Below are 72,089 nucleotides of genomic sequence, written 5' to 3' on the forward strand. Positions count from 1 at the left end.
CACGGCATGAACCTGCCCCATTACCACCAGAATGTCCAAATTGCCAGGGCCAGTGCTTTGACAGAAGTCTGTGTCCATGTCCTCATCACTATCGTGATCGCACTGTCATCGCCTCCTTGCCTGCTTTTGCAGGTTCTGCACATACTGCAGGATAATGCGCAAGGTGTTTGCAATGCTTACAGCAACAGCGGTGATCTGAGCGGGCTCCATGCTTGCAGTGGTCTGGCATCTGCAGGAGAGCAGAGTTGCAGCGGAAGCGGTGGATGACGATGGATGCCCTGAGAATAGATATTTATACAGAACGATGAGAGGACCTGCGAGGTGGATTCATGGCACCAGGAGAGCAGAGTTATAGTGGAAGCGGTGGATGATGACAACGGTTAGCAGTCCTACTGCACCTGCATACTGCTGAAAGCAGTATGACGTCTGCATGGAAAAAAGGTGCAAAATGATTGTCTGCTGTTGCTTTCACGGAGGGAGGGGCGACTGACAACATGTACCCAAAACCACCGCAACAATGTTTTTGCCCCATCAGGTATTGGGAGCTCAACCCAGAATTCCAATGGGCAGCGGAGAATGCAGGAACTGTGGGATAGCTACCCACAGTGCAATGCTCCAAAAGTCAACGCTAGCCACAGTAGTGAGGATGCACTCCACTGACTTAATGCGCTTAGTGTGGACATACGCAATCGACTGTATAAAATAGATTTATAAAAATCGACTTCTATAAGATCAACCTAATTTAGTAGTGTAGACATACCCTAAGCAACATAATTATACCAGTACAACTTTCTAGTGGAGCAGAATTGAAAGGGACCCATTAGGAGCTGGTAATCAGCCCTTCCAAAAGGTAAAAAGCTCGCATTTCTGTTCCTAAAGGATCCCAAGATAACAGATGTGAAATTTTTTATGTGTAGAAAACCATTACCAGTCCAGGACTGAATCTTGCCTAATCTGGGTTTCTGTCAGGTGGGATTTTTATTTATTGGCAGGCAGTTGAGGTGGTAGGTGGGTATGAAGGAAGAAACAAATTCGTGGGTATGAAGGAAGAAACATTTCACTGCCATGGGGATTTTTTTTTTAAAAATGGCTGCTGTTTGCAGCTGCTCCCGACATTGGGATGATAATCAGTCCTGGGGAGATGTATTAGTGAACAGAGGGTAGGTGAGGCTTTCAAAGATAAATGGCAATTCATTTAACACAGGGTTACATAGTTTACCAAGTGTCTTGCCCTGTTCGCCTCACCCCCTTTACCTTCCCTTTTCTCTCCATTTAGTTATCAGCTCCTCAGCAGCACCCTGCTCACCCCAAACCCGCAAAATCATGGCACTAACATGATGTTTGCTCTTATCATACTGTTCACTCTGCTTGAACATTCTGCCCTTCCCCACTCTGAGACTTCCTTGTCTATTTAGATTGTAAGCTTTTTGGGGAAGGGATTGTCTAATACTCTGTTTGTACAGTGGGGTCTCATTCTTTGAAACTACTAAATAAATATGAACAATAATAATGAAATCTACCTTCATGTAAGATGTGTGTGTATGCATGCATGCTCAGTATGGAGAGTAAAACCTCACTTATCCTCACGAAGCTCTGTGAAATCCATTGCAAATTAGCTATTTTTCTGAATTAGTGAGACTACTAGCAACAAAAAAGTTCATCATAAAATGTACTTGTATCATTTGACAAGTATAGTTTAGTTTTAGATACTAACCCACATTTTGAGTTTCTGAATTATGCAGTGTTTGGATTAGCAAGATAGTGCATATATAAATGATTGATATATATGTGGATATGCAGACACACAAATACGTAATTATTCTACAAAATATTTTAGCAAAAAGTTACATTCCTATATTTGCCCTGCAAATCATTCTAATCATTCCCAGAAAATGAATTTAACAAAATTAAAAGGAAAATTAAGATAAGGCACCTACAGCAGGGTGGAATAAATAGATGGCGCCAAGATAGGAATTGGATTTATTGTTTTCACTCTTTACTAATTAGGAGTAATTTACAGTAACTTGCTTGTGGCTTTGCAATTCATCTTTAGAGTTATCCCAGTTATGCAGTCATACTTAACACATGAAAACAGAAAGCCCACCACTAAGCTATTTATCTGTACGTTTTTTATACTGCATCCTAAAAATAAAAAGAGGATTTTTATTCAAACAAGCATCCCTCAAAACTTCATATTGAAGTATATTGTTCTTGGTCCTAATACTGCTCTTGAAGTCAATGGGAAATTTGCCATTTAAAGTATTTCAGAAAAAGCAGAATCACCTTATGGAAAAGTCTTACAGAATTTAATTCAACCCAGGTGCAGGATTTCATAGTAAGCTTCAATAAACCTAAAGAGGTGTTCTCATTTTCTATTAAATAATGTATATTTAGCAGTTACTATGCAGCCATGTATCTCTCCCCAGAACGAACCATACAAACATCTATATACAAAACACAAAAAATGTGAAAATATTGTAAAACTAAGCGTTCAATTAGATTTATCATACACCCTGCCCGTTACACCTGCTACCTGCTTTAAAAAGTCTTCTCTCAAGGACTTAGTCTAAATCTCTGAGAAACTTCAAAAACACTGGTCATTTTGAGGGAGTGTTGTGGGGGGGAGGGGAAAGTCGGTCTGCTACACAATGTTTTCATCCTCTTTTCCTGTCCCAAACTTTCCCTCCAAATTTATACTGGCCCTGAGGCCCAGGATGGGAAACAGTCAAGTCAGACAAATGAGGAAGGTTATGCTTCTACGTTTTCTGATCCTTCCTAATTTATTAAAAACATTCTTGAAACTGTTATAAAAATGGATGAAGATTATTTTTCCTCTAACCAAAAGCTTGGGTTTAAATATATGAAAAATTCAATAATCATTTTGATAAGTTTCAATGACATTTTTTATTTTAAAAAAAATGAGAAATTCTGACAGATAGTGTCATGGCAAACTTCAGAGAAAAAAGAGATGTATTTTTCATGAAGAGTTTTTCATGAAGTTTTTCATTTTTTAAACAAATTCAATTTTTCAGTTCAAATACTTTGAATAATTTCAACTAGCATAATTATAAATAATACAGCCTACCCAAAAACATGCACAGAAAACCTTTGTATTATATCTCTCTCCTTTAAAGCAATAGCTCATTCATAAACAGAATATTTTAATATATAGGGATTTAAGATGTGTACGTTACCAGGTGAAGCAACCACATGATCTTATTCTTGTTATCGGTGTTCTCTCCTCACACTCGGTTTGTTAGCAGTAGGTTATATTTACCAGCCCAATTCTATAGCCTTACACACAAGTGCTCCCATTGAAACACATGGCACTGTGTAAATAATAATAATATTCTTAGGTATATTCTGTCAGCATCTAAAATAGCTTCAAGGTGACCTCGATACTGCATGCATCAGATCTTCAGCTGATGTGAACTAGTGCAGCCCCAGTTGGGGTCAATTGAACTATGCCAATTTGAACCAGCTGAAGATGTGTCCCTAAGATTCTAACTTCTTTCCTACCCTTCTTTTAGTCACTAATCCTGTACTGTCACTGAGATCTCTTAGAAGTCCCCTACTACATACAGTTCCATGCTTAGAGAGTAATTATGGCCCCGATCTAACCAAGCATTTAAGCCCTATTTGTGTCAATGGAAGTCCCAATGAAACAGGGCCTATACAGGCTTATCAATTAACTGCAAGAGAAAGACATAAATATATTAATTGCAGTGCACTGTAAGCATCCTTTATCTCTTAGAAGGCCGCCCAGAAGAAGGTGCAAAAGGAGCAGTTTGTCTCTGCTCCCCCTTTTGAGAGGTCCCCCAAAATAACAGAGGGTGGCGGGGCCAAACTGAGTGAGAGGAGTTGCAGCTTGCTGCATGGGGTCACAGTGCAACTCACTCAGGATGGTGCCTGCCATTGACAGTGCAGAGAGCAACTTGCCTGCCCCAGCCAGGTCCAGGTCCCACCATTGCCACTGGTGGTATCATTGCATCAGTCTTGAGGGTCAGAGCCTGGAGGTAGGAACAGGGTTGGTGGTCAGGGATAATGCTCCCATACACAGCAGCTCTGGAGTTCAGAGAGAGGTAGGACCAGGAGCAGCCCCCCGGCCACATGTAGGGCAGAGCTCCCTGCTTCCTGCAGAGAAAGGATCGATCCCACAGTCTTGGGCCCTCCCTGGCCCTCATCCACACCCTCTTCCTCAACTCCTTCACCTCCATGGTAATTTTTGGAAGTGTGGGGGCAGCTCATAATCCTCTGTGTCGCCCTGCTAAGGTATGCCTGCACTACAAATTAAGGTGCATTTGTAGCACAAATAGGCATAACCACACTAGCTTTAATCTAGCTAGCAAGGTAACAATTGTAGTGAAAACATGGTGTCACGGGATTCGGCATGGGCTAGTCACATAAGTACCAGCACACCGGGGACCCTGGGTATGGACTCGGGTTGCGAGCCCATGCTCCCACACCTGCACTACTATTGAGTTGGGTTGCGAGCCCATGCTCCCACACCTGCACTGTACTAGCTAGATTAAACCTCAGCTCTGGTCTACACTAGGACTTTAGGTCGAATTTAGCAGCGTTAAATAGATGTAAACCTGCACCCATCCACACAATGAAGCCCTTTATTTCGACTTAAAGGGCTCTTAAAATCGATTTCCTTACTCCACCCCGAAAAGTGGATTAGCGCCTAAATCAGCCTTGCTGGGTCGAATTTGGGGTACTGTGGACACAATTCGACAGTATTGGCCTCCAGGAGCTATCCCAGAGTGCTCCATTGTGACCGCTCTGGACAGCACTCTCAACTCAGATGCACTGGCCAGCTAGACAGGAAAAGAACCGCGAACTTTTGAATCTCATTTCCTGTTTGGCCAGCGTGGCAAGCTGCAGGTGACCATGCAGAGCTCATCAGCAGAGGTGACCATGATGGAGTCCCAGAATCGCAAAAGAGCTCCAGCATGGACTGAACGGGAGGTACGGGACCTGATCGCTGTATGGGGAGAGGAATCCGTGCTATCAGAACTCCGTTCCAGTTTTCGAAATGCCAAAACCTTTGTCAAAATCTCCCAGGGCATGAAGGATAGAGGCCATAACAGGGATCCGAAGCAGTGCCGCATGAAACTTAAGGAGCTGAGGCAAGCCTACCAGAAAACCAGAGAGGCAAACGGCCGCTCTGGGTCAGAGCCCCAACCATGCCGCTTCTATGATGAGCTGCATGCCATTTTAGGGGGTTCAGCCACCACTACCCCAGCCGTGTTGTTTGACTCCTTCAATGGAGATGGAGGCAACATGGAAGCAGGTTTTGGGGACGAAGAAGATGATGATGATGATGAGGTTGTAGATAGCTCACAGCAAGCAAGTGGAGAAACCGGTTTTCCTGACAGCCAGGAACTGTTTCTCACCCTGGACCTGGAGCCAGTACCCCCCGAACCCACCCAAGGCTGCCTCCTGGACCCGGCAGGCAGAGAAGGGACCTCCGGTGAGTGTACCTTTTAAAATACTATACATGGTTTAAAAGCAAGCATGTGAAAGGATTAATTTGCCCTGGCATTCACTGCTCTCCTGGATGTACTCCCAAAGCCTTTGCAAAAGGTTTCTGGGGAGAGCAGCCTTATTGCGTCCTCCATGGTAGGACACTTTACCACTCCAGGCCAGTAACACGTACTCGGGAATCATTGTACAACAAAGCATTGCAGTGTATGTTTGCTAGCGTTCAAACAACATCCGTTCTTTATCTCTCTGTGTTATCCTCAGGAGAGTGAGATATCATTCATGGTCACCTGGTTGAAATAGGGTGCTTTTCTTCAGGGGACACTCAGAGGTGCCCATTCCTGCTGGGCTGTTTGCCTGTGGCTAAACAGAAATGTTCCCCGCTGTTAGCCACGCGGTGGGGGGAGGCAAAATGCGACCTTGTAACGAAAGGACATGTGTTATGTATGTAATGTTAACAGCAAGGTTTACCCTGAAAGAGTGTAGCCACTGTTTTATAAAATGTGTCTTTTTAAATACCGCTGTCCCTTTTTTTTTCTCCACCAGCTGCATGTGTTTCAATGATCACAGGATCTTCTCCTTCCCAGAGGCTAGTGAAGATTAGAAAGAAAAAAAAATGCACTTGTGATGAAATGTTCTCTGAGCTCATGATGTCCTCCCACACTGACAGAGCACAGACGAATGCGTGGAGGCAAATAATGTCAGAGTGCAGGAAAGCACAAAATGACTGGGAGGAGAGATGGTGGGCTGAAGAGAGTAAGTGGCGGGCTGAAGAGAGTAAGTGGCGGGCTGAAGACAGGGCTGAAGCTCAAATGTGGCGGCAGGTGATGAGAGGAGGCAGGATTCAATGCTGAGGCTGCTGGAGGATCAAACCAGTATGCTCCAGTGTATGGTTGAGCTGCAGCAAAGGCAGCTGGAGCACAGACTGCCACTACAGCCCCTGTGTAACCAACCGCCCTCCTCCCCAAGTTCCATAGCCTCCACACCCAGACGCCCAAGAACGTGGTGGGGGGGGCCTCCGGCCAACCAGCCACTCCACCACAGAGGATTGCCCAAAAAACAGAAGGCTGGCATTCAATAAATTTTAAGTTGTAAACTTTTAAAGTGCTATGTGGCATTTTCCTTCCCCCCTCCACCACCCCTCCTGGGCTACGTTGGTAGTCATCCCCCTATTTGTGTGATGAATGAATAAAGAATGCATGAATGTGAAGCAACAATGACTTTATTGCCTCTGCAAGCGGTGATCGAAGGGAGGAGGGAAGGGTGGTTAGCTTACAGGGAAGTAGAGTGAACCAAGGGGCGGGGGGTTTCATCAAGGAGAAACAAACAGAACTTTCACACCTTAGCCTCGCCAGTCATGAAACTGGTTTTCAAAGCTTCTCTGATGTGTACCGCACCCTCCTGTGCTCTTCTAACTGCCCTGGTGTCTGGCTTCGTGTAACCAGCAGCCAGGCAATTTGCCTCAACCTCCCACCCCTCCATAAACGTCTCCCCTTTACTCTCACAGATATTCTGGAGCGAGCAGTAATAACACTGGCAATATTGGTTTCGCTGAGGTCTAAGCGAGTCAGTAAACTGCGCCAGCGCACCTTTAAACATCCAAATGCACATTCTACCACCATTCTGCATTTGCTCAGCCTGTAGTTGAACAGCTCCTGACTACTGTCCAGGCTGCCTGTGTACAGCTTCATGAGCCATGGCATTAAGGGGTAAGCTGGGTCCCCAAGGATAACTATAGGCATTTCAACATCCCCAACAGTTATTTTCTGGTCTGGGAATAAAGTCCCTTCCTGCAGCTTTTGAAACAGACCAGAGTTCCTGAAGATGCGAGCGTCATGTACCTTTCCCGGCCATCCCACGTTGATGTTGGTGAAACGTCCCTTGTGATTCACCAGTGCTTGCAGCACTATTGAAAAGTACCCCTTGCGGTTTATGTACTCGCCAGCTTGGTGCTCCGGTGCCAAGATAGGGATATGGGTTCCATCTATGGCCCCACCACAGTTAGGGAATCCCATTGCAGCAAAGCCATCCACTATGACTTGCACATTTCCCAGGGTCACTACCCTTGATATCAGCAGATCTTTGATTGCGTGGGCTACTTGCATCGCAGCAGCCCCCACAGTAGATTTGCCCACTCCAAATTGATTCCCAACTGACCGGTAGCTGTCTGGCATTGCAAGCTTCCACAGGGCTATTGCCACTCGCTTCTCAACTATGAGGGCTGCTCTTATCTTGATATTCATGTGCTTCAGGGCAGGGGAAAGCAAGTCACAAAGTTCCATGAAAGTGCCCTTACGCATGCGAAAGTTTCGCAGCCACTGGGAATCGTCCCAGGCCTGCAACACTATGCGGTCCCACCAGTCTGTGCTTGTTTCCCGAGCCCAGAATCGGCATTCCACAGCATGAACCTGCTCCATTAGCACCATGATGCATGCATTGGCAGGGCCCATGCTTTCAGAGAAATCTGTGTCCATGTCCTGATCACTCACGTGACCGCGCTGACGTCGCCTCCTCTCCCGGTATCTCTCTGCCAGGTTCTGGTGCTGCATATACTGCTGGATAATGCGTGTGGTGTTTAATATGCTCCTAATTGCCAAAGTGAGCTGAGCGGCCTCCATGCTTGCCTTGGTATGGCGTCCGCACAGAAAAAAAGGTGCAGAACGATTGTCTGCCGTTGCTCTGAAGGAGGGAGGGGCGACTGACGACACGGTTTACAGGGTTGGCTTACAGGGAATTAAAATCAACAAAGGGGGTGGCTTTACATCAATGAGTATTTCAGGCAGAACTTCACGGAGGGTTCCAATAAGAAATGGTGCACCTAAGTAATTGTTCTTATTGGAACAAGCAGGTTGGTCTGGCCCCTGATTGATACATGGCTAGATTTACCTCGCTGCACCTTCTCTGTGAGTGACTGTAGTGTGACCTAGAGGAATGAGTCCCCTAGATGGGGGAGGAGGGGAAGCAAATGAGTACAAAACAAATCTGGTCTATTTCTTGTTTTGATCCACTCCATCTATCTTTTACATCTTTGGCTGGCAGCAGATGGTGCGGAAGGACTGCAAGCCATCCACATCTCATGGCTGCTCGGCAGAAGATGGTGCAGTAGGACTGCTAGCCATCCTCATCTCTTGCCTGCCTGGCAGAAGATGGTACAGTAGGACTGCTAGCAATCCATATCTCCTGCCTGCTCATCATAAGATGGTTCAATAGGACTGACTGCAGGACTAAAGAGAATGACCTGGTCAAGTTACTCCAAATTTTGTCCCTGCACCCATGTCTGCCCAGGCGCTCGTGGCCGACGTGGCCAGGAGCACCTCGGACGTGACGATGACGGCTACCAGTCCTACTGTACCGTCTGTTGCCACAAGGCAATGGGTTGATGCTGCTGTGTAGCAATGCAGTACCATATCTGCCAGCACCCTGGAGACATACGGTGACGGTTACCTGAGCGCATGCTTGCCATGGTATGGCGTCTGCACGGGTAACTCAAGAAAAAAGGCGTGAAACAATTGTCTGCTGCTGCTTTCACGGAGGGAGGGAGGGAACGGGGGCCTGACAATATGTACCCAGAACCACCCGCGACAATGTTTTAGACCCATCAGGCATTGAGATCTCAACCCAGAATTCCAATAGGCAGTGGAGACTGTGAGAACTGTGAGATAGCTACCCACAGTGCAACACTCCGGAAGTCAACGCTTGCCTTGGTACTGTGGAAGCACTCCGCCGAGTTAATACACTTAATGCACTTAGAGCATTTTCTGTGGGGACACACACACTAGAATATATAATACCGATTTCTAAAAAAACGAATTCTATAAATTCGACCTAATTTTGTAGTGTAGACATACCCTCAGTTTGCAAGGTAGAGGTTTCCTTTCACTGGAACTAACGTGGAATCTGGCAGTCTGACGAGGAAGGAGAAGGCTATAAATTGGAATGTTAGCTGAATGTCTGAATACCATTTAACACTGCACTAACTCATCCTAGGATAATGAGATGTTTAAACTTTGAAACCTTTTAACTGTTAGGGTTGAATATTCACATAAATGCTGTCTAGTCTGATCCACGAATAACAAACCCCAAAAATAAAACTTCCAAAAATACCAATGCAGTAGCATGCCTTCAGCTTTCATATCAGACCAGAAATATTTGGGCTTTAAGGAAAACAGGAAAATAAAACAAAACAAATATTGTATAATTAAACAGTAATTGCTATTCAGGAATTTGCTTCTCCTACCCAGTGTTTAAGTCTGGAACATTTCACCTTCAATAAATATTTCTATTCCTACCTTGTCTGATGGAACAGACCCAGTTTAAATGAAAAGGCCAATTTCTTCTAGCATGCCACCTCAGTGACACAAAGTTGGCGGAAGGAAATGTAAATGCTGGATAAACTCAGTGTGAGGGTGTTAGTTTCTTCCTATACTATACCAGCAGCCATTAATGCCAATGAGTAGAGCCATTAGAAAAACACACTAAACAAATTATGTAGTGTGGGTTCGGTAACTTTGCAGAATTATTTGAATTTACAGTTTTTTAAAGAATAATTTTGCAGAATTTTCCAGATATTCAGTGACCCTACTACTAAGTCAATGTAGTGTGTGATGTAACTCTAGCTACTCAATGCTGGATAATTTATCTGTATCCATCATCAGCCTTTATCTGCCTGTCATAAGGAAATTCTGGGGGTTGTGATATTTCAGGCCTCTGATCTAGGATATTTTCAGAATATGTATCACTATAGTATAAAAGTACAGACCTGGACAATCTTTAATCTATATCTTATAGAAGAATATGTTTTAAACCTTGTAAATCTTATTTATGAAATTGAGCATTCATAGCTTTTCTGTGCTTGAAGAGTTAGTACACGAGTCCTGGAGTTACCCTTTGCCCAGGTGTGAAGATGGCTAGCAATTTATTTCACTTTGGTCAAGGGATGATGTGATTATTCTTAGGAGTATAAACAATTTGTGAATCTAAATGACAGGTCTCATTTTCCAAACCAGTTTCTAGAGGGAGAAATCATTTTAAACTTTGAGACACATTTTCCAATGCCCTGATTCCATAGTGTTGATAAAATACATAAATGTTAGAAAAGTATAAATTGATTCTCTGATGGCCTGCCTTAGTGGGGAGTAAATCGGTTGAAGCTTATCTAAAAGATAAGAACTGTGGCCTTCATGCGAGCTATTAACATGAATTAAATTTCTCGCCTCATTTTACTTAATGTTTGTCTCTAGCTGTCTGTCTGACTCATATATGCAAATTCTTTCTATTCTTTCCTGGGGTGTTGGAACAGGCTATAACAGGAAAGGCCTATGCAGCAAACAATTTTGGTGGGATAAGGTGTTGTGGTCCTTTAGACTAGGAGAGATCCTTAAGAGTGTATTTCATTATGAGAATTCTCTTTGCAAATGTCATTACTAGCAATAAATAAACCAACACTGTCTTCAGTTAGCTTGTTGTTGGCTAGATCTTGCATTCATTACCCTAACACAGATATGTATAGTTTGGTTATCTAAACTGTGTGTGAAATTAAATGGAGATGTGAAATATAGTAGTAGCAAATGCTTTCATAGTTTATGTATAATTATACACACAGATGCACTAATATTAAAGCATATTTGATATGGAGAAGATATGTATAGAAACTAGGAGCCCCAGCCATGGACCGTGGCCCCATTGTACCAGGTATTCTACAAACATAGAACCCTGTTCCAAAAAGCTTAAATCTAATAATATGATCTTCGGGTCTAGTACCATCACTAAATTTAAAGAATATGGCATCACCACTAAAAGTAAGTAACAGACAGCTAACTGCTGCTTAGGAGTAATTGCTGTTAAGGTTAGCAGTCACCAGATTTTTGAGGGCAGATTCACAAATTTTGAACAGTCATACAAGTATTCAAATGCTCGGTGAATCTCTTGAGTCTGAAAATCTCAGCTAGAAATCTCACAAGAAAACTAGTTATTAGGGTTGGTCAAAACACTGTCTTTTTTTGTGAAAAATTTCAGAAAAAAATAAAGACTTTGTTTTCATTTCAAAATGTATGTGGCAATAATTTTCTTTATTTGTTTCAAAACTATTCACTTCATTTTGGTGGGGGAAATTCCCATCTATCTCACTTTTTGAAACTTACTTTCTCTCCCCACAGTAAAGAAAGGAGGTAGAGGGTTAAAAAAAGTGAGACAAAGTGGAGGGAAAACATTTTCTCTCTCTGTTTTCCAGTTGGAAAAAAGGTGAAAAAATTGAAATGTTATGGCAGTATAAATGTAATTAGTATTAACACAATTGTTTTTATATTTAACAAAGTTGAAATCGTCTACAAGCATATTCCAGAATGCTAAAGTTAGGGTTGGGCAAAGCAGTTTGGCTAAAATGAGAAATGGTTCCAACCTTGGCCCAAGCTGTGGATGAATAAAATCAAACAGAACGGAATTGCTTTTTTAAGATTCAATAAAGTTTGGTTACACATCTTCTCATCTCAGCCTCTAACACAACACCTTATCTATCAGCCTCACAGCTAGTTCTGGGGGAATACAGAAAATAAAATTGTTAATATGTCTGTGACTTAAACTCACCAATTTGGTTTGCTGCTATTCACAACCCCTTTTATTCACCTACTTATGGGCAGTTGGGTTAGCAAGCTTATTTTCCGAAGAATGATCCCAGAAAGCAAAAGCATTGTGATTAGTAGTATGAATAAATATTCCTAGGCATGTTCATGATGAGAATGCTCTTCCAGCCATTTCCTAGAGCTCTTTTTATTATTCACAGAATGGATTTGACAATTACAGAGATCATCACAGATACTCTGAAGACAGTCAAAAAGTGGCTCCTGTTTGCTGCCTGGATCATCCATTACAGGGTTCTAAATTAATCCAGAAGGGGTTCTAGACTCAATTGCCATCAAACTCATTTCCATTCTGCGAAGAAAATCTAACCTCAGCATTGTAACAGTCTTTGCCTTAACCTCATGGAGGCAAGGGAACCACCCTGTCTGACATTATTTGGAAGAGAACTGAAATCTATGCCTGGAAAACAGCTCAGAAAATCATAGCAACTAGTCATGGAAAATATCTTTTAAGTCCATCTCCCTTTCAGTGCAGGCTTTTTTCCTACAGCACATTTTCAGGAATTTGTCAGGTCTAGTTTTACATGTCCCAGGCAATGAGGCTTTTACCGCTGTCCTCAGGCGTCTCTTCCTCAGTCTAGCAAGTCTTATTACCAGGATATTTTTCCATACTAAACTTTTCCTTTCTTCATTTCATCTCATTTCTCCTATTAATGGCATCTTGCTCCACATATATATAAATAAAGTGAAAAGTAACTGTATATGCTATTTCCAGCTATATTATTTACAAGGAAGTGTTTAGTGTGCAGTGGCTGAGAATGATTTAAACGTGAAAAGGCCCAAAAATATAAATATTCAGGAAAATCTATTTCATTGCTCATTCAATTTCTAAGATGCTCGTGGTCCTAACACTTAATTGCAGCTGACATTGAGACAGAGCCATACTTTAATTACTTGGGGGAACATAGCGAGCAAAGTCAGATTAGCAGTTTATTACCAAAACCTTCACGTTGGCATAAACCCAATAACACATGCTAAGGAGTTGTGATTAATTTTTAAAAGCTTTTTGCCCCAGACAATTACATACAAATCAATGAAACACCACTTTGCTGACATACTCAACATCTCAAAATTTATATCAAAGTAAAATTGTTTAAAAATAATTTGTCCGCATTTTCCCCCTTTTATCCTTTAATTTCACCTCACTTTTTTCTTTGTTAGTGTATTGAAGTGGGAGAAAAGGGAGTGAAATAATTAGTACCAAAAGCATCTGTTTTAAGGAAATACTACTCTGCCAATGATACAAGCTTATTTCCAAACATGGGTAATCACTTGCTGGATACCAGTCTTTGTATGTTTCTGCCAGGGATTAAAATCACTAAAAATGTGTGCTCTGTATGACTTCAGAGACTTTTAATCACTCTTTGCCTCAATTTAGTTATTATTATACTATCAAAATTACTTCCCTCACAGCATTATCTTGTGGCTTAATTAATGTTTCGAGGATTAAAGGGTGTGAAGTATAAAACAATATTAGAATTATTTCCGTAGAATTAAAATAATGCCAAATAGTGCTTTTTGGACATGGACAAATAAGACCATACATGGAAAATAGCAGAGCTGGGCGAGCTATTAAAAAAAATGTAGTTTATTCATTGAATTTAGCATAGTGTTCTATTTGTAGAGTTTCCATGAAGGGACTGAACAGGTTTGTTCATTCCAATTTATTCCAGTTTATTTTGTGTGAACATATTGCAACCTCTGGATTATGCAGGAAGGGCTAGATTCTGATACACTTCCTCAAATTTTACAATACCTTAAACCATGAATAATCCCAGTGAAGTTTGTTGGACTACTTGTTGTCTAAGGTACTATTCAGAATGAGTAAATGTATCAATTTGCCCCTTATTAGGTGGAATTTGTTATCTGGGTGGTGTGATTGGGCTCTGGTGACCACTTCTTCAGTTGCTGTGCCCTGATTACTGACTGTAACTTTTGTAAAGAGGGAGAGGGTCTGAAAAAGTCCATAAGGCTTTGGACCAAAATTTTCAACAATGGCTAATAATTTTTGGTATCTCAGGTTTTGGGTGTCAACCTGAGAAACTTTAAAGGAGCCAGATCTTCAGAAGGTTAGTGCTCAGCACGGTCTGAAAATTAGGCCCTGTTAAGATGTTCAGTTGGCCACCCAAAATTTGAGCAATCCGAAATTACAAGTAAGTGACTTTTGAAAATGTTGGCCTTGGTTTTCTCAGGAAGTGGGTGGGAACGTGTTAGAGAGAGGTAGCAGAAAAATACAACCTAGAGAATGTAATTGTAGGCAATTTTATATCTTTTGATTTCTGGGCTACAGGCCTTGCCTTGGGCATCATTCCTATAAAATTTAGGCTACTGTAATATTTATTGCTGCTTATAGTAGATGTTACATACAATTTTCTCTTGGCACATTTCCATAGAGTTAGTGAGTCAGTGTACATGTGTATACTCAATCCTATTTATGAAGGGCAGTCAGATTCTAGGAAGAGCATCTGTGCAAGGCCTTTCTCAAGGAGTTTGGAGGACAGTTCAACAAAACTACTCTTTATGCATGGTGCAAATGAAGGCCCCAAATCAGGAAAGCAATTAAGCAAGTACATAAAGTTAATCATACGCTCAAGAATCTTTCCTGAATAGGGATGTTCTTCTGACCCAGGGCCAGAATTCTGAGGATCAGATTCTCACTTACACTAATGTCCCTTTCAACTATAAACTGATATAATGTGCTCCCCTATTAGGGTACCTTTACCCTGTAAGGGTCTTAGTGTAAATAAGAATCTGGCCCAAAGAGCATTACATATACTGGTCTGTATGCATTCTCTCTCCTAGCTGCAAAGGATGAGGTCATATATCCCCGTCTATCTCATTTAATTGCATAAAAGCCAAGGATCTTTCTCCAGTCCTATTCAACAGCTACACGCAGCCATTTGGTGAACTGATCCGATGATATTGACTCAAGTGCTAGCAATATGCATATATCACACAACTCCGCTTAACTTTCACTACATATGGCCACACCACTACCACCAAGGTGGCCCAGGCTTGGAGAAGACCAGCTTGTGGATGAAGAACAGCTGGTTAAGACTCAGTCCAAGCAAGTCTCCTTTGGTTGAAGACACACCCCACAGTTGGGCAAGTCAGACTGTAGTTTAGGGGTACTCCTAGATTCCCCATTGATGCTAAGCTTGCACATAACAGCATCCGCAAGTAACTCTTTCCACCATTTGTTTGGGTAGGAGACTCATCCCATCCTGGTGGACAATGGCCTGGCCTCAATTATATATGTCTTCACCTCCTTTTGTTTGGATTTCACAAAGGCATGGCAAACTTGGGCATGAAGTCATCAGACATTAAGTAACACAAATTATTACAGAGTGCTGCATCAGGTCTCCTCAGCAACATGGGATATACAAGCACATTAGACTTGTCCTGTGCTTTCTGCATGGGCTCTCCATAGAATATAGAGTCAAGTTCAAGGTCTCAGTGTTTAACTTCAGAGTGTTAAATGAACTGGGCCCAGCATATCTAAAAGATTGCCTAAAACTCTGGGATGAACACCATAAATCATGATGGAACTTTTTACCAAAGGATAAAGTTAGTCTGTGAAGGAGACAGAGATTTCTCCAGGGTCAATCACAGACAGTCCGATGAACTCCCACAGGACATAAGGACCATCACAAACTTCACCACTAATGGTAAAGTGCAGTTCTTCAACCTGGCCTTTGCTACCAGAAACACACAGCAACCTGTACATACCAATAACAAAACAAACAACAAAGACACACAAAAAAACCCCCTTCGGAAACCAAACCACTACACTGCAAACTCAATTTTCCTCTATAGAGAGGATCAGAAAATGAACCGCATGTGACTAATGGTAGCGTATACCTATACAGCAACTGGGAGGTGTGACTTTAGCACTTGTATGCATATTGGAGCTAGCTTTGATTGCACTAGATCACTAAAAATAGCAATAAAGCCTCAGAAGCATGAGGAGAGGCGTGGGCTAGCTGCCCAAGTACGAGCCAAACCAGGACCCTTTGAACATAGTCAGGTGCCACCTGATCTGCTGCAGCTTCACTGCTATTTTCAGTGCGTTAGCTAGATCAAAACTAATCAGACATGTCTGCGCATCACAGACATATTTGCAGTGTGGACGTATTTGTGGTCATGTTGCTTAATATACAACTGGAAGGGGCTCAAATACGAGAGTGATGAGAGCTGTAAAAGAATCTATATAGAATAGAATAGAGCTCTAGCTTGGCATTTAGGGAGAATAGTCCCCATGTGGTTATACTGAGCGCTCCCTCTCCCATCTCACTGTATGTGAAACTGTGTATTTAAGAAAAAAGAAAAGGAGTACTTGTGGCACCTTAGAGACTAACCAATTTATTTGAGCATGAGCTTTCGTGAGCTACAGCTCACTTCATCCGATGTGCATATGCATCCAATGAAGTGAGCTGTAGCTCACGAAAGCTCATGCTCAAATAAATTGGTTAGTCTCTAAGGTGCCACAAGTACTCCTTTTCTTTTTGCGAATACAGACTAACACGGCTGTTACTCTGAAACCTGTGTATTTAAGATATGCATTCATCTCCCATATCTGCCATCCAGCATAATGATTGTCAAACAAATAGCACCTATGTTTGGCCATTTCATTTAGTTGATTGCATTAGTACACCCTGTGGATGAAAGAAAAGGAGTATTTAAATTTAAATTGGTTAGTCTCTAAGGTGCCACAAGTACTCCTTTTCTTTTTGCGAATACAGACTAACACGGCTGTTACTCTGAAACCTGTGTATTTAAGATATGCATTCATCTCCCATATCTGCCATCCAGCATAATGATTGTCAAACAAATAGCACCTATGTTTGGCCATTTCATTTAGTTGATTGCATTAGTACTGGGGCTCTGCATGGGGATTCGGAAGTATAATTCCCCTGTGATATGATATTATAGAACACAGCATGTTAGCATCTGTGCACAGCAATGTTTCAACCACAGTATATATCAAGTGCATTTATTTGAAATCACATCTCCCATTTCCAGTGATCCATCACCCCCTACAGTCATTGTCACAAACAATCTGCTAACTGTGTGTTTGTGCTCACACCTTTTAGCTGCCCTGGCAGGTGCTGTTTTGAAAACTCTGATGTGTTATAAGCTGGATACATTTCAGTATCACAAGAAACGTGGTACCTCGCTCCCTCTTGCATCTTTGGTTGTAAAGCTGCTTTTCAGTTTTCCCAACCTTTTGTTCCAGTCACAACGAACGTTTTTGAGGCAGTACTTTCTACCTGCCTGACTGGAAGAGACGCTGGGCCAGATCCTCTGCCCCATTTGTGTGACCTTGAAACCTGACTAATCTGGCAGTTTCTGGCCCTTCCCCCCTGCCTTGGCCTACTCCTGCTCACACCCACAAGAAGTAAGGGCAGCATTAGAGGTGATTGAAGGCCCAGAGCCCCATCAACTCCAGGTACCCAAGCAGCAGTCCAACCAGTGCCAAATGCAGAGGTGAAATAACACCTCTCATCCTACTTGAGATTCCCCTCTTTGATTATGCATCTGTGATGGGACAGGCTTCTGCCTCACTGACAGCAAGCCTAATGAGCGTCCTGCATGCTCTGCCTGGAGAAGGGGAGTGTAAAAAGGTGAAACTGGCCACAGAGCAGTGGGGGGAAAGTTTCCCCACTAGGGAGCTCAGGATGGCAGTGACTAGCCTTCCCTTCCCCTGCACCCTTTGTTTAGAGGCTTTGGATGTCTGGGGACTAGAGATAATGAGACCCAAAAAGGATCCCATAAGCGGCAGGATACAGTGAGCTTGCGGGAGTGGTGGTTCCAGGGAGGACTCAGGGGCAAGAGACAATGCCTGAGCCAGGCTTTGAGCTGACTGACTACGAGAGCCAAGAATCACATTAGCCCTTTTGGCCACAACATAGCACTGGGAGCTCATGTCTCAAATCTTCATCAGGGTGACTGCTCCCCAGGACAGAGTCCCCCATCCTGTAAGTGTGGCCTACATTCTTTGTTCCTGGGCGTCTAGATTCAGAAAGGGGATGGCTGAGTGAGACAGCTGGTGTGCCACCACTGCTGACCAGCTGCTTAGCTCTAGAAATGTGCTTTGGAGCTCTAGTCCTACTTGCTCCACTGACCCCAGCTCAGAACCTCGGTTCAGCAGAACACATAAAATGGAGGGTAGAGTGTGTTACCCATTCAGCCTGAGGAGGATCCTAGAGGATCCTACCTGCGTCGAAGGGTTAAGAGAAGGTACAGAAGGAGGAGGGCACAGACATTTTTTTGCAGAGAAGAATTAACAGTATGTAGTTCTTTGCCTTTTCTCCTGGAATGAGAAAAGGTGAGCTCATCTCCTCCCTCACACCTCATGCATGCCTTTGCTACCACAGCAAAACAGAGAGAGTTTTAATTCTTACGGACAGAATAAACTGTTTCCAGAAATTACATGAGTAAGGTCACTATCCTGTTGGCTGAGAGGCCCTTCTCTTTCTCTTCAGAACGATCGTTGTGCTGCCCGGTGTGTAGGCTAATTTGTTTATGACATGACACACGATTTGATTTTCCGTCTCTTACTCCCATGGATAAATAATTCTTTCACAGGTCATCCATCACAGCTGTGGACTCATTTTGATGTTATCTTGGCAGCACTTGATGCACTGGCATCATTACTGGCAAATGCTGCAAAACAAAACAACACAACTAAGTATATGTGTTTTTAAAACATTCATTAAATGAAAATGATAATGTATTTTGCTGTGGTAACATCTGTAGCCATGTCCCATACATCCTGTGGGATATTTTTCTGTTGCTACAAGCCACATATTCTGTTGGAAGGCAAAGTGGGGGTGGTATTGTGGGTAACAGATCAAGATGGCAGCCACAAGTTGCAAGACTAATTCACAGCTTTGATATACAGCAAGTCTTCCTGCAGTGAAGATGTGTGCTTTTCTGGGACAACCTTTGATAACACTACTCCAGCTTAGTCCAATTTTGCTTTCTGTTAGGAGATTCAAAGATTAAGTAATAAGGTCTAAGGGCTTGCATACAGGGGGACATTCAGAATACTTAATCTGAATTCACTTTAAATTCACAGTTCCCATTGATTAGTTAAACTGCATTAAACCCCTGTGTGGACACTCACATTCAGGATTCAACTGGCCTTAAATCAGTTTAGTTTTGTTTACTTTGGAAGAGAATTAAGCTAAACTGAATTAAGGGTATATCACACAGTGTTCCCTCATGGCTGGGCATGGTGTGGCAGGCTCTCTCTTCTCTTGTACCTCCTGCCAACAGTCGCTCCAAACCTGTGGTGGTCTGCTCTTCTCATGACTCAGCCCTCTGACCAAGTCACAAAAAATTCTTCTGCCCCCACTTGCACTATACCTCAGATCCGTCCTTGAGACTCAATCTTCAGCTGAACCCTGGACTCATCAATCCTTACATCAGGCCTATACTCCCACTCTTACTCAGGGCTAATAATGGAACCCCATCCCATCCTCTGCTTGAGGTTCTGGCCTAGAGACCTTGTATTAAAAGCTCTGCTCCTTTAACTGAGCTCTTTGTGCAACTTCCCTACAGCCTGCACTTAACACAGCCTCTCCTCTCATTCCCAGGCCTCTGGATTCTCCCTAGGTGCTCTCAGCTCTCTACTGGAACACCTTTCAGAGTAGCAGCCGTGTTAGTCTGAATCCGCAAAAAGAAAAGGAGGACTTGTGGCACCTTTGAGACTTACAAATTTATTTAAGCATAACTTTCGTGAGCTACAGCTCACTTCATGCATGCAGTAGAAAATACAGTGGGGAGATTTTATGTACACAGTGAACATGAAACAATGGGTGTTACCATACACACTGTAATGAGTGATCAGGTAAGGTGAGCTATAATCAAGGTGGGCCAATTCCAGCAGTTGAGAAGAACATGTGAGGAACAGTGGTGCGGGGGGGGGGGGGAAATAAACATGGGGAAATAGAACACCAACCCCTCATGATTCCCTCTCTGTGCTCTGCACCCTTTCCAGGGCCCACGGCAGGTATTCATTTTGTCCCTGTGGCCAACGTTTTGTCTTCAGTTGGCCTTCCCCAGGCCACTCCCAGATAGGAGGAATTCCTCACTGCCTCTTTCCTGGGTTTCTCTGTCATAGGTCCCTCCCCTGAGCCTCCTCTATAGCTTTCACTCCCTCCTTATCTGAAAAAGACCTAGCTCTTCTCAGTTGGGTCTAATAACAAATCAAGCCTGATTTGCAGTTAATTTATAGCTCGAAGAATAGCTCCAATTAACCCTTTTAGTGCCACTGTAGGTATAAACCCCATCACAGGGCACTTTAATTCTGAATGAGAGTGTCCACACGGGGTTTAACTGTGGTTTAACTAATCCACTTTAAGATCACACTTTTAGTTATTTGGCTTATCTTTCCTGATGCCCTAAACAACATGTGCTGGAACAGTGCTCTAGCCTCACTTATCCCATCCTCACTTTGGCTTTCTCTTCAGCCACTCCATGAGCAAAATGCAAACTGGGGAGAGAGTTCAAAGAACAATAACAACCATTTAGGTGTAACATAACTAAATATGATTGTAGCTTGGTTAAGTGGTGATTAAGGCATAAAAATATACCAATATTCAAAGGATATAAACATGAGCAGCTTATATTTTGTCAAAAAATTAAATACAATAGCTACAACCATGCTCTCATCCTTTCATATTGATTTGGGATGATCAAATTTTGCTGGTACTAATGATCATGGAATACAAGTTTCAAAGTGCATTTGTGTGAGGTGAATTTTAAATTTGCACATATCGCTATTCGCATCAGAGGGGCTTTGTTTTTTGTCCCATAGAGGAGTTGACAGCAACACTATATGTCATATCTGATTAATCCTGACAAGCAGCAAAACTTGAATTTCAAATCCCAAATGAAGAGCTGAACACTTTCAATTAACTGTTCATGGTCAGTCCATAGAGTAAAGGAAAAAGTTAGCAAAGAATTTACTGACTAAATTTATAAGACAAATTCAAGGAAATAGCCATCTCCTTGCAAGTATTCTGCAAGCACAGAGACTAAATTTTTCAGATTAAATTATTCATTGCAAATTATTAATTCAGAACTTGTATGCACCAAGTGGGGAAGAGAATGAGGTGGAACTATTAGATGAGGTAGAAAGTTGTATAACTAGAACCAATGGGATGACAGTAAGTAAAATTAAGGATAAATATTAGGAAAAACTTTTATGGTAAGATCAATACGACTCTGGAACAGTCTTCTAAGGAAGTGGTAAAAAAAACCAGTCACCAGAGATATTTAAAACTGTATTCAGCAAGATCCTAGAAAATATACTGTAGGGAACAGTTCTTCACAGGTGGAGGGAAGATTGGATAACTTCAAAGGTCTTTGCAGCTCTAATTTCTTTGATTCTATAGACATGACCTACCAATCAACTAAACCTTTGAACAGTTATTGGACACTTTAACCATCCCCGGGTAGTTTCATATCACATCCAAAGAGCAGAAGGAGCAGCAGTTCACATATTTTGAAAAAATGTAACCTCCATTCTTTGTCCAATATTTTCTTTCCACCTTTTGTGCAGCCAGCAACTATTATACTGTAGCTACAGTCTCTATGACCATGAGTACTTGGCCTCTCTACTGAGACTGTGAAAAAAAGTGCCTATTCACGCCAACTGTGATGTGGGCTAGAGAGCAGGCTGAAATCACTAATTCATTTTACACTGGAAAACGTGTGCGATTCTGGGTCTCCCATGTTTCAGAAAGTTGAATTCAAGTTAGAACACGTACAGCCATGGACTACTAGGAAGGGAAAACCTACCTCACGAGAGAATACTCAAGGAGCTTAGCTTGTTTTGCCTAACCAAACAAAGACTGAAGGGAGATATGACTGCTTCTATAAATAAATTAGAGGGCTAAATACCAGGAAGGGAGAGGAGCTATTTAAGTTAAACATCAGTGTTGACACAAGAACAAATAGATATAAATTGGTCATTAACAAGCGTAAGCTTGAAATTCGATGAAGGTTTCTAACCATCAGAGGAGAGAAGTTCTGGAACAGTCTTCCAAGGGGATCAATGGAGGCAAAAAAACTAATTAGCTTAAAGACTGAGCTTGATACGTTTATGGAGGGGATGGTATAAAGAGACGGCCTACAATGATCTGCAACTGCCAGTAGCAAAAAATCCCCAACGGCCAGTGATGGGACACTAGATGGGGAGGGCTCTGAGACACTGCAGAGAATTCTTTCCCAGGTATCTGGCTGGTGGGTCTTGCTGACATGCTCCAGGTTTAACTGATCACTATATTTGGGTTGGGAAGGAATTTTCTTCCTAGTCAGATTGGCAGAAACCCAGGGTTGTTGTTTTTTTCTGCCTTCCTCCACAGCATGGGACACTGGTCACTTGCTGGTTTAAACTAGTGAAAATGGTAGATTCTCTGTAATTTGAAGTCTTTAAACCATGATTTGAGGACTTCAGTAACTCAGCCAGAGGTTAGTGTCTATTACAGGAGTGGGTGGGTGAGGTTCTGTGGCCTGCAATGTGCAGGAGGTCAGACTAGATCAGAGGTGGGCAAACTGCAGGACCCTTCTGTCCGGCCTTTGAGCTCCCGGCCGGGAAGGCTAGTGCCTGGACCCTCCCTTGCTGTCCTCCCTCCCCCACAGTCTCAGCTCGCCGTGCTGCTAGCTCTGGATAACGTCAAAGGTCTTTGCAGCTCGAATTTCTTTGATTAGAAATTGTGGGGAGGGGGCAGTCAGGGGATGGGGAACGTACTGGGGGTTGGATAGGCATGGGAGTCCCAGGGGCCTGTCAGGGGGCAGTGGTGTGGATAGGAGTTGGGGCAGTCAGGGAACAGGGAGCAAGGGAGGTTGGATAGAGGATGGAGTCCCGCGGGGGGGGGGGGAGGGGGGTTAGGGGACAAGGAGCAGGGCGGGTGGGATGGGTCGGAGGTTCTGAGGGGGGCAGTCAGGGGGCAGGGGCCAGGTTGTTTGGGGAGGCACAGCCTTCCCTGCCTGGCCCTCCATACAGTTTCAGAACCCTGATGTGGCCCTCAGGGCAAAATGTTTGTCCACCCCTGGACTAGATGATCACAACAGTTTCTTCAGGTCTTAAAGTTGACGAGTCTATGAGATGGCAACGTGGATGCAGTGGCAGAACAAGGAGTCTCTTTGATACCTGTGGCCCTTTATTTAAGTTGAAAGTTTCTAAATTTATCCTTGTCAATTTATCTGACCACAAAATATCTGACCCAAATATCATCGGAAAAATTGAAGTGCAAAAAATGGATTATCAGGTTGTGCTCAAACTTTTAAAAGACAGTTCCCCTAAGCTGAGAGCAAGCATAGAAATACTCAGCCCACAGGGAATCTGTTAGAAAACTGTTCTGAGCAGCTGAAAAGAGAAGGTTATTCCCCTGCTATGATTGCTTTAAGTCTGATATTTTTATATGATCTACTCCTAAGGGCTGATCCTCAACCTGTATCAATTGGTATCATTTCATAGAAGTCAGTGCAGCTCTGGAAATTTACACCAGTGGAGCATCTGGTAATTGACTGGCATTTTATGTTGTAACTATTTGCATATAAACAGACATCTGTTTTATACAGGACCCCTGTAACAGCATGGTAGAAGGACTCCTCCAGTTCTGGGTTACTTGAAAGCACACAATACCATTGTGCTGCTGCAACCCCCTTTGCAGCTCTAATTTCTTTGAACCTCTAGATCACTGAGAAGGGGGATAAATATGCTCAGAGTTCTAAAACACAGAGCTAATGGTCAATATACTCATTTGTGCTCTTTCCCCCAGCAGGAGCTTGACCTCTCCTCCATTTCCTCCTCTTCCATTTCCCTCCAACCCGTAAGAGCAAAGAAATGGCAACCCTCTTCCCCAAGTGGATGGAGAACCTTACACTCCCTACCCATTGCACAGTATTCCCTGCACCTGGTCTGTGAAATAAAGAGCACTCCCACCCACATCATCTGCCAGTGGCAGCTGGGGATTGGTTGACTCAGGGGAGTCCCTGGCAGAACTCCTTCCTGGGCTTTCTGAGATTCCACATAGGCAGGGGAGATCCCCTGGGGGCCAGATCTGCTGGGTTTAAAGCCACTTTGCACTAGTGGGCTAATAGAAAGTGACATTAAAGACTGTGCTCTAGTAGGTTTTTTCCATCTCTATTTTATTTGATTCTCTAAGAGCATTTTTCTTTCTTTCCCTCTCATTTTTTTGTGGGTATTACACTTAGATTCCAATCTTACAATTCCAACTGGCAGGTGATGGTTACTCACACCCTTAGCAGGAATGTTGGACACCATGACTGCTGAAAGAACAGGAGACTTGTGGCACCTTAGAGACTAACAAATTTATTTGAGCTTAAGCTTTTGTGAGCTACAGCTCACTTCATCGGAGCTGAGCAACTCTTAATTCATATTGGGTCAAATCCTATAGTCATCACTTGGGCAAATTGATTTCAATGAGTTTTTTCCTGAGTAAGGACTTCAGTATGTGGCCCAAACACAAACTCTATTTGCTTAGTATTAATGTCAATCATAGAGCAAGTCAATGTTTGAAATACTTGTAAACCTAATTCAAATAAGCATTTTCACTAAAAATACAAAAGCTCAGACAGACATGGGACAGTCTCCAGACAGATACATAGGACATTGCCCAGTATGCAATTAATATAGCTGTGTCATAATTCATAAAGCAACAAAGGACAGAACCAAAAAGAAACCAGATTTGGAACAGAAAGATAATACTGTTAGTTTTAATAGAGGAATGATTTGTCTGAGGCTACCCAGGTGCCAGTTAACCTCATGTATCATCAGACTGATTTTCCAAGAGATTTGTGTGACAAGTGAAAAAGGAATGTCTTAATTTAATGCTAATAGGCCTATCATAAACATCCAAAATACTGGCCAGATGTTTGGAGGACTATCCTTGCAGACATAGTGTTTGCTAGCATATGAAAATTTCAAGCACAAATCACAATATTTTCATCACATCATATTGTTTTCATTCTTAGTAACTGTGTTGCTGTAACAGCTTAGAAATAGAAACCTTCCCACAACACCTTGTAAATAGCGCTATAGTGATCAGGGGTCAGGCGACACCCCAAGGGCTTCATATGATCCTAAGATCCATCAGTTCATATCAGGACAATGGTTTATATGCGTAATTCTCCATTTTGTTCTGTGTAAAAATCAATGAGATCCTACAGTTCTATGAATTGGTTAACCTGACACAGGTAGCTGATGCATTTTTGTTGTTTTGGAAGATGACCAAGCCAGCATGATATTCATGACCTAAGTTTTATCTCACTGAATTCCCACAAGGACTGGCAAAACCCTTCAGCACATGCTAAAATTCCATTGAAAGGAGAGCCTTAAAAAGATGCATAACCAATTGCACTAACTAGACAATTGAAAACTGCTTTAAGAGAAGGGGTCTGTTGAGTTCCTAAGATCATAAGGAGCATCAGCTCATTCTGGGTGTTTCAATAAACATTGTATGAAATCACTGATTCCTAAACACAATGTTATCAAAATCGTTTGCATGAGCTCCTGAATGTCCCTAGGATTTCAGAGGCTCAGATGGTCCCTTCCCTTAGTATTAAATTAAATACTAAAAATTGTACCCAGGAATCAGTATTTAAAAGGATTACAAGTCCTTAGCTTATAAACGTACAAATTATACAGAAAGAGAATGCTATTATAGATACAGAAACGCAGGATGAAAAATACCAGCTTCATTAATATTTTAAGTTGGCAAGACCAAGAACTCAAAGGTAAGAAACCCAAAAACTTTCAGTGGCTCCAGCAACGTTCCAATTGCCAACCTTCATATTCTCTTATTATAGTTTCAGATAGCCTGTTTTCAGTTGCTTATAACTTTGCTAAACTTTAAACAGTTGGGCTGAAATTTTTCCATGTCAGATATCTGCCTCAGGCTGATCTTATTTATTTATTATGAAAGTTGCAGGGAAAATGTTGCCACCGTTTCCAAGAGTGTGTTTAACAACAACAAAAATCTTACATTTTTATTGCAAAACAGGCATCTCCATGATTTGAAGCAGGGACTCTATATTTTCCATGAAGTCCTCCTGCTCCCCAATTTTGGCAAAGTGATAAGCCTTTGGGCAATTACAACTCACACATGTTCAGTAGAGATCTCTTTTGACAGCTAAACTCTCCAAATATCCTATCTATACTGAACATGCTCCAGCCCAGCGCACCAAGAGATGAGCTGAACTATCCCTGCAGTTGCTGCTCCTACCTCCTGCAGGGCCAAACATCAGAACTGAGAGTGGGAACATTTTTCTGTGCTTTCAGTGCTCCCCCTGCTGATGCCCAGGCAGCATGGAGGAGGAGGTGGAAGCTGCATGACTGAACTGCAGAGCAGGGAGGAACAGGGGACATGTGGTCTGGGAAATAGATACAGGATGGGTGGGAACCAGGGTAGGAATTTAGAGGGAGGTGGGGATAAGAGCATGTTGTGGGAGAATGGGGGTGGGGGTAGGAAAATGAGTATGAATTGGCAAAATGGGGACTGTTTTTGGTGCATTCTATTTACTAATCATCCGTCTCTGGAAGTGGGGGTGGAAGTATGTGCTTGAGTTCCTCTCCATGGGCTCAGCCTCAGTGGAGGCTGGCATAGCACCACCAGCATTTCCTGAACATGTCCATACACTATTTAGGGAGCTTAGGAAGGAATTTCCTTTCACCAGAACATTGCACCTTACCGAACAAGACCTCATTAGATTGTAATTTTCCTCACTTCCTTTGTGTCTCGTTTCTCTGGCACTACAACCAGAGCTAATAGTTTGGAATAAATCTCAACCAGGATGACAGCTCATAATGAAAACAAAGGTGAATTCCCAAAAGGGAAAGTTAATGGTTGGAGCCTTTAAGATTCTAAGTCCCACAGGCCCTGAAATGTCGGCTAAAGCTCCAGGTCTAGTTTACTTTCCCCTGCTACGGTGACTAATTTCACCAAGCTATCTGATGAAAGCTGTCTTTTACCAGGTGAAAGCCCATCTCCAGCTGAACAGACATCTATTGCCCGTGAATCAGAATTTGAGAAGAAGTTGTGAAAAGAATTGAGTCCCCAGTGTTACTTTCTCTTCCTCTGAACATGGAGCTCTAACCTGCAGAGAGGGCAGGAAATCCAACCCATACTCCCTGCTGCGAGCTGCTCTCCTGTTGGAGGATGGAGATGCTATTGGAGAAGCAACTGCATAGGCTGCAGGAGAGGGCATGTGTTGTGCTTTTGCTGAGAGTTGGAGCAGGCCCAGAGTCTGAGCTAGGGCTGGGAGACAGGCCCAGGAACTATGAATATGGCCACTATGAACTTGCATTACACTGCATGGCAGAATCAGCCAGAGACGCAAGAGAAGGAGGTGCCCCGTGCCCTGATTGCTGACTAAGGGACCAATGTGTTAGGGACAACAAGACTGTTTTGTTTTCTTATGTATGTGAGCATCTGCTTGTCAGTGAAGGGGGTAAAGTGATTTCTGGGTGAATCCTTGCCTCTCCAAAAGCTGTCAGAGGGCTCTCCACCCCATAGCAAGAGGTGGAGCAGGGAGACCCCACCACATGAGAACAGGTGGAAGGATAAATATTTCAGGTAAAGAAAATGAACAAAAGAACTCGCAGTAGCTGTTAATTGTGGAAGCATTGAGGTTAGTGTTATTAGTACTATAACCCTTCTACTAGGTGGAGCCAGCAGCAACAAGGGCCAGGTTCAGTATCTAGGGGTTTCTATTCAACAATACAACACAAAACCAGTTCGAGCCCCCACTCAGTCACCTGGGACAATTACACACCACTCTGGGCACCTCTAAGAGGCAATACTTCCCCCTCTCACAAGCACAGAGTCTGAGTGTAGCAAAACCTTTTAATACAAGGAGGGAGTTAACTCCACATTAATTTGGTAAAACACCGCAACTAGTGTTCATAAACACAAACCATGAGCAAAAGACCCACCCCCCAAGTAAGTAGGGCAGGGTCCTTAGTCCAGCAACCCAAGAGTCCTTTTAGGGTGCCCATCCCTTCTCTGTACCCCACTCACAGTTGCTGTCCTTGGCCAGTGCAGCCACAGAGTTCAGAGGTTCACCCTGTGTGTAAGGCAGGGTGGGTGGGGGGTAAGGAAGCACCTTATACACTGCACTGCTCGGGCACTTGCTCATCACCCCAATGGCCAATTACCACACCCTTGCGGGGCTCTGCTGTGGCCCTCTCCACCAGTCTCTCTGCTGGCCTCTTGCCACACTTCTCCACTAGCTACCCTGCTAGCTGCTTGCCATGCCTCTCCACCAGCTGCCCGCTCACCAAGATGTCATCAGGCCCCTGCCCCCCCCCCCCCACACACACACATTTAATACAGCTTTCAGTGATTTCATCTGTTAGTGGGGGAGCCTCACTGCTGGTGTATGCTGAGCAGTCTCTTGCAACAGAGATACTGTCCCAAGTAGGTCTAATGCTTAGCCCTAGGTATCAGTGATTTCTATTCTGCAGCATGTAACAAGGCTCTCAATTGAGTATAAAGTAGCTCTTTTATTATACCATGGAGAGAGGACAGGTCATATGACATCTAGGCCCCTTAAACAGGGACCACCCTCTCTCAACTCATTTGGCTTTCAAACCCATGTCTCCAGTGAGTGCTGTTAAGTTGAGGGCAAGTCCCTCCGTTGGGGTATGCCAGATACAGTTCTGCTGCCCTCGGTTCACACAACAAGAATAACAATGCTTTATTACTCCTGCCCCAATAACAGGGAGTCTGGGGATCCAACACCAACCGCAAGTGGTTATTTGGGCAAGTAGTCCCATCATGCTGAGCACCTAGGCAGGGTAGGTGTGTCCATGCAAACAAGATCAGCTTCTGAAGTCTTTTTCCACAGCTGACCACTAAATGTCAGGGAAGAGCTCATCCTGCTTACATCACTATATGTGGTCCCAGCCAAAACTATTACTGGATGAGCTGTGGAGAAGCTTAGGGAACTCAATGATAATGCAACCCAAGCATGTCCTCAAGATCCCTGTACAAAGGGAGCCAAGGCTGCATTATCCTTCTCCATAATACCACAATCGTCTCCAGCTTTCAGGTAACTTGAGGGGCTTGGTGGGGGGGCAGGCCCAGGAGATGCTGCAGATCTTTTGGGATCTGCCAGTTTTGGGGGTGGTCCTGCTCCCTTCCCTCAACAACCAATTTCTTTGTTAAGGGTTCCTCCAAATACCCCATCTCCTATTATTTTTCATGCAGAAGGGGACAGTCTGGTCCCCGGGTAAGGAGAGAGATTCTGTCTGGTTTGTCCCTAACTCCTCTCATTCCCCATTCTTTCTTGAGTTATCACTTGCAGCTTTGCTTCCCTCAAGGATGGGCACTTTAGGCACTTCTATAAATTGGGGCTGGTCAACTTCCAGTGCTGAAGTCAGGCAGTGTGGGTTCTATACATCTGTAGTGGGGCTGGTCAACTTCCAGTGCTGAAGTCAGTGGGTTCTATACATCTGTAACATGGCTCCCACTCACTGCTAGTGCATCTCCTTGTGTCTAGATCTGGGAAAGTAGCTCTCACAGCACTGTGGGTCCCCTTCTTCTCTCTGCGATAGTTTGTCTTCTAATAACTTGGCCCTCTGGCCAAGACCCTATATAGTCCACCCCATGTGCAGTTATGAAGTCCATCAGGACCACTGTCCAAATGCCTTCTGCAGATGGTGGTCAGCCCCAGCTCAGGGTCATGTGCTACTGTACCAGTGGCTGGCCAAGGGAACTCAGGCCTGCCAGCTACACCAGGTTCCAGCCCAGGGGCCCTATAACTAGCAATCTCGATCTGCTCAAGCCCCTTCCGTATTGCTGTTTCCCTGGGCTCCTTCCTACCCAGCCTCTCTCTCTTCCTTTACCTCTTTCTGGGTTTACCAGAGGAGCCTACTCTACTTCCTGTGGCTATTTTTACTTCCTTCTAGCCTCTCGCCAAACTCCTTACTCCAGGAAAGGATATCAGAGCTTATCCTCTTGTTGTATTTCCTTCTTGTCCCTGACAACCTCCCTCCCCCGAGAGAGTGACTACTACCTCCTTTCCCTGTAGCCTCCTTCTGCTTTCTGCTTCCTGGTATTCTATAGCTGTCCCAGTCCTTCCCCAGCTAGGCTTCTCTCTTAATTAACTCTGGCCCTCCTAGGTGATATCAGGTAACTTAATTGGCCTCTCAGGCCCTCATTAACCCTATATGTTCTAGCATAGAATGCACACCACAGCACAGTATCTGGGATCATTATATTCTGGAGTGAATGTTTGGCTTGTTCAGATGTTATTTGTTTACAGGATTAGGGCCAAATCCTATAGTCCTTACTTTAAAATCCCATTGACTCCTATGAAACTTTTCTCTGATAAGAACCCCAGGATTTGGCTTCTATTATGTAAAGCAAAAAAAAAGCTAGAAAAACCAGTTACTCTCCAGCCATTAGGGAGGATATGCATACACCGAAATCTGGACTAATTAAATATTTAGGCCCTGATGGTTAAAAGGACATCAATATAACTTCTGATTTTCTTCTGTAACTTGTAGCCAGTTATACATGCAAAGAATCATGGGTGCATTTTAAAGTACTTGGGTGTCTAACTACCTCATTTGCTAGCACAATCATTTACAGTAAATATCTAAGTAATATAAGATGCCATCAATTACATGTGCCTGCAAAATTGTTCGACACAAAATTGGAGGGCTATTTTCAGGAGAGAGGAATGCAAATCAAGCAAAAGAAAACATAAAGAGAAAATTTCAATAAACTCCAGAAATAAAACCAGAGAAATCCAAATCATTCATTATAACCCACTGTTTCCATATCTGACTTTCTTTAAATCTGCACTGAAAATAAAGAGCATAGATGACTTGATGAAATCAGACATCACATTTAGAGCAATACATTCAATGCTGAACAATCATTCTTGGTCTTGCTCTTCTTGATCCATTTCTGAATGATGGCCAGCCACTCATGAGGTCTAATTAACTTTCTCTGACATTAGTCTGAAATCACGTAGCACATTAGTAAACCTAATTTCATAGAAACCCATCAAATGGAGAAATTATTGTCTGTAGAAGGAGAAGACACAGACACATTTTGGGTTTGATGACTCCAGAGCTCCTTAAATATTTCTTTGGCTTTCTTTGTGGAGTTATGATTTCAGCAGTATGAATCTGGCAAAACTACGATAGCTCATTTTGATGTTTATATTTTAAACCCTGTTTTTATGGGGTGCATAACTCAGATAATTCAATTCATATTGGGATGGAAGTTGGCTCACATTTTCTCTTCTTAGCTGCAATGTTTTTTAAAATGGCTTAATCAGTTAATTTTTTTTTCTTGGTTTAAAAGATTATTCTCAAATTTTGGATTTTTTAATGCTTTAACTACAAAATGATGATGTACGGGAAAATGCATGATATCTAATATTGTGTACCCAAGTCGAATCCAGGTAGTTCATCTCAGGTGTGATCATTTAGGGCATAATCCAAAGCCCATTGAAAGATCCTCATTGACTTCATTGGGTCTTGAATCAGTCCCTTATTAATGTCAATTTGTGGCCAGCTTGGCAGTAGACTGTATAACTCAGTGGGTGAGATAACGCATTACTAGTTAGATGAAGGTCAGGGAATAAAAGCCATAGATGTTGACATTCTGTGAAGAAGCAAGAATACTACATGAAACAATGCCCGTTCAAAACCAACTGGTTGCACTGAGCATTTGATCTTTTGAAATCTGATATCCTATCACATACTTTATAGTGTGTTTTAAGTTCTTATAAACTATTTCACAATGTTTGCTTTATTATTTGTAGGGCCCTACCAAATTCATGGTCCATTTTGGTCAGTTTCACAGTCATAGGATTTTAAAAATCACACATTTCGTTATTTCAGCTATTTAAATCTGAAATGTCCCCGTGTTATAAATGTAGGGGTCCTGACCCAAAAAGGAGTGGTGGGGGTGGTGGGGGTAGGGGGTTGCACGGTTATTATAGGGAGGTTGCAGTACTGCTCCCCTTACTTCTGTGCTGCTGCTGGCAGCGGCACTGCCTACAGAGCTGGGCAGCTGGAGAGCGGCGGCTGCTGGCTGGGAGCCCAGCTCTGAAGGCAGCGTCGCTGCCAGCAGCAGTGCAGAAGTAAGGATGGCATAGGTGCCAACTTTTCCCGGCGCTGGTGAGTATTCGCCCTCCCCCCCCACCCCCCCGGCCCGTCTCCACTCCTACCCTGCCCCTGCCCCACCCCCATTCCAACCCCTTCCCCAAATTCCCTGCCCCAACGCCACCCCCTCTCTGCCCCTATTGGACCTCTTCCCCAAGCACGCCGCGTTCCCCCTCCCTCCCAGTGCTTGCTGCCATGAAACAGCTGTTTCGTGGTGGGAAGCACTAGGATCTAGGGAGAGAAATGTCATGCTCGGGGAGGAGGCGGAGGCAAAGCGGAGGTGGAGGTGAGCTGGGCCGGGGGGGCGGGGAGCTGTCGGTGGGTGTAGAGTATCCACCAATTTTGCCCCCTAGGTGCTCCAGTCCTGCGCTGCTGCCTTCAGAGCTGGGCCCTCAGTCAGCAGTCACCACTCTTCAGCCACCCAGCTCTGAAGGCAGCAGCGCAGAAGACAGGGTGCATGATATGATATAGTATGGTATGGTACTGCCACCCTTATTTCTGTGCTGCTGCTCACAGGGCATTGCCTTCAGAGCTGGGCACCTGGCCAGCAGCCACCACTCTCCGGCCACTCTGAAGGCAGCACAGAAGTGAGGGTGACAATACCGTGACCCCCCTAAAATAACCTTGCGACCTCCCTGCTCATACTATGCTCTACTTCTCATTTTAGCTCATTATTCTATGTTCCACATGAAATGATCACTCTTGCATACCAGCCTCCTCTATATATCCATACATAAGGGGAATGATGTTCTTATTCATCCCTGAGAACTAAGTTAATGCTGTCTGAAAGCAATAGAAGAAGGGGTGTGGTAAAGACAGACTGAAAGTACAGAAGGTATAAAAAGCAGCATGTTTAGAGGAAATTCACGAGGGGTCTGGTTTGCATCTTCCATACTGTAATCAAAGACAACAGTCTCCCCATTGTTGCAATTGAAAAAAAATATTAAAGAATGTATCCCTTCCCCCCAAACAGCATTTTAAAGGGGGGATATTAAAACCAGTATTCCCTCTGTGATAGTCAAAGTTCAGTAAATTTTGCTAAGCTGCAGAAAGTTTCCTTGGGAAGTCAGAATTTGTGAGTAATAAAACAAAACAAAACAAAAAACCCTTCAGATTTCTGATTCATCCTCCTAACCCATCACTTCCCTTGTGGAGAATTCCTTTCTTTCTCTGGGATCAAAAGAGAAAGAAGTATGCTGTGTATGTTTACACAGTTCTTTACAAAATCCTCTATATTGTGATATTCTCAGAAAATTAATCTGCCTCAGATCATTGAAATTAATATTTCTTTTGTGGATTACAAACTGGTGAAAGGAAGAGCCCAACACAAGCACTATTTTAGTTCTGTGATAGCCATGTATTATCAGCATGAAATTGAGTAAGGGCATATAATATAATATAATAGCTATATTGCTGAGTTTTCCACCCTACTAACAATAATAGCAGACAAATATCATAGAATCATAGAATATCAGGGTTGGAAGGGACCCCTGAAGGTCATCTAGTCCAACCCCCTGCTCGAAGCAGGACCAATTCCCAGTTAAATCATCCCAGCCAGGGCTTTGTCAAGCCTGACCTTAAAAACTTCTAAGGCAGGAGATTCCACCACCTCCCTAGGTAACGCATTCCAGTGTTTCACCACCCTCCTAGTGAAAAAGTTTTTCCTAATATCCAACCTAAACCTCCACCACTGCAACTTGAGACTCTTACTCCTTGTTCTGTCATCAGCTACCACTGAGAACAGTCTAGATCCATCCTCTTTGGAACCCCCTTTCAAGTAGTTGAAAGCAGCTATCAAATCCCCCCTCATTCTTCTCTTCCGCAGACTAAACAATCCCAGTTCCCTCAGCCTCTCCTCAAAAGTCATGTGTTCCAGTCCCTTAATCATTTTTGTTGCCCTCCGCTGGACTCTTTCCAATTTTTTCCACATCCTTCTTGTAGTGTGGGGCCCAAAACTGGACACAGTACTCCAGATGAGGCCTCACCAATGTTGAATAGAGGGGAACGATCACATCCCTCGATCTCCTGGCAATGCCCCTACATATACATCCCAAAATGCCTTTGGCCTTCTTGGCAACAAGGGCACACTGTTGACTCACTGTTGACCCAGCTTCTCATCCACTGTAACCCATAGGTCCTTTTCTGCAGAACTGCTGCCTAGCCATTCGGTCCCTAGTCTGTAGAGGTGCATGGGATTCTTCCGTCCTAAGTGCAGAACTCTGCACTTGTCCTTGTTGAACCTCATCAGATTTCTTTTGGCCCAATCCTCTAATTTGTCTAGGGCCCTCTGTATCCTATCCCTACCCTCCAGCATATCTACATCTCCTCCCAGTTTAGTATCATCTGCAAACTTGCTGAGGGTGCAATCCACACCATCCTCCAGATCATTAATGAAGATATTGAACAAAACCGGCCCAAGGACCAACCCTTGGGGCACTCCACTTGATACCGGCTGCCAACTAGACATGGAGCCATTGATCACTTCCCGTTGAGCCTGACAATCTAGCCTACTTTCTATCCACCTTCTAGTCCATTCATCCAGCCCATACTTCTTTAACTTGCTGTCAAGAATACTGTGGGAGACAGTGTCAAAAGCTTTGCTAAAGTCAAGGAAAACACGTCCACCGCTTTCCTCTCATCCACAGAGCCAGTTATCTTGTCATAGAAGGCAATTAGATTAGTCAGGCATGACTTTTCCTTGGTGAATCTATGCTGACTGTTCCTGATCACTTTCTTCTCGTCTAAGTGCTTCAGAATTGATTCCTTGAGGACCTGCTCCATGATTTTTCCAGTGACTGAGGTGAGGCTGACTGGCCTGTAGTTCCCAGGATCCTCCTTCTTCCCTTTTTTAAAGATGGGCACTACATTAGCCTTTTTCCAGTCGTCCGGGACTTCTCCCAATCGCCATGAGTTTTCAAAGTTAATGGCCAATGGCTCTGCAATCACATCCGCCAACTCTTTTAGCACTCTCGGATGCAGCGCATCCGGCCCCATGGACTTGTGCTTGTCCAGCTTTTCTAAATAGTCCTGAACCACTTCTTTCTCCACAGAGGGCTGGTCGCCTCCTCCCCATGCTGTGCTGCCCAGTGGAGCAGTCTGGGAGCTGACCTTGTTCATGAAGACAGAGGCAAAAAGAGCATTGAATACATTAGCTTTTTCCACATCCTCTGTCACTAGGTTGCCTCCCTCATTCAGTGAGGGGCCCACACTTTCCTTGACTTTCTTCTTGTTGCTAACATACCTGAAGAAACCAGGTATGTAAATATCTTTCTGAGTACTCTTCAAAAGGTAAACTGACTAGAAGAATATTTCAGTTTGCAGCCATATATTGAAAAACACTTCCAGTCTGCTGAGGTTTTCAAACAGGCAACCAGAAAGAAAGCAAAATAATTGCAAAATGACCACTAATGGTAAAATAAAAAATAAAATAAAATACATAGGGGAAAACATTACGAATGAATGCAGATTTAACCCGGACCATGTAAAAACATCTATGTTAATTAGTGCAGGTGAGCTGAATAAGGTATCGTCATTAACATACTATCAAAATCATTTTAAATTCACTTATAAGCACCAAACAGTATTGTGGATCAAGCACACGGGCGCTGGAGAATGTTAACAATCAACAATGTACTATACTCAGGTGTCACCCTGGTGAGACTATCATACTTTAATTCCTAGCCATAACAAGGCTTTTATCACTATGTCTGCAATGTAGGAATAAAGTAAGTTTACTTCTATCTTTACAAAATATAATTTGCTTTCCCCTTTGATTGCCATACATTTATTTAAGAGAGCATATGGTATTGATAGTATTTGGACATTGTTCCCAAACATTCAATGAATGGATATATAGTGTCTGAGGAGCTTGGAGGTTCAGCTGATGAAGCACTAGTGCCTGATTCTTCGCTGCCTTACAGCTGCCAAAGGTGTATATAGCTCACAGGTCAGAACAGTCATATTTAGCACCTTGCAGAGGTATTACAGATGCACAAGGTGCAAGGCAGCAGAGAATCAGGTTCTCATTCTTTTACGGTTGTCTACAAATCAGCTGAGGAGATCAATGTTAATTCTGGTGTCTGAACATTGTATCCCAATTCTGCTCCCAGTTATAATGTAGATCTTCAACAATTCCATTCTTTTCAGCTATGCTGTAACTCATGGCATAATTGGCCATTAAGTACCTATAGGGTTATCATGCTTGAGAATTGATTGGTAAATATTTCATCATTTCATAATAGTCAACCTTTCTATGAATGTGTTTAGTGTTCAGAGGAGATCTGGAAATGGTAAATTGTTTTTCTTCTGTGCACAAACACAAATTAGAATGATCACTTTTGATCTCAATTGCTAATTTCCAGCAACCTTTTCAGTCAGGTGCTTGTTGAGTAAATCTAGCAGTAGCCTTTCCTCCTTTCAACTGATGTTTGCCTGGGATGCACCACAGTGATTCATAACCGAGACTACTGAAGGATGTGTTTAGATAGAAACTCAGCATGGGTGCAGGAACAGAAGCTAAACATAGCGTATGTACTGTTTTCCAGCTAGCTTGAAAAGGACATGAGCACAAAGGGAAAATCCTGTTAACAACAAATTCTGGCTTTTGGTGTCTGCACTTCCCATGTGCCATCTTGGAAAGGCATCTCTAAACTTTTGAAATATTGCCAAGATGCCATAATGAGTATGTTGAACACATCTGCTCTTAAAAATATTATTGTTGGCAAACCTGGCTGGCGGGAACAGGGAAGAAACCTCTTAGCCAGGAATAATGGCCAAATGCTGACTTTATCCTCAGTAGCCCCTGCCAAGCATTTTAACATTTCCTTGGAAATCAGGGAATGTTACCAGAAAGTCCACCACATATTTAAAAAATAGGAGCACTGTGTTAGGCTGGTAGCTCATGGTGACTACTATGGCCAATGAGACTTTTGAACATCCCCATCTTTAATCTTACCTTGTCACCCAAAATACTCCATTTGTCCATACAACATGATTGTTGTATGCCTCGAGACCTGACTGGGACCTCTAGGCACCGACTACTATAAAAATAAATACTAGTCGTGTCTCAATGACAAGACAACTCTTCAACAGCTAAGGGTAAAATACAGTGGTTAGTGGAGATCCGAGGCAAAGCTTAGTTTACAACCAAGCTCGTTGGGTGAAACAATTCTGCCAGCCTCATGCGTTTACTTTATTATACTCATTTTCCACTTGTTCATATCGTGTTACTACATGGTGAGCTGCCAATGGTAAATCACAAAATTGAACCATGAAGTTACATGGGACCAAATCCTCAAGAATTCAGCTCCCAATTAGGCACCTAAAGAAAAACCAGATTTTCAAAACTGTTCAATCTGCCCTCTCTCAAGCCTGGTGCTATTCTATCAAAGGCACTGACCAGTGTGACTTTCATATGTGTATTAATGCCTTACGGGATAACCCCACTCTTTTATTCTTTTGACTTGTCAAAATATATAAACACAGTTTGAGATTTGAGAAGCTACTTGTCAGCTAATTTATCAATTGCCCTTCAAAAGCTGTATTTTCTTTGTGATTGGTTAGAATTTTTTTTTCTAGTTCATGAAAGTGATTAGCGGGTAATGTCTAGAATCAGGCATTTTGTAGCCACCTAATATTTACATGCCTCTGGGCTACTGTACCTGCCTAGGTGCTTGGCTTGCAACCACTGCTGGAATTCTTTTCAGACAACAAATGCTACATTAAACGTGATTATGGGATATGCACAAAGCTCATTGGAAAGAACTCGGCTGATTGTCTAGACCATCACACTCACATCCTCTTGTGACCTTGTTCAGGTTTGAATCCATGTTCCCAGGGAAGAATAGGAAAATGAGCATGCCCATCTCACCACAGGTCCTCAAACAAAATGTGTCAGCTGTTGTTGATGACAAAACGTGCACTATGCTGTTGAGAGACACATGTTCTATTTATTTAAAGAGTATATTTTGTGTATGTCACACTATGCTGAAAATAGATCTTATAATCTAAAACATTGCAACTGTTTTAATGTATTTTTCTATAGTTCGGATCAAGTTTGTTTGTTTTAAATATGGTGCTGGGACAACTATCTCCTAGACAGTTATTTTTTAAAAATGGGATCCACCCTTTAAAGAATTTTTCTTTTCAGTTTTGCGGTTGCTCTGCCTGATCTGGTTCAATAGGCAAACAAAGCTGCTTTCTTTCAAAAAGAAGATGGAATTGGTAACAACCTAGCAACAGGCTGGGTCCACACTGAAATACACTCAGGAAAAAGCACAGAAATATACTTCCATTAAAAAAGTATGCTTGGAAACAAAATATTTCCATCAAAATTCCTATATGATGTCAGAATAAAATAATGAATAAAGGTAAAAACCACAACAGCCAATAAATGCAAAGGGAAATTTCAGCATGACTTTGAGATATGTAACATCCTTGAGAGGGTTTTTTTTAAAAAAAAAAGACACAAAAAAGATACAATCCATAAAATAGCCTCATTTTATATGGAAGAATCTAGGATCTCTTCCTCCTGTGTTCCTTGTACTCCACCAGTTATACACAGGTATCCTGTACAACACTGAAAAGGAGTACTTGTGGCACCTTAGAGACTAACCAATTTATTTGAGCATAAGCTTTCGTGAGCTACAGCTCACTTCATCGGATGCATACTGTGGAAAGTACAGAAGATCTTTTTATACACACAAACCATGAAAAAATGGGTGTTTACCACTACAAAAGGTTTTCTCTCCCCCCACCGCACTCTCCTGCTGGTAATAGCTTATCTAAAGTGATCACTCTCCTTACAATGTGTATGATGCTACCAGCACTCCCAGCTATCTTCGAGACACCACTGACTTCCTGAGGAAACTACAGTCCATCAGTGATCTTCCTGATAACACCATCCTGGCCACTATGGATGTAGAAGCCCTCTACACCAACATTCCACACAAAGATGGACTACAAGCCATCAAGAACACTATCCCCGATAATGTCACGGATAACCTGGTGGCTGAACTTTGTGACTTTGTCCTTACCCATAACTATTTTACATTTGGGGACAGTGTATACCTTCAAATCAGCGGCACTGCTATGGGTACCCGCATGGTCCCACAGTATGCCAACATTTTTATGGCTGACTTAGAACAATGCTTCCTCAGCTCTCATCCCCTAAAGCCCCTACACTACTTGCGCTATATGGATGACATCATCATCTGGACCCATGGAAAAGAAGCACTTGAGGAATTCCACCATGATTTCAACAATTTCCATCCCACCATCAACCTTAGCCTGGTCCAGTCCACACAAGAGATCCACTTCCTAGACACTACAGTGCTAATAAACGATGGTCACATAAACACCACCCTATACCGGAAACCTACTGACCGCTATTCCTACCTGCATGCCTCCAGCTTTCACCCTGACCACACCACACGATCCATCGTCTACAGCCAAGCTCTGCGATACAACCGCATTTGCTCCAACCCCTCAGACAGAGACAAACACCTACAAGATCTCTATCAAGCATTCTTACAACTACAATACCCACCTGTGGAAGTGAAGAAACAGATTAACAGAGCCAGAAGAGTACCCAGAAGTCACCCACTACAGGACAGGCCTAACAAAGAAAATAACAGAACGCCACTAGCCGTCACCTTCAGCCCCCAACTAAAACCCTTCCAACGCATTATTAAGGATCTACAACCTATCCTGAAGGATGACCCAACACTCTCACAAATCTTGGGAGAGAGGCCAGTCCTTGCCTACAGACAGCCCCCCAACCTGAAGCAAATACTCACCAGCAACCACATACCACACAACAGAACCACTAACCCAGGAACCTATCCTTGCAACAAAGCCCGTTGCCAACTGTGTCCACATATCTATTCAGGGGACACCATCACAGGGCCTAATTACATCAGCCACACTATCAGAGGCTCGTTCACCTGCACATCTACGAATGTGATATATGCCATCATGTGCCAGCAATGCCCCTCTGCCATGTACATTGGTCAAACTGGACAGTCTCTACATAAAAGAATAAATGGACACAAATCAGATGTCAAGAATTATAACATTCATAAACCAGTTGGAGAACACTTCAATCTCTCTGGTCATGAGATTACAGGCATGAAAGTTGCAATATTACAACAGAAAAACTTCAAATCCAGACTCCAGCGAGAGACTGTTGAATTGGAATTCATTTGCAAATTGGATACAATTACCTTAGGCTTGAATAGAGACTGGGAGTGGCTAAGTCATTATGCAAGGTAACCTATTTCCCCTTGTTTTTTCCTATCACCCCCTCCCCCCCAGACGTTCTTGTTAAACCCTGGATTTGTGCTGGAAATGGCCCACCTTGATTATCATACACATTGTAAGGAGAGTGATCACTTTAGATAAGCTATTACCAGCAGGAGAGTGCGGTGGGGGGAGAGAAAACCTTTTGTAGTGGTAAACACCCATTTTTTCATGGTTTGTGTGTATAAAAAGATCTTCTGTACTTTCCACAGTATGCATCCGATGAAGTGAGCTGTAGCTCACGAAAGCTTATGCTCAAATAAATTGGTTAGTCTCTAAGGTGCCACAAGTCCTCCTTTTCTTTTTGCAAGTACAGACTAAGACGGCTGCTACTCTGAAACCTGTACAACACTGTGTTTAGTGTTTATAAAATCAGTTCAGGGTTGCCACAGTAGGTAAGGATTAATTTTTGAATGCCACTCAAAATACATGATGAGAGATTGTTGTATAAAACATACAATCAAATCCTGATCTCCCTACTCCTATGAGTAATTGCATTGTCTAATTTGTTAAGTGCTGTGAGATCCTTTAAGATGAAACACTATGTGCATCATTTTATATATTATTATTTATTAGCTAAAGGTTCATAATATGTCACTGTTAAAAAGTCTGGAGTTAGTATCACAGCCAAACATAGGTCAAACAGTGTCTGGCTCTGGATTGAGATTAGATTTAGAAGTAGGCTAGGTTTCATGATTTGGGTCTGAAGATGCTGGATTGTCAGGAACTGGGCTCATGATAATGAAGCCCAAACCAAAAGAAACCTTGTGAAATCAACTGTTTTCAAGATAGTTCTGCCATCTGGAGCTAGGATCTCATTAATATGGTGAGATTTCAGCTGCATCCAAACTGCAACTAGAAGAGAGGACTTATTTACTCTTAGATCCAATCCTACCAAAACTGTAGGTACAGATTTAAATCCACGGATTTGACACTGATCTTCTTTAGTCTATGAGGAATGTGTAGGGCTTCAAATCTGAAGACGTTCAAGCATCATTAATTGCTACTAACACAATATTCAAAACAATGAAAATAGTAAAGAGAAAGAGAGAGAGAGAGAAGAAAAACAACTAGATGGTGCAGCCAAAATTACTGCCACCTTGCACATTTAATGTCTGCTAAGTCCTCCCTCTTAAAAGGAAATTAGAATTCCACTTTTTGGTTTGCTTGATTAGTTATATGTCTATCCTAAAAGTTTTAGTTGTATGATCAATCCCATACTAGATGACACTTTATGGAAAGTTTGTCAGGTAGGTTTTTGATCTAGAAGAGCGCTGGTATCTGGCAACAGCGATCTCCTCTCCTTCTCGTTCACAATTATTCAGAGATATCAAACCTTTTTCTTACAGGATGCTTTTCAAGGGTAACCATGTAGCCCTACTCTCCAGTGTTATATTCTGTTCTTTGAGATGAAATTTTTATCACACCCATAACATATTTCTCCTTTAATGCAAGTCAGCCTGGTTTTGCTAAGATTAAGGCAGGCAATAACACTCTTAGCTCTTCTTCTCAAACTTCTGTTACTTATCAAGCTATTTAACAAAGTTTGGGGGAAGGGGGTTAGAACCGTGTACACCAGAGCTTGCCATAGGAATATCTGTGACTCAGGCATTTGAATGGGTTACACTAGGGCAATAAGGATCAAATGGGGGACTCAGGTTCGAGCAACGTGAAGGCAAAAGCTTTTAATATTATTAACAATAGTCTGTAGCTAACTTGTGGGTTGCATCAACATGACTTGTTGAGATGATGAAACTCGCTTAGGAGGGAAATTTCAGAGAATGAAAATATTCTTCAAATAAGTCCTTGAAATTATAAACATCTGTAAAAATATGAGGTTCAAAATTGGAAACCTAACTTTGGATAACAGTGAGATTGAAGGTTCTCCTGTGGTTCCAAATTCATGTGCAATACTGTATACAATTAGTCAGAGGTTGAAATCATCATTTAACATTTGCTATAATAACCACACAAAAGGCAAGGGGGAATGATGATGTTCCTGGTCTGGATACTTATTCTTACCCTCTTTGGGTTTTTTTTCTTTAAATTATTCCTTTTTTTGCTTTAAAAAAATCAGGGGGCCATTGTGGAAGAAGGACTGCCACAAACTGCAGATCAAGGACAGCTGTTCCAAAACACTCAGGATTGGCCTAACTCTGCTGCCTTTGAAATGTTTACCATTGATTTCAATGGGAATAGATATAAACCAAGCTGAGTCCTTTGGAAAAAAATTACACCCTGTGGATGAAAGAAAAGGAGTATTTAAATTTAAATTGGTTAGTCTCTAAGGTGCCACAAGTACTCCTTTTCTTTTTGCGAATACAGACTAACACGGCTGTTACTCTGAACCCTGTGGATGGATGCCATCCCAGAGCTCCCCCTCATGGCCGTGGATGCTCCTGCAGGCACCCTGTCCTCACTTCCCTCTTGGCTTCATTGCAATAATTGACTCAAAGACCAGAATCCTGGCAATAAGATTCAGTTTTCTGGGATCTTATTTATTCAGTCTTTGGCCCTACAGCACCAGCGCTTCATCTCATTGGTTCAGGAGTCCCACAGCCCTCCTTCTCAGAGGGACTTGTAGCTTTCAGCTTGGTCTTTTTACTCTCTAACACTCAGCCCCTGCTGGTCTCCTTTGGGATGCTCCTTGTTCTCTAGTGAGCAGCAACTCCCAGAGTTGGCTTCTTTATTCTCTGAGTCTTTTGTCTTTCTTACCCATTACTCAGGCCTCTCCCTTATTTATCCCAGATTCACAATGGGGTCATGTAACCCATTTTTCCCCACATGGGAAGGCAAGTTAATTGTCATAGATGGGGATGACACTCATCTCTCTATAAAGGGCCACCCACCTGTGCCAAAATATCCTTCATTTTTTATGTCTGTACTTTAAACTGAAGGAACCCAGTCTAGGATTCTCTACTACTATCTTTAAGCTTAATGACAGGCTCACTTTAAACATGTTTTTTTAATGATACTGAGCTTGTGATTTTTACCATATACTTAATTCAAGAACATGTTACAGAAGTCTCTAACGGCTGCACCCAAGCTAAGGTATTGTGTGTTTAATGAGAGATGTGAATGTAAGACAGTTTTTATAACTAGTTACAGAAAGATAAGTGGGACTTAAGTTGTTTACAAAACCAGTCTATAAAAGCATTGTGAAAAAACAACATGGACTGCTTAATGTCTTTCTGCAAATTCTCTTGAGTATCAGCATTGCTATTCCTCTGTAGAGAGGCAAATTGCAACTTTGAGCCATATTAAAATTTTAAAACATTGTCTTAAGATACAGCTTTGGGGAAAAATCAAATATAGTTATCTTCTTACTCCATGTTCATAATCTTGGGTCATTCCTACTATGGAAACTACTTTTTAACTAATTTTTATAGGTTAGCAATAATTGCACTAGTGATGTCCATGAAATTTCTTTATCATCTGGTTTTGGAAACAAGTCTTGGTCTGTATTGAGCAATCTTTTATTTGTGTCTTTGCAAATAAAATAAAAATCAAAATCTGATTTCTCATCAGGTTTCAACGTTGAGTTTCAACGTGTCAATTGCTAGCAGTGATTAGTAAGTACCTAAAACTGTGGCTGTTTATCCAAATTGTCTCAATCTTCTGAATTTGAAAAATTGGCCTTGAAATCTCATGGTGAAAGGTGTTAATTTCTTATGCTTCTTGCTTCCAAACAGATCAAACAGAGTTCAACTGCTCTCAGCAGTCCTCGTTCTTGAATATGCTGGAAAAGGTGAAGAAGATTATGATAATGAAATAAATCTGGAGAACAGTTGTTTGAAGTTTTGAATCTCCTCCTCCTCCTCCACAACATGTTTTGTTTGGATTCTGATCACGTTTGGGACGAACATTAAGACTGAGTCTTGTTTTGTTCAAATAGAGTTATCTATTCCTAATGATCTGGGAAATAACAGAGAAAGTTGTTCAGGTTTTACTCCTATCACAAGTAGTTTCAGCTAAGAAATGTATTGCTATACACAATGCAAAAAGCACACATTTGAAAGAGTCATAGAAAATTAGGGTTGGAAGAGACCTCAGGAGGTCATCTACTCCAACCCCCTACTCATCGACACCAACTAAATCATCCCAGCCAGGGCTTTGTCAAGCCAGGCCTTAAAAATCTCTAAGGATGGAGATTCCACCACCTCCCTAGGTAACCCATTCCAGTGCTTCACCACTCTCCTAGTGAAATAGTGTTTCCTAATATCTAACCTAGACCTCCCCCACTGCAACTTGAGACCATTGCTCCTTGTTCTGTCATCTGCCACCACTGAGAACAGTCGAGCTCCAACCTCTTTGGAACCCTTTGGAAGGCTGCTATCAAATACCCCCTCACTCTTCTCTTCTGCAGACTAAACAAGCCCAGTTCCCTCAACCTCTCCTCGTAAGTCATGTGCCCCAGCCCCCTGATCATTTTTGTTGCCCTCCGCTGGACTCTCTCCAATTTGTCCACATCCTTTCTGTAGTGGGGGGACTAAATACTCCAGATGTGGCCTCACCGGTGCCTAATAGAGGGGAATAATCACTTCCCTCGATCTGCTGGCAATGCTCCTACTAATGCTCCTTCTTGGTAACAAGGGCACACTGCTGACTCATATCCAGCTTCTCATCCACTGTAATCCCCAGGTTAAGATTATGATTATGTAGCACCCAGATGATATTATGATTAATTAAAGATGTAAACATGAATATATAAAGATTAAGTGTACTAGTTTTATTCCCAATTTGCAGCATAGCTGCTCAATTTAAATGAGATCAGAACTTGCTATTAAAAAAATCTGAAATAAATTGGATTAATTAATTAATTTTCTCTCTGTTAATATAACTTTGTTAGTTAAACCATGATACACAGAAATTTGGGAAGTCAGTGGTAATGACACACCCCTATAAATAATCTGCAAAATTGCCTGGGTCAGAGCAATGTTTGCTTAGCTAACCCCATAAATTTAACAAGTCATTGTACAGATCTGATGGGCAGAAGAGAGCCTAAATACATCCATATTTCTTCCAAGGCACAGCGAATTTAGTTAATCTCAGATTCACTTGTTTTCTTTTCTTGCTTAGGCAAATGTCAAATTATGCACTTCCCCTCAGCAAAAAGTTGCTTGAGGGGCTGGTTACGCCAGTTGACTGGGCTGCAAAAATCCCACTAGACTTCACTTCACAGTCAGTCCCAGTCACAGAAACAAACATTCATGTCCACTACATCACACTCATATACTTTAGAATACGCCCATCAGGTGAGAGGCATGAAAACTAAGATGGGCCCAAACCCAAACTTTTGATCTGAAACACCACAAACCCTCATGATAAAGTGGAAGCTGGGGTGAAATCATGGCCCTGTTGAAGTCAATGGCAATCCTGCCATTGATTTAGTTGGGACTGGAATTTTATCCCAGAGCTGAACTCCCCTTAATTTTGGCTTTGCAAACCAAAACCCTCACAGGTTGTCTGTTGAACAAATCCTTTTATCATCTGACCTAGCTATCCCCAAACATTGATGAGATTTAGATTAAACAGAATCCATACCTGACCAGATCTGGGTTTAGTTTGGTTTTGCAAATCCAAATCTAAATCTTGATCAGTGATGTTTTCCTAATTCAAAATCCGTCCACCTCTAATGGAAACTAACAGTTACAATCACATTTTATTACACAAAGATGAAAGAACTTTAGACCCAGTTTGACACTTTTTTTCTCTCTTTAATTCTGTGTAAATATTTTTATAAGCCTAAGTGAGAGGTTAAGAATGAAATGGCACTTGATACTGGATTTCTCATTTTCCCTGTCTGAAGTCACCATTTTCAATTGAATACAATCTTGATATATTTTTTAAATTTAATTTTTCCTTAAAGGAGTTAAGCAAAATCATTCCCTTAGTTCCAGACTGTTGCCAATTTGCATGGTGTTTGCTTAACATGAAGGTGCTGGACATTACTCCTTGGACAGTGATAATCATGTAGACTAATGAAAAGCATTTTTCACAGTTGCCAAAATGGCTTCATAACCATATTAAATTAAAATAAAGCTAAAAAAATTAATTTCTAGAATAAATACTTACCCTACATGCTCTGAAGAGATTAAAATAAGAATAGCATGACTATGTGCCAGTAAACCAGGATCTGGAAAGTATCCTACCTACTAAACTACACTGTAGTGCAAGAGGGGTTTTCATCTATTATTTCAGCCAACACATGCATTCCTCTAATGGCTAGTATTCTGCTTGTAAAAGATAGAAGGAAACCCTTCAAAGAAGCACACTTAGTCTTATTTACAAGATTGAAAATGAAATATCATGAAAAATCCTAACAAATGTCTACAAAACAAGACACTATTCTAGAGGGAAAATATCTGATACCATAATTATATGTGGGGCAGGCTACAACATAGCTAAGGTTGCCCAGAACTTTCCAGTATATACAGAGTAAGTGCAACAACAAAAGTCTGAAAGAATATTTTCTTCCATCTTCTGAAGTTAAATGTTATATGTAAGATGATTTGTTGCAAAGTTACCTTACCTCCAGATAATTAGAAACACCGGTAGAGAACTTCAAGATATTAAGTGCACCTGTAAAACAAAAACAACCCCTATGTTACTGGTTTTGTCCATTAATACTTCCTTAGCAAAGATGAAAGATCCAACAGAAAATTAAACAAATTCTATCCAGTTCTTCACTAAAAGATCTGTTATTTAATTTTGATTTTCTGCTTTTCCCTCTACTAACTTCACTTTACTCTTCCTTTTACTATAAATGCACTGTTTAAAAATCATTATCACTTTGAAGTTTTTCATAAATCCATGTTAGAATGTAGAATTCCCGTAGAATGTAAAAATATTGGATTCTAACTGGTAACTTGAAGAGCATTTCTAAGTATTTTCTGCCAACAAATGTCTATGACTTCATATACCCATCTGTAACATGGCGAGAAGGGTTAATCTGTTTCTGGAAGCTCTATAATCAATTACTCCTGTCTGAAAGATGCTCTAGAGAGCTTCCGGCATGAGGCAGTTGCTCTTGGGCTAAGGCTTTCTTGGGAAAAACCGAAAATTCACCATGTTGGTGCAAAAGTTTGATACAGGACACCTGTGCTTCTGAACAAACCATGGAAGTAGTGGATGACTTCATCTATCTAGGCAATAAACTGTCAACAAATGGGCACAGTTAGCCAGACTTAAACATTTTAAATAGGGAGAGGTCAACTGAATATCAGCAACCATTGATTCCCACAAAGGAGGATAATCCAGTCCCAGTTGGTCTGCTTAGTTTTTCACAGGTTAGGTAAAAATGCTAGCTAGAATTAGATAATTCATTCATCAGAACTATAAAAAGTGAGCAATAAATGAGAAGAAAGCAGATCTGTATGATTAACAGATTTTTCAGTTCATTGGCAATTCCAAAAAATCAGAAAAAAAATTGGTTTGGGTCCACCTGGAAATGAAATGTTTGGAACTTTTGAGCAAATAAAAAAAAAATTTTAAAAGGTTTCAGGTTGAAACATTTCCTTTTATTTTCAATTTAAAAAAAATACATTTGAAAGAAATTTCAAATAATTCAGTGAAACTGACCCAAATTCATGAAACATTTTGGTGCCATCAAACCGGCACGTTTCACTGAAAGGAAAATAAGTTTCATCTAGCTGTAGTAGCAAGTCCTTGTCAGTTACCTGTGGCTATATTTACAATTATACAAGACGCTTTTCCCCACTACCACACTGACCTCAATGAAAATTAGTCTAAATGACTTCTTTTAAATCATCTGACATCAAGAATAAACTCAGCCAATCTAGAAACTAGAATGGTTACATGTGACAGAGCATTCAATATAATCTAATCAACCCATATGAAAAAGTGAAAATCAGTGCAACAGGTATGTGCTTTCCAACTAGTAAGGCTTATCTGTGAATTTTTTTAGTCAGAAAATTATGAAGTTTCAAAGATTGGCTCCAGTTTCATGTATGCTTGAAAACAAGTGTTTTATTTGAAAATAAACCCAAATACGTTGTGCTGAATACCACAATAGTGAAAAATTATTAGAGCATATAAAAATGTGTTAAGAAAATTCAAAAATGTTCATGAAATTTTTTTAGAAATTTCAATTTTTCAAAACATTTTGGCCACCAGTATTTATGATGTTTGGCATAATGCCAGTGTGCTTGGTAACAGAAGATGGAAGAAGGTGGAGTCTCCGCTCCCAAGAGCTTATGTTATATAAACTGTTTACTCCAGTCCTGTATTTGACTGTAAGATGACACTTGTGGAACACTTCCGAAAAGCTCCCAGGTGAGCTTAACCAACAGTTCAAAGAGCTGGGTCAGCAGAAGGAACTGTCACCAACTGAAAACCACTTGAACACTGTTTTCTCAGCTTGACTCACAGCTTTACACCCTACACCACTGCCCAATTATGGGCATATTATGAGTCAGCCACAGGGAGTAGGAGAAGAGAGTCAGGGAAGAATGATAGGCCTGTTGACCCTCTACAGTACACTATTCCATAAGCATATGGTTCAGAATCCAGTGATGTCAATGTGAACTTTTCCTTTGACACCAATGGGCTTAAGGCCCTAAGAGGTGTTAATTTAAAGGACAGTGACACTGGCCATTCCTAACATCAGTAGGGGAAGCAGCGGCAAAAATAAATGGTAGCGTGTACCTTTATCTCAGGTTTTACTGAAGACGAAGTGATGGGGCGATTTCTAGTAAATACTAATCCCTTGCGCCAAGGGGATTAACAAATCATGGAAATGTTTTTTCCCCCCCAATGAGTAACATTCCTAGTTTGCAAAACACTGGAGCCATTTTTGGAGGGAATTGCTTAAAGAGAAATAAAACAACAATAATTCTTCAGAACTTTTGTATCAATTCACCTTGGTAATTTCAAATTCAGACCAGCACATTTTTACCCTGATTTCAGTTTGAGTATTCTGCTGCTGCTTGGGAGACAGTTCTACAGCATTCTATGTTATTTTTTTAAAATAACCTCCTCCCTCATTATTTAAAAAAAATCTATTTTTTTCATACCAAAATGGAACTATAATGTAAAATTGCAAAGCATCAGCAACTGGACTACATTTAACAGAGAGAAAGTAATCAATAGTATGTGCTTCAGGAAAACAAAAATAGATAGTGCTAAAATGTTTGTCGGAAAAATTATTTGTTTACCAGGCTTCGGGTTTTGGGCTGACACCCACTGTCCATTCCAGCATTTAGAGGAACCTTTTTGTTGAAAATGTACCACTTGTTTTCCATTAGCAAAAATGACACCCTTTGAAAAGATGGGCTGTGCTGGCCTCAAACTGTTAACTATTTCCAATCTAAGACCTCAGCTCTATATAGGGACAGGCTGGTTCAATCCCCTGAAGTGAATGGACTATGCACTGACATAGAGATTTGTGCTAGCAGATCCAAATGTAGGATCAGAGCCTCAGACCAGCTGCTTCCCTGCCGGACTGCGTGTGTCTTTCACTATCCAAACACAACTTCATTCTTGAAAATAGGGAGCTGCCTTCTTTTGTTCATACTAAAATCCCAGTCCAGATAAGCTGGTTGATAGATGAAAAGGATACATTGCACTTATTGCATGCTTTTTCATCCAATGATCTCAAGGCACCTCATCCAAAACCCACAGAAGCCAATCCTAGTCTTTCCATTAATTTCAATGGGCTTTGAATTGGGCCACAAAGGGAAAAGAGGAGAGGCATGCAGAGTGGTATAAATTTGGAAAACAAGTTAAAAAGAAGAAGGGATTTTTCTTCCTAACAGCGCAGAGTCCTGCACTAAGGGACAAACCCTCTCCCCTCTTATGGAGCCACAGAGGGCCACAATAAAATGAGAAGGAGGAGAAGGCAGGATGCTGGGAGTTCACCTAGAGATCTAAAACCTTGTACACTGCGGGAGAGGGGGAATGGGAGCTCCAGGGGTTTTCCCTCTGCACTGCTACAAAGGTAAGTCTGAGTGGGAAGGAGTGGGTGGATCTGGGTGGAACACCTTGGGAACCACCCATAATCTTAAACACATTAATCGTTCCGCTGGCTTGCTATTAGTGTTTTTGGAAACTGCTCCAGGGACAAAGGTGTGCATGGGCAAACAGGAGGTTGATTCTAAGCTCAGCGTTCTCTTCCCACTACGCAGGTGCTGAAGGGAAGATAATGAGGCAGAACTAGAGACTCCATGCCATAGAATTCTCCGTCAGAATGGCACGAAGCTCTGTAAGTGTGTTTTGTTGGAAATTATGCACTGTAAGCACCATGAAAAATAAAAGATTATAGCTAGCCTAATGGACTTTTCTGTTTTGCTAATGCACCTGGTGAATCACTCTGCCTGCTTGCTTAAGATCACCTCCCTTGTACCATTTATCCTTTAGTATGGGTCGCATGCCAGGATGCTATTTTACCAGCACACAGAGGGCATACAAAAATACCATCTGGATAATGTGATTTTAAAGGCTGCACCAAAGCTGGAAACAACTGTTGAATACAACTGGAAAGTGGAGATTCCCATCTTTCCACTGCTATGTACAATTAGATATTATCCTACATGGTTCATAAGGATACTGTACCTATCAGTGGTCACTGGTCCCTCAGACCAGACAAAAGTAAAAGAACCCTGCCATTGCATGAAATTGAGCAGACAGCTCAGAATGCTTTCTCCAGCCTAAACATCCTCTGACCAGCTTTTCTCACACTATGAGCACACCTGGACCTTGTCCCCTGGAATATTCAAATTATCGTCAAGTAATTGGGCAGGATATTAGAGATCATGAGTGGAACTGTTAAATGGCAATTGTTAATGAAGTCTAGCAATTAGCCAAATCTTTTTATAAGTGCCTCATTAGCCTGGTGAAATGACAGCAGGGTATTGAAATACTTTTGATGATGATACTTTTACCGTCTAAGCTGTGGCCTCTGCCAGGTTACATGTAAACCCTTTTACTGCCTGAGTAACTTTATAGACAAAATTCAAATGGCCAACTGATGGTTACAGCTTTGTCAGTGTTGCCCCGGGGCCTCAACACTTTAGAGTTTGGCCCCAGAGATGACATGTGGGGAGGCACACTGAGTCATGTCCCCCACCTCTCCCTCAGATTTCTGCCAGGGTTCACACCAGAACATCAGAATGACCAGGTGAAGGCTGCTGCCCTCGTTCTCTTTGCCTTGCCCCTGGCCTGTGTCTTTGCAAAGCTCATCCCTTCCCCGCTCCTCCCGCTGTGGCTGAGGGCAGCCCCCATCCCTTGCCACTTGCACAGTGTAAAAAGGCTGCTGCTGGCCACCAACATAACCCAACAACTTCCTGTCGCCCAGCTGCAGTGCGAGCAGGAAGGGGCTACAGAAGCATTGTGCTTCGCGTCCCCTGGGAACCTGCAGGGGTGGTTGGGATCAGGCAGAGAGGAGGAGGTGATACTGAGCCCTGCCTGGGGAGAGTGCCATGAGGGGTCCAGTGCAGCCTGGCTCCTTCCCTTCCCTGCCAGTGGCACTGATGCCATCCTGGCCTGGAGGTGCCTCCCACCATTGCCTGCCCTTCTGTGCAGACAGCAGCAGCCAAGTGGGGCAGCCTCCTGCACAAACCCTGGCTGCAGCGACTGGGGGAACAGACAGGGCATGGGGCTCCGCCTGCTCTGGACAGCCCGAGCTACCTGCTGAAGGTGGGGAAGGGATGGAGGGGCACTGCCCATGGAGCAAAGGGCATTTAGAGCTACCCTCAGGCTGGCAGAAAAGTGGGAGGTCTCAGTGCAGCGTGGATGGTCTCCAAGGCTGGCTCACAGGGAGTTGGCAGCAGTTTGCCCTATGATCTCAAAGTGCTTTGTAAGCTACAACAGTGCACCACTGGGAGCGAGGTGGGGATCCCCCACTATAGAGAGGGGGAGGCCTTACATTTAACTTCATGCAGCTATGTGGGTATGCATGTGTGCGGGGCTGCACGTGCAGCCCTGACAATGGAGAGCAGCTGCCTTGTCCAAGCTCTCAGAGTCCATCACAGAGCCAGGAATAGAGCCAGGGGCTGGGATCCTGCTTCCAAAGGCTGGGAGCTTGTGGCCAAAGGTGGGGTTGGCTGGGGGGGCAGGGAGGGGAGGGGCTGGCTCTGAGCTGGGAGGTGCTGGGAAGCTGCTCTGCATTGTGTTGAAGAAGGCTCAGCGAGTGACTGGGAGGCCATGCTGCAGCCCACAAGGCCGTGTGGCTTGGCCCCCCTCCCCCCCCGACACACACATCACCTCTGCTGCCAGGGTTCACACCAGAACCTTTACACTATGCCCTCCAAACCCACTATTAACAGTTATGCGTCACCTCTCTTTGGACCGTAGTGACAATATATTAGGACTCCACCTGCCCCCAGTACAATTCAATGCCCCAAATTATTACAGTACTGTGCTGATTTTCCTCTGCTACAGACAATTCTAAGTGGCCAGCAGCCTCCCAAAATGATTCCAAAAGTTCTTGGCAAGTTTCTGTTTTTGCTGGGCCCACAAACAAAAAACTCATCTCCATAACAAACAATTGGTTTTAAACCTGTTTTACTCATTACTACCCTCTGCACAACCTACGAAAGGTCTCAAAAGTCAAAACATGTTCATGAACAAAACAGCCCATTGGCAGACACTTATCTCTGTATATTCTTCTTGAAACTGAAAACCAGGCACGTGAAAACTCTCCAGATGCACTGGCAGTAAACAATACGCTGATAGAAATCTGCTTTTTCCATTAGATAACCACTATTCTTAATTATGTCAGCTCTGATTATGGACTGCAAAGAGGCAAATTAATTCATGGATGTGTGGTCGGAAGGTGGATTACGTGACAGTCTCTGTATGTCGAGTAACATTCCAGTCTGATAACTCTGGCCTATCTCCACTCCAAATGTCACCAGGAAATGTGTCCTACAGTACGATTTGTTAAAGGCGTTAACCAACATTACCCTGCTGTCAACCAACTCTACGAGATTTGTAGCCTTAATGTGAAAGGAACGTGTCCTTTGACTTTGTGTCATAGCCTTAGTAAAGGAGAGGAATAAGAAATCCCTTATAAAATCTGTATGCATCTTGCAATTCCAAAAATGCACACTACAGAAATTATGAAGTAACCTGAAGAAAACAGCATGATGTTGACGTTTATTTGCACTCTCTGCATTCGATATTTTTAGCCATTTCTAACTATAGCAATTTAGAATGCCTTGTGAATGGCCATGCACAAGCTCAAGCAGAGAAGCATTTTTCCTCAATGGAAACTGTTGAACAACTGTGTTGATAAAAGAGTCTTAAGTGTTTTTAATTGTTTGATCCAAGCGTTTAAGCCAGGATCAACATGGATAATTGCTCAGTTTAAAATAAAAACAAAACAAAGCACACAGATCTCTGTAAAAGTGTCCTCAGCAAATGGAGTTCTAATTCCTATCATCTTTCCGTTCAAGAATGGGTACAGCTCACAGATGGCAGGGAATGCAAAAGCAATCAGTGAAATAGTCACATTACCAAGACTAGCAGGAGCAGCAAAAAACTAGCTTGCTTGTGCTGCTGGTGGTGATACAGAATAGGGTTAGGGATCAGACCTAGACAAAACCAGGTATTGTTTCAGTTCAAATGCAGAGATAGGTCCCATTTTATGGAAGCTTTGGTAAATGCTTCCAGTTTTGGCTTTCCTTTTCTATGACCACTTTAGGCTTTCACTCATTGCCAAGAACGGGGCAGGAACAGGTGTTAAGGTGTGTGAGCCCTTCCACATTGAAAAGTTTATAAGTCCAGGAAGATCCTTAAACATAACTAGAGCTGAGAATTTGGCTGTGGTCAGTGCATCAAAAACTGTGTTCACTAGCTAAGTTATTATCCGTTCAGTATATATTGACAGTGTATTTCTAATGCTGCTGGCAAGTGAGCTGTATTCTGCCATTGCATATGTATGGCCCCCACTGACTTTAATGGGAAGAGTTTGTGCATATAACAGCAAAGTTTGGCTCATCAGTTATTTGGAGGAATCATTATCTGAGGTCTGTTGGTCTATCTCTGCTACTTTTCAAGTCTTGAGGGCATATCTATATGGGGACACCCAGGAAAGTTAAGATGAAGCAACTAAAGGTGTAAAATTAAGGCAAATGAAATCCCTGTATAGATGCTATCATTCAGAAGTAGAATGGCCTTAAGTCTCTGTAACTTAACAGCAACAGCAAACTAAGGCCACTTTACTTCTGAAAGAGAGCATGCACATGAGTTTAAGGCTCTTTCATGCATTTTAACTTCACCCCTGTACTTCATCTTCACTTTTTTCTGAGTGTCCCTGTGTAGACAAGCCCTGAGTGTTTTGTGGAAGCAGGACCCTCTCACCTTAACATCTTTAAAAGACAAAAAGATCTTCTTGCCTTTTGGAGACAACAGGTATTTCAATATTTCTACATTCCACTGATCGGATTTTGTCCCCCACTGATTTTAATAAGACATTATTTTTCATATATCTCTTTATATGTACTTTCCATGAACCCTGGGACTTTTGGCAATAGCTGTATCATTGCTACATCTTGTGTCAACAGTTATGTTAAACCAAGGTAGAATTTAAGTGATTGTTTTGTTAGTTGAAGGGCTTGAGATAGCAAACAGGAATAATTGTTTTTATCCACTGGCAAAAACATATTAAAGCACCAGGTTTAAGGGAAAGGAAGGCTTATGTAACACAGCAAACAAGGAAGACGAGATTTGCACATTACTTGCATTACATTTATAGCAGAATTAATTTGTCAAAACACTCATTTTACCAAACAGAATCCTGGAACACATCTAGGCTTTCTCCATATGCAAAAACAATAAATCAGTAGCTCTTAGTGACATTTTAAACCAAATAAAAAGAAAATCTACCTGGCTGCGTGCCCTAATTGATTGCACTGTCATAAATTGGCAAAACCATAGCCTGTATGGGTTTAATAGATTTTCAAAGATTTGTTCTAACATAGACTAGGCATGATTACTAAACACAGCTGCTGTTTCTAAACTGGGCAGCCAACCTGCAAAGTAGTGGCTAGATTCTGATCTGACTTGCATTATGAAATGAGATCAGGATGTAAATGTGAGATCAGGATCTGCCCAACACTGCCAGATGAGGCATTTGATAGGACTTCACCATATAGTATAATTTAGTGTTTAATAAGAGCAGAACAATAAGCAATTCAGGTCTGTATAGAAGAAAATCCTGGCTTTCCTTTTTTCCCCAAAGTGAGGGTGTTGGGTTGCACGTGAGAACAACTGTAGAAATTATTGCTCTTATATGAGCAAAATAAAATATTATCCCTGAATGGTATTCTCTTTGTAAGTTGTTGAGTGCATCATAGTTTTCTTCCTACTAACCCCATTGTCTGTTGCTTACATTTCACTTTGCTAAAAGTAAATTTTCCTTGTCTACTCTTCACAGCAATCCGTGATTGCTCACCTGAACTTACCAAGAAGAGGAATCTTTCTTCACCTCTGCTAACTTGGTTTGTTCTGGTAGGATGAAGCTGAAAATTCTTCCATTTCCCACCCTTAATGTCCTGCCATTGGTTTAAAGTACAGAGGTACACCTCACTGGTAAGTTTCTCCCCTTTCCTTTGGGCATTGAATGCATATTCTAACAACCGAGCCATTAACCATGTTTTAGAACTTTGATTATGAATGAGATTCAGTGGTGTTAACTAGTGACTTCGTACAAGTAAATGCCAAACTACATGCCACCATTTAAAAGAACTCACTCACGAACTGCGGAAAACTCTGTGATAATAGTAAAATTAGAGTCAGTGTGTTTATTATAGGCACTGCTGGTAGCTCACCCATTATGAAGGTTGCCCTACACTTCCCATTATAAGATTCTGGATTCAGTTGCTTATAAATTTGCCAAAATTTACCCATTTGGGAGGAAATTTTCTATTCAGAGTGTATGCCTCAGGCTGAATTTATTTTGCCCATGTTAAAAATTCTGGTGACTTTTTTTTTGAAAAGCTGTACCACCTCCATGTTATGGAAGAGAGACATGAAATTTGGCAGGGGGTGTGGACTTTGTGTCAGAGGAGCACCTTTGTCATCTCTGTGAAAATCTACCCAAATTTGGCCATGTTATAAATCACAAGATCGCACATATCCTTTGGAGACTTGCTAGATCTTCAGAGCTAAAAATGCTGAAGATTCTGTCTATATGAGCCTGCTCCAGCCTGGGGCTGGGCAGGACTTAATTTGAAATTGCAGTTCTGGGCAATTGTGGGCTGGGACTACATGAACCTCTCCTGCAATCTCTGTTCAGGTTCTGAAATTTTCTGTATAATCCAATGACGCCTCTGTGTTTATCTAAGAATCCCCTTTCCTGAATTCTGAGTGAGAAAACAATGCCATATAATATGTTCACTAAAACTTTGTTTGAAAGATTTATTGCTAAAGATAAATAGTTCAAGGCAAATCCCTTGCAGGTAGTTGGGGTCATCTCTACTGTTGTTGTCTTTTTACAGCTCCAGTATAAAGCTTGAATTATGTCTGATGGACACTACATGAAAGACTTCTAAATATGAACATTTGCTGGTGCAGCATCTGCTTTAGAAATTTTTTCACAAATGACCATCTTACCTTTTCACCACATAGAGCCAAAGAGGATGTTGCCGGCATGCATCCTCCGATGAACGTCTGTTTGCCAGCTGTGTTCAAAGGGTTTGACAACATGTTATAAAACTCCAAGAGCCTGAGTAGCAGCTGTTCCCAATCAATTTAATATATTTGGGCTGGGGAGAAGAGGGATTCTTATTAAGAGATGTAAGCAATGTCCAGTTATATCACCCAAAAATAAACATCAGATTTTTAAAAAGTCAGGGTCATTTTGGGAACCCTAAAGTGTTATTTTTAAGCCTTTCTCAATTTCTGCAAAGAGCAAAATAAAAGGACCCTTCCACTCAGCGCTATATATGGTAGAGGAATTTAGGTATGAAGCCATTATAATGGAGCAGAGTGCACCCCCTCTTGATGACCCCTCCCCCATGTTGACCCAAATATTTGGAATTCTGTTTCATAAATGCTAATGTGGGAAATATGACATTCTAGACAAACAAGAATGCAAGCATATCCTCTGCCTATCATTGTCATTCTAAACAGTCCTAGCCCTGCTCTTCAGAAAGGAAGATAAGGAACATTCTTGAAAGAGGATGATTACAGTAGGATTTGGGGAACTTTGGAGACAAGATAAGATAATAATACCTAGTGCTTTTCATTAGTAGCGTTCAAAGCTCTTTGCCAAGGGGGGCAATATCAATATCCCCATTTTGCAGAGGGGAAACTAAGGTACAAAGATACCAAGTCACCCAACAGATCTGGGAACAGAACTCTGGTCTCCTGAGACCCAGGCCAGTGCTTTAGCTACTGGAATACCTTGCTCTATAGAATGCAGCATTAGGATATTCTAATAGAAAGAACTTACCCCCAATCCTCTCCTCTCCTGTACACTAGTGAGTAGGAAGAAGATGATGGAGGGAGGGGCTCCTTTATTTAGCACAAACTGTAGGGGAGCGTAATGGCATAGGAATATACTAAGAATTGAATGTGACTAATGGGCCAGTCCATGCACCACATTCCAGTTCCTGGTTAGTTATCCAAGTCAGATAGAATGCATGCTGCCATCAACAGTCCTACTGATTTCAATGGGAGTTCAGACCCTAATCTGCTTAAGCACTTTTGTAAACCGCAGTCTGCATCCTTAGACACCTAAAGAGCTTTTAAATCAGTGTTAGGATATAGATATTCAGGCCTGTCTGCAAAGGCCTGTACTTTAAGAATTTAGGTGTATTCTTATCACTTGACTAGTTATAGAGGTATAAAAGAAAGAATCAAAATCATTGTCTGCCGGGGTAAGGTCTTTCTCTTACTGTGACAGTCTGAGGCCCTGTTCTTAGGCTAAGGCCTCTGGCTAAGCAGCAGAGGCAGCCATAAGCTGGGAAGCAAATGGTCACATCCTCACATTCCAAACTAGTCACATTGAAATAAGGTGCTATGGGGCTGTTAGGAATACAATCCTGTCCTGACAAGTGCCTATCACCTCCAGAGAAAGGGAAGAGCCTAGAAAATGTAAAAGGAAACTTAGTTTGATAGCATCCTGTCTAGCAAGAACTCACTTATCAATAGCTGGGATGTGAAATCCTCACTTTTGTACTGTTTTGTCATTATAGTTCCCACTTTGCTATTGTTTGTCTGTATAATCTCTGTCTGGTTCTGTGATTGTTTCTGTCTGCTGTATAATTAATTTTGCTGGGTGTAAACTAATTAAGGTGGTGGGATATAATTGGTTACATAGTCATGTTACAATACTTTAGGATTGGTGAGTTAAATTTCAGGAAAATGATTGGTTAAGGTATAGCTAAGCAGAACTCAAGTTTTACTATATAGTCTGCAGTCAATCAGGAAGTGGGTGGGTGTTTGGGTGGGTGTGGAAAGAGGGGAAATGGAAAGAGGGAATGGGGGTGGGGAAATTGGAATCATGTTTGGCTAAGGGCAGGAATGGGAACAGGGACACAGGTGTAAGGCTCTGTGGTGTCAGAGCTGGGAAGGGGGACACTAAGGAAGGAAACTGGAATCATGCTTGCTGGAAGTTCACCCCAATAAACATCAAATTGTTTGCACCTTTGGACTTTGGATATTGTTGCCCTCAGTTCATGCGAGAAGGACCAGGGAAGTAAGTGGGTGAAGGAATAAGCCCCCTAACAGCTACTACAGTGAGAACTGTGATAAAATAAAGTGCCTAAACCCACAAACACAATGGTCATTTTACCTGAAGGTTTTTATTTATTTATTGCAGGATATGGTGCGTAAATCCTGTGATGGAATTAAAAATATCATAGAACTACTCAAATAAAATAGTAGTGATGTACTTTATCCATCGGAGGGAGGTACACCGATAATGTACTCTGTGTACTTAGTATCACTGAACAATAAATGAAAGTCAAAGCTCTCTTGCGTATGCATTCATGAGAGCTACACTGTAAACTGTACCCTTTAAATTAGGGAAAATTAGAGAATAACCTTTGTCAGAGTTTTTGTTTGTAATAACCAGATAGAAAAGTTAGATATGCATGTCAAGGATAAGAATGCTGAATGCTCTGCCTTGTCACTGCGTCACTTGTGAACACTGAACAAGAACACACTGTATGTATTGTTTTAATATAAAAGTGTCTTAGAAATAATGCAAGGTGGGTGATGTAATATCTTCCATTAGACCAACTTCTGCTGGTGAGAGACCTGAGGAAGAGTGCTGTGTAGCTCTGAAGCTTGTCTCTCTCTCCCAGCAGGAGAATTTGGTCCAATAAAAGAATGATCTCACGCACCCTGTCTCTCTAATATCTTGGAACTGACGTGGCTACAACAATCCTGTGTATTAGAACAAATGCGTAAACTGAAATTTTCCATTCAGAGGTGGCATTCTGTGACCAGGTGTGCCTCTGTGGCACCCCTTCATGGCCAGTCAGGGCATGACTCATCCAGCTGTCGTTCTCTGCTGATAGGTCACTGTCACTTGCGAGGTCCAATGTAGTGATGCTTTAGCCCTCCACGCAAGGCACACTTCAGTTGTGACCCTTCTGGAATGTTAAAGTCCAAAAGAAATGAGGAACAAGAAATCACAGCTCAAAACAGGACTGCCCAAAGAACCTTTGGTAGGACCCAGCCCTTCTATCCATGGCTTGCCTTCAAGGAGTGCATACTGCAGCCGATCTCCTATTAACCCTCTCATTGCCAGTGTGGGGTCTCTCTGCCCTACCCCACTTCCTTTCAGCTATCCTTTTTTTGTTTCTTAACACTATTTGTCAGGTTCTTTACCCTTCTACTAGACAGTAATGAACACTTACCACTTCTCCAGACTCTCAGAAAGCTCCAGTTTCAGTCAGACCCACATTGTTGGCACAATGAAAAGGTACTTTCATTAATCTTAACAAAAAATAAAAACATATGTACACACATACACCAAGGAATGTACTAGGAACTTATGACTGAAAAGAGGAAAGATTTGGCCTGAAATAACATTGATTATCTGAACAAAGCAAAATATAATTACATTATTGCAGATACCTGAGGTGAAAACTTTTGGCATGGTTATCTGCTTCATACGGTCACATACATTTGGATTTTAAATGTGGTTAACATGAATTAGATTTTGCACAATCTTTCTGGGGGAGTGTTCCTTCAGTTCTCCTAGAATTTACCTCTGTAATGATTTGTGTGTGTGCGTGTTATTATTCACCCACTAGTTATATATTTCAGACAGGGTGTGGTATCTGGTAAACAAAGAAGACAATGCTGAAATTCAAACTGTGTGGAAATCTGTAACTGTATTTATAGTTAGGTTTTTTTAACAGACCTGTGATTACATTTAATACTACAATCCCTACTATGAATGGATCTTGTACTTAATCAGCTGCCATGATCCTGGCACTTTTGCCAAGTTCCCTCCAAAATTATGAACCCAAACTTTTTGAAAAGTGATAGAAATTATAACCTAAACATGAACTATGGCTTTGAGGGAGACTCAAGTACTATTATAGAAGCGCTATTTTATACAAACACTCTTTTGTTGTGATAACGTCTTGTGACTAGCCTGCCCTAAGCATTGAATCAGCTTTCTACCATGTTTGTGTTTATTACTCATATAATGTATATACATAAGGGAAAACAATGGACTGGGAAAATCCTTCCTTTGTTATACTGACCTCTATGTGAGAGAAAGCAGCTGTTAGGAATAAGGCCCTCAGCTATGCCTGCTCAGTACATCTGATCCCCTAAAGAGCCAGCTGGCCTGTTTGATTGGCTGAGGAAACCAGCCAGCCAGTTCTGATGCTCAGCAGCAGCAGTTTGCTCATTGGCTGCTCAGTACATGTGCTCATGGACTCTCTGGCTCCCTGTGCTCGTCTCTCCAAGTCCTGCTGCTGCTTTACTCCTCCACTGCTCCGCCCCAGATAGTGCCCTGCACCCAGCCTTGTTCCCATCCTGTTCCAGCCTTGCTCCTGCCTCAGAATCAGACCTGCTTCTTCCTTTCCTGACTCCTGGCAGTCCAGTTCTGGCCCTTGTGTCTGACTTCTGACTCCGGCGCTGTCTCGGCCCTTGGCTCTGGCACTTGGACTCTGACCACTAGGCCTGACTCCCGCTTCGACTACTAGGCCTGACCACTTACGACCCGGTCTGCTGACAGGAGCAAAGTAGAACCAGCCAGAGCAGGGCAGGATAGCTCAGGGGAACTTGGAGAAATATGTTTTTTTGTACGTTTTACAGCTCTTTTAAAAAGGATCTTTGGGGGGAAAGCAGGTGCTTTTCCTGCTGAAATAAATCTCTTTTACTGTACCAGGCATTACAGAGATGCTGACCTTCTGGAGACAAATACTTCAGGGCATTTGTAGAACAAGTAAAACTTCCTAGGTAGGAAGATTGATTTTCAGTCCCTAGCAAGAGACATCCCACAAGGTTCTTGTTGTTTTGTTGATTAAAGGTGGGGAAGATATAGAAAGTGGATTAGAGGTTGAGCAATATCCACACCAAATGAAATGGCAGTGCAACATAACTACTGTACCTTAAATGCAGCTATAATGAACCCACAGGATTTATCCCTCTGACAAGCTTTATTCACAGAGTACTTAACACTGTCAACTGATGTGTTGGCGTCTCTTTTATGGAGCCACCCATTAAACTGAGTCTACGAAAACCTTGGGATTAGCAAAATTCAGAGATTTAAAGATTCCAAGGCCAGAGGGACCACTGTGATCATGTAATCTGACATCCTGCCTAATACAGGCTGTAGAATTTCCTGTTTGAACTGAAGCATATATCTTTTAGAACATAAATCCAATCTTGATTTAAAAATTTCCAATGATGGAGAATCCACCACAGTCCCCTGGTGAGTTATTCCAATGGCCAATTACTCACTGTTAAAAATGTACACTTCATATCCCATTTGAATTTCTCTAACTTCAATTTCCAGCCATTGGATCTTGTTATATCTTTCTCTCCAAAATGAAGAGCCCATTATCAAATATTTGTGCCCCATGAAGATACTTATAGACTGTGAAAAGTCACTCCTTAACCTTCTCTTTGTTAAACTAAATAGATTGAGCTCCTTGAGTCTATCACTGTAAAGCAAAATTCCCAATCCTTTAGTTATTCTTCTCTGAACCCTCTCCTATTTATCTTGAATTGTGAACACCAGAACTAGATACAATATTCCAGCAGCTATTGCACCAATGCCAAATACAGAGGTAAAATGTCCTCTCTTCTCCTTCTTGAGGATTGCATTATCCCTTTTGGCCACACCATTGCACTGGGAGTTCATGTTCAGCTGATTATTCACCATGACTCCCCAAATCTTTTTCTGAGTCACTGCTTCCCAAGGTAGAGTCCCTCATCCTGTAAGTATGGTGTACATTCTTTATTCCTATATGTATACTTTTGTATTTGCCCATATTAAAATACATGTTTTCTTTTGCCCAGTTTATCAAGTAACTTAGATTGCTCCGTATCAGTGACCTGTTCTCATCATTATTTACGGCTCTCACAATCGTTGTGTCATCTACAAACTTTTATGTGAGAAGGTTTTATGTTTAAGTTCTGCTGTCCTGTGAAGCAAAATTGCTGATGATCACTATCTTGTAAGAAACAACTATAGCTAGGGCAGTGTGGTTTACCTTGTTCTTGTTGACGCATGATACTTACACCAATTTGGTTCTCAAGATGTTTATAAGCCAGACATAAGTGAAAAAAGTAGACCTAAAAGGGAACAATCAAAATAAAATGGCCTTTACACATGGCTGTCCTCCTTTGTCACAATGTAAGGAGAATAATCTATGATTTACTGGCTGCTAAAACAAACAAGTCCAGTGTTAACAGGCCTACTTCGAAAGTTGTTTGAACACAGTCATGACCTAAGTGCAAACATTATTTGCAAGAGAGATAAGGGGGGTATTGTAATATCTTCTACTGGACCAACTTCTGTTGGTGGGAGACAGAGGCTTTCACAGAACTCTTCTTCAGGTCTGAAGAAAGAGAAGCAGAGCTCTGTGTAAACTCAAAAGCTTGTCTCTCTCACCAACAGAAAATGATCCAATAAAAGATATTACCTCACCCACCTTTTCTCTCTAATATCCTGGGACCAACATGGCTATACAACACTGCAAACATCACTTCCTGAATACGAAGGCCCAATTCTGCCTCTCTTACTCACACTTGTTATGTTCACAGCATACACACAGAGAAATTAGATAAAAACGAACTCTGTTGTTGGAAGGTTGCAATGAAACACTACTTTATTTTTTAGAATTCAGAGTGATAATACACAAGAACCCCAAAACCAGAGAGAAACAGAGCCAGCTGCTCTCTAAAACAGGCAGGTGCAACTCCCCCATTCTTACTGTAGACTATCTGCAAACTGACTGTGCTGGCATGCTTTGATTCAGAAACCCCTACCCTGCAAGCAGGACCAGTTTCCCTTCTTACTTAAGTGATAGCTTGCAGTTCCAACACAGTCCTCAACACTGAGTAGAATCTTACTCAGCATAGCCCCTTGAACAGGAAGAGGAATGAGGTGTTACTCCATCTAAAGGTGGCAGAATCAGACCCAGAGCTGGTCTCTCTTGATAAACTTCCTGTGGCTCTATGCATAAATTTATAATGGCTATACATGATTTTCTCATTCCATTCCCCTCTCTGTTTAAGATTTCTGTGTTACTAATTACTGCTACAGTACTGCTGAATGCTCCACAGTCCTGTATTAAATACCACTCCTTTGCTGTCACGGGAAAGCCAACACAGGCTCGGAACTTGTCCACATACCACTGCAGTCCAGACAAAGGGGGTGTGAATTGTAGTGTGCTCTAACTACCGCATGTAGACCCTGCAGGCATGAACTAAAAGGTATCTAGTTCATTTTGGGGTATCCCATTTCAAACAGGACTGTGTTAACATGCACTAGGTAGCTTTCAGCTTGCACCAGCAGGGTCTACACAGGGCCGTTAGACAGCGACATATTAGAGTGCTCTAGAATTCACACGCTGGTAGTATGGACTGTGGCCTTGGGTAGACAAGCCTCTGCTCAACTGTTGCCCTGCAGTGCGGTTTCACGCAACTGAGACCTCGTTGTGGTAGAGCTGGTGTGGTATGTTCCTGCACTTCCAAGATGGATGCCAGGAAGTGATGGCATCCCATTTCAAACCCCTGTGTCATGGTGTAGCTACACCCTTCCACCCCATGTGCCTGGCATGCTACCCTCCTTCTTTCCCTCCCTGCCGTGTCCTTTCAATGTCTCCTCTCCCTTTCTTTTTTTGTTATGGTTAGCTTATCTCCACCCCACCCAAAGAATTAAATGAAAATCATGGAACTAACATGAATTTTTCATCCCATTGCTCTGCTACCTCTTTTGTGTGTTACACCCTTCTCCCCTACCCTGTGTTTGTCTTATTTGTTAGAATGTAAAGTCTCTACTACTCCATTATTACTGTGCCTAGCACAATGGGACCTTGTTCTTAGTTGGTCCCCAGGCACTTCATAAATAATCATAATAAATCCCTTTCATCCCATCCCACCCATTGCCAGGGGCTCTCTATATGGAGACGGGTAGGCAAAATAAAAGAAATTCCTTAGGCCCCTGATACAATACAGGTGCCTTATGTATAGTAACATGATGGGACTATTAGATAGACGACAGATGATGACTAGCTCAAGATCTAAAGAAAGGCTACACTGATGTGGTTACGTACATTTACAATATGCTTTAAAACTTTTTGAGCCTTATTCAAAGAGTAGGGACAAAAGTCACTACTGCTCCACAACATGTCACCAGATCTGAGACTTTGTGGTTTGCTTGCTATTAGCCACCGTATATAGAGCCACCGTATTTGTCTGTCTCTGGAAAAGAAAAACAAACAAAAAAACCCCCCACAAATATCAAAGACTTTAGTTCTGTCTTTTATACTTGAATCCATGGTGCGCAATCAAGATCTCAATTAAGCAGCTGATAAGGGAAGACCTGTGGCCTATTGGAGAAAATAATCATCAGCAGCTTCACCCTGGGAAATGATTCTGGGCTCAGTGACAGCCGGTAGCAGAGCATAGAAGAGGATTTCTCAACTAATTTGGTAGAGTAGAATTCAGTTAATCCTTCAGATAAAAAAGTAATTAATGTCAAATGTAATTGTCAGAAATTCGATTGCTTGCATGTGTTTAGCTGGGTAATTATAAATGAGAGCTATGTACTAGATATGGATATGTAGGCCTCAGGGGATTGTTAATGGAGAATTTCACTGTGGCATAGTACTCTTTGCTTGGCAATGACAAGCTATTTTAATTTATAATTTGTAACCAAATATGCCCCTTTCCTGTGAGCAATGATGAAACAACAATCCTGGATCTCTATGTTCATTCTTCAGAAGTTACCACATGAAAGAACACACCAGTGTGTGGGGGACAACAGGCACTCAAACTGTTATAACACTTGCTTCACAGGAAGCAAAGATCATGTGTGTGTGTTTGTGTGTGTCTGGGGGGATGGGGAATCTTTATTTTTACATTCTTTTGTTCCTGTCATTTACTGCTCCTTCTCTGCTTCTCAGCCACTGTAAAGGATGTAGTGAAATAGGTTCATTCTACTTAGGGTATGTCTACACTATGGAATAAGGTCGAATTTATAGAAGTCGTTTTTTCAGAAATCGGTTTTATATATTCGAGTGTGTGTGTCCCCACAGAAAATGCTCTAAGTGCATTAAGTGCATTAACTCGGTGGACCGCTTCCACAGTACCGAGGCTAGAGTCGACTTCCAGAGCGTTGCACTGTGGGTAGCTATCCCACAGTTCCTGCAGTCTCCGCTGCCCATTGGAATTCTGGGTTGAGATCCCAATGCCTGATGGGGCTAAAACATTGTCGCGGGTGGTTCTGGGTACATATTGTCAGGCCCCCCTTCCCTCCCTCCCTCCATGAAAGCAAGGACAGACAATCGTTTCGCGCCTTTTTTACTGAGTTACCTGAGCAGACGCCATACCATGGCAAGCATGGAGCCCGCTCAGGTAACCGTCACCCAATGTCTCCTGGGTGCTGGCAGACGCGGTACGGCATTGCTACACAGTAGCAGCAACCCCTTGCGTTGTGGCAGCAGATGGTACAGTAGGACTGGTAGCCGTCATCGTCACGTCCGAGGTGCTCCTGGCCACGTCGGCTACGAGCGCCTGGGCAGACATGGGCGCAGGGACTAAATTTGGAGTGACTTGACCAGGTCATTCTCTTTAGTCCTGCAGTCAGTCTTATTGAACCGTCTTATGGTGAGCAGGCAGGCGATACGGATGCTAGCAGTTGTACTGTACCATCTTCTGCCAGGCAGGCAAGAGATGAGGATTGCTAGCAGTCATATTGTACCATCTTCTGCCAAGCAGCCATGAGATGTGGATGGCATGCAGTCCTTCTGCACCGTCTGCTGCCAGCCAAAGATGTAAAAGATAGATGGAGTGGATCAAAACAAGAAATAGACCAGATTTGTTTTGTACTCATTTGCCTCCTCCCCCGTCTAGGGGACTCATTCCTCTAGGTCACACTGAAGTCACTCACAGAGAAGGTGCAGCGAGGTAAATCTAGCCATGTATCAATCAGAGGCCAGACTAACCTCCTTGTTCCAATAAGAACAATAACTTAGGTGCACCATTTCTTATTGGAACCCTCCGTGAAGTCCTGCCTGAAATACTCCTTGATGTAAAGCCACCCCCTTTGTTGATTTTAATTCCCTGAAGCCAACCCTGTAAGCCGTGTCGTCAGTCGCCCCTCCCTCCGTCAGAGCAACGGCAGACAATCATTCTGCGCCTTTTTTCTGTGCGGACGCCATACCAAGGCAAGCATGGAGGCCGCTCAGCTCACTTTGGCAATTAGGAGCACATTAAACACCACACGCATTATCCGGCAGTATATGCAGCACCAGAACCTGGCAGAGCGATACCGGGAGAGGAGGCGACGTCAGCGCGGTCACGAGAGTAATCAGGACATGGATACAGATTTCTCTGAAAGCATGGGCCCTGCCAATGCATGCATCATGGTGCTAATGGGGCAGGTTCATGCTGTGGAACGCCGATTCTGGGCTCGGGAAACAAGCACAGACTGGTGGGACCGCATAGTGTTGCAGGTCTGGGATGATTTCCAGTGGCTGCGAAACTTTTGCATGCGTAAGGGCACTTTCATGGAACTTTGTGACTTGCTTTCCCCTGCCCTGAAGCGCATGAATACCAAGATGAGAACAGCCCTCACAGTTGAGAAGCGAGTGGCGATAGCCCTGTGGAAGCTTACAATGCCAGACAGCTACCGGTCAGTTGGGAATCAATTTGGAGTGGGCAAATCTACTGTTGGGGCTGCTGTGATGCAAGTAGCCCACGCAATCAAAGATCTGCTGATATCAAGGGTAGTGACCCTGGGAAATGTGTAGGTCATAGTGGATGGCTTTGCTGCAATGGGATTCCCTAACTGTGGTGGGGCCATAGACGGAACCCATATCCCTACCTTGGCACCGGAGCACCAAGCCGGCGAGTGCATAAACCACAAGGGATACTTTTCAATAGTGCTGCAAGCTCTGGTGGATCACAAGGGACGTTTCACCAACATCAACGTGGGATGGCCGGGAAAGGTACATGACGCTCGCATCTTCAGGAACTCTGGTCTGTTTCAAAAGCTGCAGGAAGGGACTTTATTCCCAGACCAGAAAATAACTGTTGGGGATGTTGAAATGCCTATAGTTATCCTTGGGGACCCAGCCTACCCCTTAATGCCATGGCTCATGAAGCCGTACACAGGCAGCCTGGACAGTAGTCAGGAGCTGTTCAACTACAGGCTGAGCAAGTGCAGAATGGTGGTAGAATGTGCATTTGGATGTTTAAAGGCGCGCTGGCGCAGTTTACTGAGTCGCTTAGACCTCAGCGAAACCAATATTGCCACTGTTATTACTGCTTGCTGGGTGCTCCACAATATCTATGAGAGTAAGGGGGAGACGTTTATGGCGGGGTAGGAGGTTGAGGCAAATCGCCTGGCTGCTGGTTACACACAGCCAGACGCCAGGGCAGTTAGAAGAGCACAGGAGGGCGCGGTACGCATCAGAGAAGCTTTGAAAACCAGTTTCATGACTGGCCAGGTTAAGGTGTGAAAGTTCTGTTTGTTTCTCCTTGATGAAACCCCCCACCCCTTGGTTCACTCTACTTCCCTGTAAGCTAACCACCCTTCCCTCCTCCCTTCGATCACCGCTTGCAGAGGCAATAAAGTCATTGTTGCTTCACATTCATGCATTCTTTATTCATTCATCACACAAATAGGGGGATGACTACCAACGTAGCCCAGGAGGGGTGGTGGAGGAGGGAAGGAAAATGCCACATAGCACTTTAAAAGTTTACAACTTTAAAATTTATTGAATGACAGCCTTCTTTTTTTTTTGGGCAATCCTCTGTGGCAGAGTGGCTGGTTGGCCGGTGGCCCCCCCACCGCATTCTTGGGCGTCTGGGTGTGGAGGCTATGGAACTTGGGGAGGAGGGCAGTGGTTACACAGGGGCTGTAGTGGCAGTCTGTGCTCCAGCTGCCTTTGCTGCAGCTCAGCCATACACTGGAGCATACTGGTTTGATCCTCCAGCAGCTTCAGCATTGAATCCTGCCTCCTCTCATCACGCTGCCGCCACATTTGAGCTTCAGCCCTGTCTTCAGCCCGCCACTTACTCTCTTCAGCCTGCCACCTCTCCTCTCAGTCATTTTGTGCTTTCCTGTACTCTGACATTATTTGCCTCCATGCATTCATCTGTGCTCTGTCAGTGTGGGAGGACAGCATGAGCTCGGAGAACATTTCATCTTGAGTGCGTTTTTTTTTCTTTCTAAACTTCACTAGCCTCTGGGAAGGAGAAGATCCTGTGATCATTGAAACACATGCAGCTGGTGGAGAAAAAAAAAGGGACAGCGGTATTTAAAAAGACACATTTTATAAAACAGTGGCTACACTCTTTCAGGGTAAACCTTGCTGTTAACATTACATACATAGCACATGTGCTTTCGTTACAAGGTCACATTTTGTCTCCCCCCCACCGCGTGGCTACCCCCTCAACCCTCCTCCCTCCCCGTGGCTAACAGCGGGGAACATTTCTGTTTAGCCACAGGCAAACAGCCCAGCAGGAACGGGCTCCTCTGAGTGTCCCCTGAAGAAAAGCACTCTATTTCAACCAGGTGACCATGAATTATATCTCACTCTCCTGAGGATAACACAGAGAGATAAAGAACGGATGTTGTTTGAAGGCCAGCAAACATACACTGCAATGCTTTGTTGTACAATGATTCCCGAGTACGTGTTACTGGCCTGGAGTGGCAAAGTGTCCTACCATGAAGGACGCAATAAGGCTGCCCTCCCCAGAAACCTTTTGCAAAGGCTTTGGGAGTACATCCAGGAGAGCCGCGAATGCCAGGGCAAAGTAATCCTTTCACATGCTTGCTTTTAAACCATGTATAGTATTTTAAAAGGTACACTCACCGGAGGTCCCTTCTCCGCATGCCGGGTCCAGGAGGCAGCCTTGGGTGGGTTCAGGGGGTACTGGCTCCAGGTCCAGGGTGAGAAACAGTTCCTGGCTGTCAGGAAATCCGGTTTCTCCGCTTGCTTGCTGTGAGCTATCTACAACCTCCTCCTCCTCCTCATCATCATCTTCTTCATCCCCAAAACCTGCTTCTGTGTTGCCTCCATCTCCATTGAAGGAGTCAAACAACACGGCTGGGGTAGTGGTGGCTGAACCCCCTAAAATGGCATGCAGCTCTTCATAGAAGCGGCATGGTTGGGGCTCTGACCCGGAGCGGCCGTTCGCCTCTCTGGTTTTCTGGTAGGCTTGCCTCAGCTCCTTAAGTTTCATGCGGCACTGCTTCGGGTCCCTGTTATGGCCTCTGTCCTTCATGCCCTGGGAGATTTTGACAAAGGTTTTGGTATTTCAAAAACTGGAACGGAGTTCTGATAGCACGGATTCCTCTCCCCATACAGTGATCAGATCCCGTACCTCCCGTTCGGTCCATGCTGGAGCTCTTTTGCGATTCTGGGACTCCATCATGATCACCTCTGCTGATGAGCTCTGCATGGTCACCTGCAGCTTGCCACGCTGGCCAAACAGGAAATGAGATTCAAAAGTTCGCAGTTCTTTTCCCTGTCTACCTGGCCAGTGCATCTGAGTTGAGAGTGCTGTCCAGAGCGGTCACAATGGAGCACTCTGGGATAGCTCCCGGAGGCCAATACCGTCGAATTGTGTCCACAGTACCCCAAATTCGAGCCGGCAAGGCTGATTTAAGCACTAATCCACTTGTCAGGGGTGGAGTAAGGAAATCGATTTTAAGAGCCCTTTAAGTCAAAATAAAGGGCTTCATTGTGTGGACAGGTGCAGGTTTACATCGATTTAACGCTGCTAAATTCGACCTAAAGTCCTAGTGTAGACCAGGGCTTAGGGTGACCAGATAGCAACTGTGAAAAAATGGGACAGGGAGTGTTGGGGGGGAATAGGCACCTATATAAGAAAAAGTCCCAAAAAACAGGACTGTCCCTTTAAAAACAGGACACCTGGTCACCCTAATTCTACTGCATACAGCATTTCCCATTCAGCTGTAACAGGAAGTATTACATATGCTAAAGCCTACTGCAGAGCAGCAATAGGACACAGATTAGAGTTTGTCTCTTTAAGCACTTTGACTTGGTGGCTTTTTTGACTGGAGCAGAAAGGAAAGGAGAGAAGATGTTCAGAAAGGCCTGTTCTCACTCAATGCTTCCACAGCTATTCTAAACAGAGGATTTATGGCTTTTGTATTGGAACAATGACTTTGGTCCATCACATTTCAAGCTGCAAGTGATCCTGGTTACAGGATAAATAAATTTGGGACCCAATACTGGCCTCTTTTACACCCAGAAAACCCCAATATCTTCCATGAGGCTCCCCAGATGTACGTGAGTACAGAATTCGACCCCTCAAAGGACAAAACCCTGCTCACCTGATTTTCACACAATAATCCTTGTGATGGGATCCCCGGGGTACAGCCTGGGACTGTGGGACCACTGTGCCCCTGAAGTCTCTCCAGCCTGTGCTGTCTCTCACAATGCCTTGCTAGTGAAAAGCAGCAAACCCCTCCAGGCACTGTGATCACTCAGCACAACCGCATGTGAAGGCCCACACCCAGCTATATTGCATGAATGCTCCCAGAGCCACTCATGAATCACACAGAGAAATGCATCAGAGCCAGATCCGCCCAGGCACCCAGGAGTGTACCCCAGGAATATACGTCTTGCACTGCTCAAGATGAGTAGTACAAATTTATTAATTGGTTCACCACTTCATCAATGGAAGGTGGATATACCAGCCGTTGCAAAACCTGAGCAGATTTGCCATACACTCCATACAAACTCACTGGCAAAGATAAACAGTTAAACAATTGTATTGACTATAAAAGATTTTAAGTGATAGGCAAAAAGTCAGAGTTAGTTACCAAAAGAAAAAAATATATAAACAAGCAGTCTAAACTCTCA

Source organism: Caretta caretta, chromosome 3 (assembly GCF_965140235.1).
Source record: "Caretta caretta isolate rCarCar2 chromosome 3, rCarCar1.hap1, whole genome shotgun sequence".
Taxonomy (NCBI): domain Eukaryota; kingdom Metazoa; phylum Chordata; order Testudines; family Cheloniidae; genus Caretta; species Caretta caretta.